Below are 72,089 nucleotides of genomic sequence, written 5' to 3' on the forward strand. Positions count from 1 at the left end.
TGGGGTTTTGATTTGATTTGGTTCTCAGAGAAGGTAAAAGTTTATGTCATTAATGTGTGCATAGGGAGAAGGATTCAATAAGAACATACAGCAACAAGAGCAACAGTGTGGCTCCAAGAAAGTCATTGTAATGTTTAGTAGAAATCATAAAGGATAAACCTCTCAAATTAGGCACATAATTTCTTCCAGGTGCAGAATACATAGCTATGGCATTGGAAGTTATATTCAGGTAATGGTAAAAAAGTTCTCATGGACTTAGAATCACTCAAACACAAAAGACTTCCATATTATGACTATATGTTGTTATGGAACTTAATTAAGATTTAGCCTATAATAACAAATCAAGGAAACACTGACATTCCAACTGGAATATACCAGAATTTATTTCATTAGATAGTGCATTTATATTTCATTCAAAGACAGAAAGTACATCATCATAAATTTATATACACTTATGTAGCATTGAGTTTTTTATGGTCACATCATTGACTTTAACATTCTTGAAATAGTGACCATTTCAACTCCATATTTTCAAACATATTGATTTTTCTCAACCCCATACCACTGCAACACCAGCATTCCATTTAAAAGTTATAGTCTAGAGCCACTGTCTACTGGCTTTTCCTATTGATCATGCATAAGAATGTGACTTCATGTTGCACCAGAGTGCTATAAGCTTCAGATTTGTTTATTGTGACTACTTTTAAAAAATACATTCACTGTTGAGTTTAGAGAAAAGTAACATAGGAAAATATTTTCTGTGCAAATGAATTGAACAAAACATTTTTTGTCACTCATTTTTTTTTTTATTTAAAGAGAGAGAGAGAAAGAGAGAGAGAATGGGCATGCTAGAGCTTTCAGCCACTGTGAATGAACTCCAGATCTGTGCACCCCTTGTTTGAATGTGTAACATTGCATGCTTTGGTGACTGTGCATTTGGCTACGTTGGACCTGGAGATTCAAACATGAATTCTTAGCCTTCACAGGTGAATATCTTAACCACTAACCCATTCCTCCTGCCCAATTGTCATTCAGTTTTTAACAAATGTGAAAACTTAAGAGAGACAAGTGACATATTTGGTCCACAGTAGTGAGTGAGAAGCACACATTTAGTGATAAACGTGTTTTCATTTGGTCATTTTAAAGGCCTTTGATTTTATTTGAATTTAAGTAAGCACATTTTTATATTGAATAGTGGGTTTTTGACTGTGCTTCATGGAAGAATGCCAGAGGCAATGATACTATTTGTAAGATGCTCATTAAAGCAAACAGATGACTTTGGTTGTGTTTGAGAAGCTCAGCATCCAGCACATCTGTAAACTGTTAGCTTTGATAATGTTTCAAACTTATGTTCAGAAAGACATACATAATACACAATTTCCTTTTTAAAAAAATGAATTTGTGAAGATATAAAAAATATGTTCTATTTGGTTAACATGCTCAGTAGGGTAACTAGTTCCCCTCAAAATCTGAATCTTGTATACAGTTATCTAAAGGATTTGACTAAATGTGGCCATAGTCATCTAATTATTTGCTCATTGTTTACATACAAATCAAGGAGATAAGATTCACCTCAATGGACACATTTCTTGTATGGAATTTTAAACAAAATGCTCATATAATTCTTTTTTTTAAATTTTATTATTATTATTATTACTATTACTATTACTAATTAGTTTTGTACTCAGTGAATATAGTCAAGTTGGTACCATTGTTAGGCTCATCCATGTACTATCCCCTCCCCCTGGCCCCTCCTTGTTGAGGTATATGGGTCATGCATTGTAGAGTTACCCCACAGTTATGGGTAGGAGAAATGTCTCTGCATATCATGATGCAATATGTGATTCTGACATATTTTATTTAAAGAAAATTAGCATCAAAGGCAAATGAAACATCAGTGGAGATAAGTTTTTCAAGTTGGTTGCTTTACTACTTCCAGTTTTCACACAAATTGTAAAGATTCAACAAGTTTTAAAACTTGTTAAAAAACAAGTTTAAAACAGTTTTAAACATACATAAATCACATATATCACTCTATCATTTTATTACCAGTCTCTAAGAAAGATAATTTTTTTCTGAGTACATTTTATAGGATTTCTCTTAGATAGTTTGCTAGAATCTTACAATATACTCCTAGTTATATTTCTGTAGTAACTATGATTTTGATTATCATAAAGCTATTTGCCTTACCAATCATTAGTGCAAACTGAGAGCAAGTCTTACCATTAATCACTGAGTTTCAGCAAGAAACAAAGCCAAGTTGTTCAATGTCTTATTCCATATTTATCACAAAATAACATATCTATCCATCTAACTCTCTATATATACATATATATACTATTTAGATTTTGTTCTTGAAAGAGTAGGGATGGTCCACTTAAAATTGACAAATGCTAGAATTCCCTTTGCCAAGTTACTTCCTCTAATACAAAAGTTCCTCACATCCTTTGCCTTTGGAATTCCACTGGATAGATTTCAATAGATAAGCCTTAATCATGTGAAGGTCCCTTCAGGAAATTCATTTGCATAAAAATAAACATCCATTGCACCAATGAGAGTTTAAGAGCAAGTAGAACTTATAGAACTAAAATGCCATTATAGTTGACCTATTGTGGTAGAAATACTGCATTGGAAATATCCAAGGAAACAGGAACACTGCAGGAAATTTGTGCTGATATACTAGTGATGTGAAGGAGGTCTTAGAAAAGCTGACTAGTTAATATCACTGACCATCTTAAAATAAGATTGAAGGAGAAAATTCTAGAGGCTAGACTTTTAAGAAGGGTGTTTGGATAGAGGATAGGAGGCATTTTGAGGCAAACTATGTTAAGAAGCATGAATTTTACTAAAAGGAGAATGTTCCCACTCAGGTACAACAAAGTAATGACTTTCAAATATTAATGCTACAAAATATCACTTTGAAACTTCAAAATAATGTAAAATTATAAATTATATATCTAGAAATGCAATTTTAGAAGATTAGAGTGGAGGAGTCTATATTTATCAGATATCTCAAATGACTCTGCCTTAAGTAGTTCTAGAAAGTTGCTGGGAGAAATGCTCTTCCTACCTGAGAAACAAGGTTTATCGTACATTTATGAGGAAACTCTGGAGGAATACAATGGCAGTTTTTGGAGTTCAGCAAAGAATGTCTCTCTCTTTATCAATTTATAATTAATGCATAACAACATATATCAAAAGTGTTTTCTATATATAGATTCATACTACATTAAAATATACCACAAAATCCTTGAAAAGTTAGAATTAACATTATCTTAATTAGTTACATACAATCTAATTACAATTGCCATACATTCTAAAATAATGGATGGATACTTTGGTTAGGCATTTTAGCCTGCTCACAAAGATTTTTATCTTAATGCTTGACAAGAAAAATTCAAAAGAGGTATTTTCAAAAAATCTGGCTGCCTAATAATCATACACACACACACACACACACACACACACACACACACACACACAAATCTAGTTAGCCATAGAGAAGATGTTGTTTGTAGGAAAATGTATGCAACTTGATGTTGTCATGATAAGCCAAAATTGGAAAGACAAGTAGAATACATTTTCTTTCACATGTGCAATCTTAATATAAATGTTGATGGAGGCTGTTGCAGTCAGGGTCCCATTGCTGGCAGAAATCACCCAACCAAGATCAACTTGTGGGAAAAGGAGGTTTATTTTGGCTTATAGGCTAAAGGGTAAAGTTCCATAATGGCATGGAAAATGATGGCATGAGCAGAGGGTGGACATCACCCCCTGGCCAACATAAGGTGGACAGTAGGAACAGGAGAGTGTGCCAAACACTGGCATGGGGAACAGGCTATAACACCCATAAGCCCTCACCCAACAATACACTGCCTCCAGGAAGCTTTAATTTCCAATTGCCATCAGCTGGGACGCCTAGCATCCAGAACACCTAAGGTTATGGGGTCATCTGAATCAAACTACCATGGAGGCACATAGAACAAAAGAAGGAGAACAGAACAAGAGGGGGAATATGTGAGGGTAACAATAGCAGTGAATATGAGCAAAGTTCATAAACACCTATAGGAAAATGTCATTATGAAATCCATTTTGTACAAAATAATATGTGGTAATAAAACTTTTAATCTGTATTGAAAAATGTGATGACAAATCCCGAAAGAATTGGCCCATGTTATGCACAAGCCAGAAACTTTGACAACATATAGATTTAAGTTGTTTGAAAAGGGTCTATGTGACTGCTACACACAGAAGCTCAGAAGAATTAGGGGAAATATGTTTACCTTTTGTGTTAGACTTTCAATTCCCAGAGCACAACTTGCACTAGAAACCAGAAATTTTCTGAATTAGGGAGTGAATTAAATAGTTTTCTTAAGGATAAAGTTAGGAAGCTTAAGTTGGATGCACAGGATTTTTGCTTGCTTTTAGGGTTTGTTTGTTTCTTTTTGTAAGAATTAAGATTTTAGAATTAATCTGGTCAATATAGTTCAAGCGTCTAGTGAAGGCAAACTCTGGCTATATCACAGTTCTGGAAAAGAGTACTGATAGACATTAGTCAGTACGGAACTTTATTTTTGCCAGTTAGCAAATACATAGAGCCATCTGCATGGCGTAAAGTAGAGCGCTAGTCACAGAAGGAGTAGTAGCTGCCATCAGCTTTATTCCAGAACGCTGTGAAAGTGATTTCACAGTGACACAATGGCGTCACACTCCCCCTGCCTACTTAGGAAGGATAGGAAGGAAAGTTCAAGAATCTGAAGCTCATTTAGGTCATCCCAATGCTTAAGACACAAACTAATATTTCATATCTATACTTATATACTCTACAGAGAGCAGTATGATAACTTAGAAAGTGTATTCTTAATATTCATTTCTATTCCCTTCTCTAACAGTATTTCCCATTTTCTTTCACCTTTCCAATCTATTTCTTTGGAATGGCTGCTATTTTTTTTCTCTTGTACAGTGAAAAATTATAATAAAGTGATCTAGTTCTTGTTGCATTCTCATATGTATTCAACGTTAAAAGGGGTTTAGACTTAAAAGTTTAACTACTAAAATAATTTATCTAATACCAAGTGTAAAAATCAAGTTCCTAGAGAACATGATTTTTCTTGTCTATAATGTATTCTTAGGAAAGCCAACAGAATACTATTTCAGTAATGTTTTAGGAATTGCATTGTAATGTCAAGTAATAAGTTAAATTATATGGTTGCTATTAATATAATTGCTATAGTAAAAACAAATTATTTTGTGATCTAATATAACAATTACACATTTCAAGAAAAAATTGTATTATTATTTTGTACTAATATTGAGGGATTTTTTCAAATTTGATAAAATTGATTATACTTCATAAAATAATTTATTTTTATAAAATTAAATATGTACTTCAATTATACATGACATGTGGTACCTGTAGTTTATCAAATATGACATGTGCACTTTCAAGAAACAGTGCCAAATGTTTAGCTAGTGGTTTTTAAAGTTTCTCTGCTCTAGGAATAAAGGTGGTGTAAACTCCTATGTGACTTTCCATGTGTTATAATCAACAGATCACCTCTCTCACAGTGTTTGGAGATTTTTGAAGTGACTTCAAAGAAATTATTGGAATGTATTGCTTTCTTAGATGAGTAGGTGAGTGGGATACCTCCTTAGAAAACAGAATTCACTTGAATCAACTTCAATGCTTCCATTAATCTAAACAAATAATGTTAACAATCTTATCTCTGCAATAGATGTAGTTTCCATAGGATTACATTAGTGACTATTGGGACTTCCACCAAATGTGTCTGGATATGGTTGATTGCAAAAATTCCCATTCAATTATTTATGGCAATCTTAAAATGACATATTTGTTGTCAATAACTTTTGTTTAATCATTTAATATGTAAATTATCTTCTCGCTTCCTCTGTCTGTCATAGAGTTAAACTTTTTTAAAGAAATGTTCATTGAGAAATAAAGCAGATAGAGTAATCCTGACTTGAATTAAGGATGGTGGAGCCATCCTATTAAATATTCTTAGTGCAATCTTTTTATCCTTTGATTTATTTCAAAATTCTTTCATATCCTCCATATCCTGACATATAGCTCCTAAAACCCTTGAAATATCCACAGCAATTGTGGATTTTGCACATACTAATGAGATGATTGATGGCTAATGATGATTGATAGCTGTAGACTCCTGTGTGACTTCAAGATATTGGCATTTTGCAAAACATAAAGGGTATTTAGCCCTTCCTTCAAACACACAGGACAGGGAGAGGGACTGGTTATTGGGTTTACTACCTAGCAATGATGCCTACATAAGGAATGAATCCCCATAAAAACCTGAAAACATGGGTCAGGGAGCTTCCAGGTTGCTAATTCCTAGATGTGGTGGGAGGAAACTAGAGATAATATGGAAGTGTGACTTCCCTTCCCACAAACTTTTCCCTGTGTGTCTCCTCCCCTGATGGTCATTGGGATCCTTTACCAAATAAGAAACCAGTTGACTTAAGGAGTATTTTGCAGAGTTATCTGAACCAGCATGTAACAGACACTTAGGAACTGCTTTTGTTAGAAAGTACCTATTTCACTTGGGTCATCAGATAAGGAACTAAATTTTGGGATATCCGATGGGTAGCTAAAATCTTTGTCATCATTTTGCATCTTTTTCTCTGTTTAAAACTTTGGGTCACATTTCTACACAACTCTCAATGTAGGTATGTTATTTATTCAACAATTTTCTGCCTAAAAACTAGTGATAGGAGCTTAACCATCCCAAACTTATACAAAACAATCGAATTTTCATTCAAGTTAATGTTAAAAATTCAAGAGCAAAAGATTTTCAGAGACACTCAGTTGTCAGATTTTATTTTATTTTATTTATTTTTTTTAAATTTTTTTATTTATTTATTTGAGAGCGACAGACACAGAGAGAAAGACAGATAGAGGGGGAGAGAGAGAATGGGCGCGCCAGGGCTTCCAGCCTCTGCAAACGAACTCCTGACGCGTGCGCCCCCTTGTGCATCTGGCTAACGTGGGACCTGGGGAACCGAGCCTCGAACCGGGGTCCTTAGGCTTCACAGGCAAGCGCTTAACCGCTAAGCCATCTCTCCAGCCCAGTTGTCAGATTTTATAATGTCCTACTCCAGACCTCTTGAAGTGGCAGCTAGCAGGCTCTGAGTCATTGTTTGTGACCTTCTACCACCTTTGTTTCCAGGAGTACTGGAACCTCACAAACATGATGAAATCACAACTGAATGGGAACATTGTCCCATGGTGGAAAGGAGTAACATCTCATGGCTAGTAGATTGTCCTTTCAAGTGATGAGTAATTCTCTGGAATTATCTTGCAGAACCAAAACTGAGATGTGATGATACCATAGTAAACACAAGACTGCTTAGACATGATTCCCTCTCTTGTATGGTTCCAGTCATTTGCTTAAGCATGCAGTTCATGTTGGTGCCCTGGCAATGGATTAAAACGCTTGATCTACATCTTCACAATAAGGCAACGCCGACTAAAACTGTTTCCTGCCTTTTCACTATTACTTTTATTTGCTTTCTTTGGGAAGAGTATATGAACCTGGCATGATGATGTGCTCAAGTTGGTTCTCTAGCCTAAGATTTTATTATAAATTAGAAAATTATAATCCTGAGAAAAGTTCACTGAATCTACTTGACTTGTACATGATTAGTTAGAAGAATAGCTCACAACCTAAAACTTCCCATGGGTATCTGCAGTGAGTAGTGGTCTTTTTGGAATGAACTCTTACCCTGGGCACATGTGGTTTCTCCACTACTTAGTGAGTGAAAATTTTTAATTAAATCTAGAATGAGAAACTGCTGTGCATTTTGTATGTGGGGGAGCAAGTCCCTCATTTTGGTGAATAAAAGTTAAATGTTAAAAGTTGTATGGATATAGAAAGAACCTTTTTTATTTTAATTCTTAGTATATGTGAACAGCTATGTTGGATACACAAAAATCAATACACCCATACTTTTGTCCTGAAGCAGAAGACGAAAGGCGAAAAAGAAAAGAAATGTCAATTTCTTAATTAATTAATCAAAATTTTAAAAAAAGAAAACTACACTGTCAATAAACAGAGTGATAGACACACATACAGGAATGAACCACTTCATGACACATGATAAGCTACCTGTAGTATCTCATTAGAAATTGTAATTGAATAGTTTCTCATTAGAAATTGTAATTGAATCTAGCTACATGAAGGTATGTAAAATATATGGGGCATTAAAGGATTATATAATGAAGGAAATTATTCATCTTTTAGTGTCACTTAAAATTATTTTGAGACTTAGATTAAACATGCAAAATATAAATAAGTTTGTCATAGAGTAAATATTCTAAAAATGTAAAATTGTAATCTTATATAAATCAATATAGAAAATATAAATATCTAACTTTCTTTGACATTCATGTATTACTATATTAATATTTTAGGAATTTAGCATTTATAAAATATGACATCCATTATACAAACATAAGAAAACATTTTAGTAGTGGTATATATTTGTGAAGCAGGATAATTTAGACAGTAGGATGTGTAACCATTTCTACTCTCAGGTCTGTCTAATTCTATAGTCTATCATCAGTGTAACAAAATTCCAGAAACTGTGTTTTCCAGCTGAAAAGGAAAACATTTGCAAAAGAGCATAATATGAATGGAAACCAGAAAGTATGGTGTAAGGACATTGTGAATTGTCTTCTGCAGGCTACGGCTTGAACTCAGTAAGGAAAAATTGAACGGGAGAAGGTGTATAAAGGTCACTACTTAAGTGCTAACACCACGGAAGCTTTTGGTTCCAATATATGTCTCAGTATGTTCACTTTCCAGTTCCTATGTAGAGAATATACTGGAGAGAAAGTGACATATGTTCACCAACTAGCCAGAAACATCAGACAATTATTTGTTGGCAAGTTCACAACTTTGAACTCCTCCCTTGTGAAAAGAAGTCACCAGTCAGGGAACTGCGTCAAATCCATAAGACTTTCTCTACTACTGTAATCCTAGTACACTATGACACCTTGAGAACATTAGATTGATATTCAGGTCACTGCCGTCAGCTTGTATGGATCCCCAGCATCCAGGCGCTGCCTCATATGTTCGTATAGACCTTTGTATCAAACCTCCATGGTGACAGATGAGGGTTACTACTCTACAGAGAAATTCCACATTCTAAAGTTTATGATGTTTTCATGATCCTCAAAATAATCTCACTGCATTCTTTATCAAAATAGAGGGAATGCTGGTTTGGTTTTGGTTTTACATAACCTTTCAGAATATTTAAGAACTGTGACCTTTCCATCTTAATGTCTTGTAAACCTTTGAACAATTTACCTCTTAAGATTTGTCAGGAATAGTTCAGCTGATAGAATGTGGATAGATCCTCGAAGGCAGAGTATAAACAGCATCTTAACGATTATCTGTAGAAATTAGAGGGCATGTACCAGGATATAGCATTGACTTTAAATCAGTAACCACAGAATGATGCTGTGTCTACCACATAGTCTGAGCGGGTTCAGTGACCAATTGCTACATAGGATTGGCATTACTCACATCCTCTGAACTGCCCTGCTTCGGGAAGCTGTGTTTCTTGTCCTTAAATGACTCTGTATGCAGATTTCAAATTTCACATACTTATTTCTACCAGGAGGTAAGTAAAAGTGTCTGTAAGCTTCAAGCTGTCATGGATCCTGGTCTCACTGGGCCACTTTCTTCAGTAGACAGGAAAATATAATTGACAGTCATTAGCAAACACATTGCTGACACAAATTGAGGTGGAGGAGAATGTTTAAAATGCAAAGTCCATGCATCCACCATACTTATTCTCTTTTCAGTTGACTTTAAGCTATACCTGAAAAAAAAAAATAACCATGCTTGATAATGACATTACTAAAATGGACACATTCTCCAGTGATGATCATATGTATTACACTGATCAGAGACAGAATTTGGCTAGGTAGTCAGGTAATAAAACCCCATAAGTTTCTTTTTTTTTAATTCCTTGACTAAAAGCAGGAAGTGTCAATATTCTTGCAGAAACCTGGATGTTGCACCCTCCAGGAAAGATCTCTAGATTAAGCTTGTACTTTTTCTAGATGACAGAAACTTTGATCCTGATATAAGATTACTGACAAAGCTGCAAAACCTGTTCTTTGTCCATAGCAACCTGCCAACCTGGTCTTCCTCTTGTAGCCACTCCCCATTAAAAAAAAACAAGGTCTGGGCTGGAGGGATGGCTTAGCAGTTAAGGTGTTTGCCTGCAAAGCCAAAGGACCCAGGTTTGCTTCCCTAGGACCCACGTTAGCCAGATGCACAAGAGATCCCAAGAATATGGAGTTCATTTGCAGTGGCTGGAACCCCTGGCACACTTATTCTCTCTCTCTTTCCCTCTCTCTATCTCCCCTTCCCTCTCTCCCTGTCAAATAAATAAATCAATAAATACATGTTTAAAAAACTAAGGTCTGAGTCTTGAGGTAAGCTTCTCAACTGCCCTCTTACCTCTCTGATCAATAGATCTGCTCTCTTCTCTCATGGGGCTTCTCAAACCTCCCCTGGCCTCCCTGAGCAAGAACTCCAACTTGCTTCCTTCCCTTATGTTATAGGCTTAAGTCCCCTTCTTTTCATCTTCCTAAAGCTTTCAGCTATAATAAAAAGCTTTCTGAATCTTATTCTCTGCTCTGTGAATTTCATTCTGAAAATTCTTAAGACAAGGATCTGGGAACACCCCAAATTACCCATGCATTGGCATCCAAGGATCCAAAATTCCTGTATCAACACAACACATAAGCTATTAATGCCATAGCAGTGTTAGCTACAAGAACAGGTAAATAGAAGAAATTTTGGAAGAGACACTTAACAGCCTTCCAAGCAAATAAAGTGTCAGGAATTGTAAACAAGACCTCTAATTTTATGTTGTCTTAGAAATTATTATCAACTAAGATCTCCTAAAAGCTGTTCTTTGATACAATAAGTTTATTGTGAGACAGAAGTAGGTCTATGCATTGTGATGTGAAAGCTATCATAGATGCTTTTGGTGAAGTCCTTAGTTACCTTGATTAGCCAGTGACACTACCTATCAACTGCTCCGTTGTATATGGTGCTAAGACACTGAACTGCCACGTTCTCAAGCAAATAACCTTGAGCAGAGAAGAACCTTTGTGTCTTCTACCTACCATGGACATTGTGGGTGAACAGTTCCTCTTGCCAGCCAACTAACACTAAACTCTAGCTGAGACCACATACTTGCTTAACTGCTTCCCATTCTCTAATGCTTCCTCATTCTTCCCCATAAAGCACTTCACAATTATATTGAATAAACCTGTTTTATACCCTATATCGGGGGCAACACAACTCCCAAAATTCATCACATTAATATATCTTTAAGCCATTCTTATATTATTGATGCACTGCAAAAAAATAGTTTAACAATATAGATCAAAATTGCCTATATCTCTTGTTCTTAACAGTGACATTTCTTTTATTAGTAGGTTACACTGCAGAAGTAATCAAGAAAATTTTGAATGAAACAAATACATAAATGATTACAACAACATTGTAATGGTAAAAATACTGTATGGATATCAGAATAGATATGAGTTAAATATAAACCACGATACAACTCTGAATTTCATATCAGGAAGCTCTGTTGAGTAAACTCATATGCTCTAACATAGAAATATGTTCAACATACATTAGAAACATATCAAGGATCAAAAGTGCATGTCAGCAGAGCTAGATTCTTTTGAAGGCTCTTATTTACAGTATAGCGGTGAGAACAGTACTTAGCTTATCTAATCCTACATCTCAGTTATAAAATTGTGTTTTAATAAGATATCATATGCAATGCAAATAACACATAATTAATATTCAATTTAAATTAGCTCTTCGTTCAGTACATTTCAAGCGAAAGTGTTAAATAATATAACGCTATATTTCACTGAGTGTATTCGGAGTCAGGTGCAGTGCCCTACAATGGAATTTAAGGAGTGAATATATTAAAGCATGGTCCAAGAGGTAGTGGTGGTACATGTTTGTAATTCCAGTGTTTTGGAGCTTGAGACAGAAGGATCACAGGTTTGTGGCCAGCTTGAAATACCTAGCCAGTTCCCAGCTAGCCTGAGCTACACAGTGAGACCTGCCTCACTGACAGGAGAATGAGAGAGAGAGGGAAAAAAAAGAGAGAGAGAGAGAGAGTTTGTAGTCACATTGTCAGATGCCTAAGTTATTCTGTGACACATCACAAATCATTAAGCATTAAAAATAATGGGGAAAAAAATTGAAAACTGGAACTTCCGGCCGAGATGGCTACTGCCTAGCTGCCCTGCAAATCCTGGGGAAAGAAAGATAGATGCAGATCCTAAGGAGAGAGCCACCCCATCATACCTCAAAAGGGCCCTGGCTGAAACTAAGGAAAATTGGCAAAACAAGCAAGGGTGCTGTTTTTCTGATGAATTGGATACCAGCACAAGGGGGAAGGAGACCAACACAGAGAAAAATCAACTCCTACCAAATCAGAGAGCCAGAGCCTCAGAGGCCCCCAACACCTCATCACTGAAGCAGACCAAAAATGAACCCAACATGGCTCAGGGAAATTTTGAGGAAGAGGGGGCGGAAAGAATGTCAGAGCCACATGTTGGGTCATGATATACAGAGACATTTATCTTACCAATAACTGTGGGCTAACTCCACAATGCTCGATCCATGTAACTCAACAAGGAGGGGCCAATGTGGAGGGGGTAGGTCAAGGATGAGCCTAATAATGGTACCAAACTGCCTGTACTTGCAGAATAGAAAACTAAGTTTAAAAAAAATGAAAGACATCAATACCACCTAGTAGGAAAAAAAAAAAAAAAAAAAGAATTGAAAACTTTCTAACCTCCGATATCCTCATCAACAAAACTGATATATCAATTTATTTTAAATCTGAAAGAGCAGAAGTTCATAATTGCTAATGCTTACTGAAATGTTAAGCATCATTCTAAATTGTTTATGTGTGAATTTCATTTTTACATCTCCAAAGCCCTAGGAGGTAGATGGAATTATCCCTATGTTATTGATGAAGAAGTAAAAGAAACATGAAATAGACAATTTGCAAAGATTCACTTAGATCATAAAAAGAAAATCATGATTGGAATTCAATTTGTATAATACCACAGCTTGAAACATTAACCAGCTCAACCAGATTTTCTTCCTAACATAAACGAAGGTCTTGGTAAATGGCTGATATAGTATTTGTATGAAATACTTGTATGTGTTGTGTATACATGTGTTCAACTATTCAGAGCTAATGTCTAAAATAAATAAAAATAATCATTGTCATATCAGGTTGATTTGAGGATATTGATTGTATAATCAAAATATCTGTATTCTTGATAAATTTTACAATAATAAGCCTGAATTTTTTTAATCAAGAAATTAATTTAGTTGAAATTTAAAAATATATTCAATTCAGACCAGCTAAGTTAGTACACTTAATAATAAAAAAAATAATGAATAATAGAGTCATCATTATGACTAGGTAAGAAAATACAAAGCCAAACATCTAATCATAGCTCATTGAAGGCAATGAAGTTATTAGGCAGAGATGAAATTTAGCTGGTTAGAGTTACTGATATTACATGTTAGACTCAATAAATTATTTTTTCCTAATCAAAAGTCTTAAAGACTCTAGAAAATCTACAATGAGTTTAACTTAATAACTGCATATAAAAATAGAATCAGTAAGAAAGTAGAAGTGCCATTTGCACACTAAAATGCAGATTAAAAGTGTGCAGCATGTGTAGAACATTAGTTAATAATCATATTTTACATGAACTAAGGAGCCAATTTAATTTTATAATAAATATGATTCTAAAAGTTTAAGCTTAGATTAGTTATAGATTGCAAGAATAACTATATTCTTTTGAAAATTAAAACTGAGTTTTGGTAACACAAATAAATAGATTTAACATAAGTAGAATACGTTCTATAAAGTGTCAAGATGGATCTTTATCATATATCTTTTACTTTATTGAGGGTTTAAAATAATTCAAGATGCTATAGCTTTTCTAGATAACACACGTGTCCTCTGATCTTTGGCTAGTGCTGCTTTTATGGTAGGTGTAGGACTGGGGTTTTCTAGCTAAATAAATTTAGTTGAAAATACCACAGGAAACTGACTGGAGAATACACCTTTGGTTTTACAAAAACATGGTTATATGCCCTGAGAAGTATACTGAATCCCACTGTACCATTTATATCTTGCAAAAATATGACTTGAACGGTTTACAATTTAGTCACCATGCTAAATGAATATACAGACAATACAGCATAAAGTAAGTGATTATAATTTAAGGTATCATTATTACTATTTTTTCATGTTTCTTTTCACAAATGACTTCAATTTGTGAAAAGTCATACTTTCCCAGTGCCCTGGTCACCAATGAAACCATGAAGTAGCCACACATACAAAAAAAAAAAAAGAAAGAAAGAAAGAAAAAACAGGGAGAAGAGAGATCAGGGGAATTAAACACAGAGCAAAAGAGACAGTTCACTGTTTCTGACACTTGGATGACATTTTTCTTCTTTGAAGATGAAAAGTTATGAGAATTAATATGGGACTGGACCTTCCAGTTATACATTTGGGATTTTTATTGTTAGTTTGCACCAGTCTCAAAGAAAACTCAAGAATACACCCTAAGTCAGGGTCCCATGTTCTGATTCCCCAAGATCCTATACATTCCTATGGAAGGAAGGCAGGAGAAGTTGGTGAAGCCAGCTTCAAAGCCAGTCAAGAAGAACACAAAAGGCTTTCTGTAAAGAGAAGAACCTTCAGGGCAGAAATACCTAACTGTGAGAATCCAAGTGTTTTGGTTTTTTTTCACAATTTGGAAATTAAATAGTATCTATTGTCATTGATCAATATCTGGTGTTTGATGAGTTAAGAATATTTTAATAAGTGTTGACACAAACTGGCTTTCTATAAAAATGTTAATTTTTCCATATTCATTTTACTGTTTAATTTAGAAGGAAATAAGATTTTTTTTTCCACCATGTCATACCAAGATAACAACTAGATAATTCATTTAATCTTATGGTCATTTATTTATTAACTTAACAAATAAAAAGGTTTCCTTCTATAAAAATGCTAAAGTTCCCATTGCTTCCTAGGAATAGAAAATGATTCTTACAAGATTGTTTTCCTCAGAAATATTCATAGTCTGGTGAGAGAAATAGATGACTGAACAAGGGATTTAAGGAAAGGGAAACATGTTCTATTCATATGCATTGAGTGATACTCTTTCAGAGAGGGCTGTCAAGGGTCTCTGAAGATAGTTAATAACAAAACTCTTTTTTTGCTTTTGTTTAACATTTAGCAATGATTTTCCAGATTTAATTGCAAAATGGTCATTGAGGAGAATGTCATCAAGTCCAGCAAAACATACTTTTTCACTCCCACTATATTCTCTTGCAACACAGACCACACACAGTAGTATATTAGATTTTGTTTGTTTGTTTGTTTACTTTTATCAATCCCAAAGTATTCTTACTCACTGAGCACCAACTCTGTCCTCTGATTCAACCCAATTCTTTCCTATCATGTCAATTCAATTTAAGTCAATGTTGATTGGATATCTCATCAAACATGCAGCTAAAAAGCTCTAACTCATAAGACTAACTGCAGTTTAGAGATGAGTCACAAGTCCCAGGTTGTTTTATGTGCTTCTCTCTTGTTGGAAATAAAGGCAGAATTCCCAGAACATACTACTTGAGTTATATGAGTTTGTTATGATACTTCACACAAGTCAGGGAAACCCTTCCTCTAGTAATTAGCTTATTTGCTTAAATCATTATATATAATGATGCATATAATGAAAATCACAAAAGATGCAGATAACAGGCAGAGAGAGAAAAAGTACATGGATCAAGGTCATTTGGCAAAGATTTAACAGTAACATGCCCCTCTGTCTCCATGTTCCTCTGACTTGCCATCTTGCTAGGAACTGAATGAGTGTCCAGCAGCTAAATACAGCACACTTGGATGTTCAAGTTTTTAGAGAGTTTAACCTGTAGCCTGCACTTATTCTTGTCAAAGGTCACTGGATCATATTGAAAGTCCCCCACCCTGTAACTACTTGTACTTTTAGATGAACACACCTATCATGAGGATGTCTAGGGAGCCTGTGCTAAATCACATTCTACACATAAGCTAATATAGTAGAAATAGCTAGGTATAAATAAGCCCCAAAGATTTCTGTGATAGCAACCGAAGACAGAATTTTATACCACAGTAAAGATGGTGTGCATTTTATTTTACTTAATAAATGTCAGGTACTGTCGTAAATGTCTTATAAGCATTAATATATTTGAGCAACAAATGGTTGTCCTTTCTGGGTAAGTGTTGTTGTTATCCTTGATAGAAAAGGGATAGAAGGATGCATATAATCAACAGAGGCTTGGAATCGAGGCAGTCTGACATAGTGCTCATAACCCCTTCTCCATAACATTTTTGAATGAATATAATTATCATTTTGCTGTGGAAAACCATAAGAACACCAACTACAATACTAATTAATTAGAAAGAACCTTCACTCTGCCAAGCACTGGAAGGAGGTGGACTTTGCAAAGAAAAGTCAGAGAATGTTCTATTGAAAACAATGAGTCTGAAGAAGTCCATGTAATAAAAGAGCAACAACTATTTCAATATGAAAACCATTCAAAATCCAGTAACAAGAGCTGAGAGCTAGTGGTTTTTCACCTGGAAGAAGTATGAGCTACTGCGTCTACCCCAAGACAGTGAGCAGAAAGAGGACATGCAAAGTGGGATTTCCATCATCCATGGTTTGTCTGTTTCTCTCTCTCTCCTTTAACTAATCATTCTGCCTCGAACATGGCAGTTGGCTTTGACCTGTAGCTAGATGCAAATATACCACTTTTCTTCAAGTAAACATAACTGTGATTTACATGCTTTATGTTTCATAATGCATTGGAATAAAGATGAAGGGGATCATTAGACATCCTGGTGCATTCTGCAGGTTGCCAGATGTTCTGGGGTTTGTAAATCTAAAGACAAATTATTTGGAAGTTAACATTTTAATCATTTAATAGCAGCTTTTCTATAAAATGTAGTATTCCTAGTAAAGAGAAGAAAAGCAAAAATATCTCTGCTAAGGACAACTCTCAAAGGAGTTGCCACTGTTATGGGACAAGGAATGGGATAGACAAGGAAGATTGGGTTTGTGGTAATATTAAAACTGGGAGAAATCCTAAATAAGCCCTCTGCCTTCACATATTTTAGTTATTTGCTTTGAATTGAGTGAAAAATCAATAATGTGGAAAGCTGTGTGACTGAGTGACATGCTATTATTCTCAGACTGCATTTGGTGCAGGTAACATCTCTGATGAATGGGTAATACTGTAATGGATGTGTAGAATACTTTTTAGGGACTTTAATGGCACTTTTAAAATGTTTAAAATGGACACCTCTGTAATTATACACAATATATCCTTTTCATAATCCCCTTCCAACATTATCCTTTGCTTTTGCTCTCATATTCCTGTTCTGAAGCCCCTCTTACTTCTAGCTAGTCTCCCTTCTATTTTATGCCATGTTTGCCCTCCTCAGTCATTCATGACAACACACTGATGGGACCAATATTATGCAGGTCTTGTATGTGAGGTCATGAGTGCAATGGCCTCTTATGTCTGGAGGACGGAATTCTAAAGCACTCCTTTCCATTTTTTGGCTCTTATATTCCTCTTACCACCTCTTCTACAATGTCTCCTGACCCTTGAGGTGTGTGATGGAGACGTCTCACTTTGTGGTGAACAATTCATTTTCACTTCCTCTCAGCACTTTGATGAGTTTTTTGTCACCCCAGCAGTCACGTCCATCTTAAAAGAGAAGCTTTAAAAACCAAATGAGAGGCCAGCATTAACGTATGAGCCTAAATAAACATGAATATCTAAAGGGAAATTTGGTGTATATAATATATCCATGTAGTCAAGCAACAATAATAGCTCCCACCTAGGGTTTGTGACCTTTCCAGGAAGAAGAAAAGAGGCTTCTGACTCAGCTCTGGCTTAATTTCTTAGCATCCTGCCACCTAAGCATGAACACATTCAATCATCACATGAGATTCTTCAGGTGTCTGATAGGTGACCTACTGATGCCAGGAGGATGAAATCTACTCTGCAATCATGACACTGACATTTTCAGAAAGTGCAACTCATGCTGAGCCAGGGGATTTGATTATGCATGCACAGAGAATAAATCACCTTCAATCACCTTACCCCACACCTTCAGTTGCCATGCTTCTTTAGACTGCAAACTCTCCACCACTTTCCTTGCATCTGGGCAGATTTGAGACTTGAGTCTTCCCTTTACACACTGATGCTCACAAATTAACTCCCTTTGGCAAAACTTGTTTTTTCAATGGCTGACATAATAATTCAATAACAATATGAAGTTACATATCATTAGTTTGATGAAAAATAGGAAATAACAAGTGTTGCTCATAAATCTAAAACACTACAGGTATGGTGGTATACATATGGACTCTTTAAAGGAAGGCAGCTAGCTGCTGAGGATTATGTATTTGAGGCCAGTTTGGACTGCATGGTGAAACTTGTGGAAGTTTTTCAAATTAATTATCTTACCACAAATGAATGAAAACCCATAACAATATAAACTCATTTACTCAATTCATGTGGGAAACTCCAAGAGGGTACTTCAAGGAGTACGTGGCTATACCAAGCATATCTGACAGAGAACAGAAAATTTCACTCAAAATATTTTTTGAGATAAAGACATATATTCAGGGCAGGAATATTTATTACTGCATTTACTTATAGAGAAAATATCAGAGAAAACAGGCCTGAATTAAGGCAAAAAGGTTAACATTGATAAATTATTAATTTCTTATCTTTATCCTTTCAAATATGCCATAGTAGAAGAAAATGACTTTGTTGGCTAGTTTGCTGTTTCCTTACTAAGGTTTTGGTAATCACTGTCTTATTCTGGAACACAGACACTTTTTTGAAGTTTACTTATTTTCAAATTTATTTGTGTGTGCTTCCTCATGTCATAGCACATGTATGAAGGCTAGAGGAAAACATCAAGGTGGCTGTTTCCTCCTTGCACCAGGGTATCTCCTATTTTTGTTGTGGTTGATGTTTTGTTCATTTTTTTTCCACTATGTATACCAGTGTCACTGGCCCAGAAGCTTCTCATTGTTGTAGATACATTGGAATCACAAACAAATGTGCCGCTGTGAGCCCCACTTTGCCAGTGTGTGATGGGTTGCCTACTTGGGTAGGCAACCTTGCAAGTAAATACCATTAACTCACGATAAACCTACCCAGACCTCTGAAAAACATATTTTGAGATCCCTGAAAACACATTTATTCTACCTCCTGTACTGGTTTTAAGTGGGTAATTAAAAAAAAAAAATGACTAGTCTGACTGATTTTACTATTAACCTTCAAACTGAATTCATCTTTAACTTGCTATTTTTGAATCCTTAGCTAAAACTTATTTCCTGTTTTTTTTTTAATTTTTATTAACATTTTCCATGATTATAAAAAATATCCCCTGGTTATACCCCCCCACACACTTTCCCATTTGAAATTCCATTTTCCATCATATTACCTCCCCATCTCAATCATTCTACTTACATATATACAATGCCAACCTATTAAGTACCCTACTCCTTTCCTTTCTCTTCCCTTTATATCTCCTTTTTAACTTACTGGCCTCTGCTACTAAGTATTTTTCTTCTCACACAATAGCACAATCATCTGTAGCTAGGATCCACATATGAGGGAGAACATGTGGCACTTGGCTTTCTGGGCCTGGGTTACCTCACTTAGTATAATCCTTTCCAGATCCATCCATTTTTCTGCAAATTTCATAACTTCACTTTTCTTTACCGCTGAGTAGAACTCCATTGTATAAATGTGCCACATCTTCATTATCCACTCATCAGTTGAGGGACATCTAGGCTGGTTCCATTTCCCAGCTATTATAAATTGAGCATCAATAAACATGGTTCAGCACTTACTTCTAAGGAAATGAGATAAGTCCTTCGGATATATGCCTAGGAGTGCTATAGCTCGGTCATATGGTAGATCAATCTTTAGCTGTTTTAGAAACCTCCACACTGATTTCCACATTGACTGGACCAGATTGCATTCCCACAAGTAGTGTAGAAGGGTTCCTGTTTTTCGATATCCTCGCCAACATTTATGGTCATTAATTTTCATGATGGTAGCCAATCTGACAGGAGTGAGATGGAATCTCAAGGTAGTTTTAATCTGCATTTCCCTGATGACTATTGACATAGAACATTTTTTAGATGCTTATATGCCATTCATATTTCTTCCTTTGAGAATACTCTATTTATCTCCAAAGCCCATTTTTTATTGGATTGTGTGATTCCTTATTATTTAACTTTTTGAGTTCTTTGTATATTCTAGGTATGAATCCTCTATCAGATATATAGCTGGTAAAGAATTTTTCCCATTCTGTAGGTTGCCTCTTTGGTTTATTCACTATGTCCTTTGCAGTGCAAAATCTTTGTAATTTCATGAGGTCCCAGTGATTATTCTGTGGTTTTATTGCCTGAGGAATTGGGGTTGTATTTAGAAAGTCTTTGCCAAGACCAATATGTTGAAGGTTTCCCTTACTTTTTCCTCTAACAGTGTCAGAGTTTCAGGTCTGATGTTAAGGTCTTTAATCCATTTGAACTTAATTCTTGTGTGTGGTGAGAGAGAAGAATATATTTTCATCTTTCTACAGATATACATCCAGTTTTCCCAACACCATTTTCTGAAGAGGCTGTCTTTCTCCAATGAGTATTTTTGGCATTTTTATCGAATATCAGGTGACTATAGCTACCTGAACTTACATCTGGGTCCTCTATTCTGTTTCACTGATCTACATGTCTGTTATTGTGTGAGTACCACACTGTTTTTGTTACTATGGCTCTGTAGTATAGGTTAAAATCAGGTATGGTGATACCACCACCCTTATTTGTGTTGCTCAGTATTACTTTAGTTATTTGAGGTATTTTGTGATTCCAAATGACTTTTTGGATTGTTTTTTTCTATTTTCATGAAGACTGTCTTTGGTATTTTGAAAGGGATTGCATTAAATGTGTAGATTGCTTTTGGTAAGATTGTCATTTTCACAATATTGATTCTTCCAATCCAGGAACAAGTGATGTTTTACCACTTTCTAGTGTATTCTGCAATTTCTCACTTGAGAGTTTTAAAGTTCTCATTGTAAAGATTCTTTATTTCCTTGTTTATGTTTATTCCAAGGTACTTTATTTATGTTATTTTATTTTTTGGTTGCAATTGTGAATGGGAGTGATTCTCTGATTTCATCCTCTGTGTGTTTGTTGTTAGCATACAGGAAAGCTACTGATTTCCATGTATTTATTTTGTATCCTGCTACATGGCTGCCAGTGTTTATCATCTCTAACAGTTTCCTCATAGAGTCTTTAGGGTCCTATATGTATGGAATCATGTCATCTGTGAATAATGATAACTTGATCTCTTCCTTTCCAATTTGTATCCCTTTTATATGTGACTCTTGCCTTATTGATATGGCTAAGACTTCCAGAACTGTATTAAATAAAAGTGGGGACTGTGGACATACTTGTCTTATTCCTTTTAGAGAAAAAGCTTCCAGATTTTTCCCATTTAATATATTGTTGGCTATATGCTTGTCTAAATAGCCTTTATTATATTGAGATATGTTCCTTCTATTCCCAGTCTCTGTAGGACTTTTATCATAAAGGGATATGGGAGTTTGTCAAAAATTTTCTCTGCGTCTAATGAGATGATCATGTGATTTTTGTCCTCCAACCCATTTACATAATGTATTACATTTATAGATTTGTGTATATTGAACATCCCTGCATCTCTGGGATAAAGCCTACTTGGTCAGGATGAATGATATTTCTAATATATTCTTGCATTCTGTTTGCCAATATTTTGATGAGAATTTTTGTATCTATGTTCATGAGGGAGATTGGTCGGTAATTTTCTTTTTTTGTTATATCTTTGCCTGGTTTTGGTATCAAGGTGATTCTGGCTTCATAGAAGGAATTTGGTAGAATTCTTTCTTTTTCTATATCCTGGAAAAGCTTGAGAAGCAATAGTGTTAGCTCTTCCTTGAAAGTCTGGTAAAATTCAGCAGTGAATCCATCTGGGCCTGGGCTTTATTACTAGGAGATTATTGATAACTGTTTGGATCTCCTTGCTTGTTATAGGTCTATATAAGTGATTAACCTCATCTTGATTTAGTTTAGGTAGGTCATATAAATCAAGGAAAAAATCCATTTCTTTCATATTTTCATACTTTGTGGAGTATATGCTATTATAGTGTGTCCCTATGATTTTTTAAAATTTCTATGGCATCTGCTATGATGTTATTTTTTCATCTCTAACTTTATTAATTTTTGTCTCTTCTCTCTTTCTTTTGGTCAGATTTGCTAAGGGTTTATCAATCTTGTTTATCCTTTCAAAGAACCAACTCTTTGTTGCATTAAGTTTTTTGATTTTTTTTTTTTTTTTTAGTATTTCATTAATTTCTGCCCTTATCTTCATTAAGTCTTCCCATCTACTGATTTTTGTTTGCCTTGTTGTTCTTTTTCCAAGGCCTTAAGGTGAAGTATTAGTTCGTTTACTTGCGACCTTTTTAATTTCTTAATATAGGCACTTAAAGCTATAAATTTACCTCTTAGGACCGCCTTTATTGTGTCCCAGAGATTTCAGTATGTTGTGTTCTCATTATTGTTTGACTCTATAAATTTTTTGATTTCCTTCTTGATTTCTTCATTGACCCATTCATCATTTAGTAGTGTATTGTTTAGTTTCCATGATTTTGTGTATTCTCTATAGCATTTCTTGCTATTCATTTGTAGTTTGATCCCATTGTGGTCAGATTGAATGCAAGGAATTATTTGAATTTTCCTGAATTTGTTAAGGTTTGCTTTGTGTCCTAATATATGGTCTATTTTACAGAATGTTCCATGTGCTGCTGAAAAAAGTGTATGTTCTGTAGCATTTGGATGAAATGTCCTGTATAAATCTGTTAGGTCCATTCCTTCTATGACCTCATTTAGTCCAGATGCCTCTTTGTTTATTTTTTTCTGGGATGACCTGTCAATTGATGAGAATGGGGTGTTAAAGTCACCCACCACCACTGTGTTTGGTGTTATCTGTGACCTTAGTTCTAATAGTGGTTTTTTGATGAATTTGGGAGCCCCCATGTTAGGTGCATACATGTTTAGGATTGTAATGTCCTCCTGTTGGAGTGTGCCCTTAATCAATGTAAAGTAACCTTCCTTATATTTCTTGACTAACGTTGGATTGAAGTCTACCTTGTCAGATATTAGGATAGCAACCCCTGCTTGTTTTGAAACACCAATTTCCCACCTTTCACCCTAAGATAAGATCTATCCTTTGTAGAAAGGTGAGGTTCTTGGAGACAACAAATTGTAGGATCCTGCTTTTTAACCCAGTCTGCAAACCTGTCTTTTGGTTGGGCGTTGAGGCCATTGATATTAGGCGATATTATTGAAAGATGTGTATTTATGTCTGCCATTTTTTTTTTTTTTTTTTTTTTTGTGGTTCTGGTTTTAACTTTCCTCTCTTGCGTTAATCAGTATTTGAGTATTGCTTGTTTTTTCCAGGTTCCTTACATGTGTGCTTTTCCTTTTCTTCAGCATGGAGGATTCTTTCAAGTATTTTCTGTAGAGCTGGTTTTGTCTCCAAGTACTCCTTTAACCTGCTTTTGTCATGGAATGTCTTTATTTCTCCCTCTATTTGAATGGATAGCTTTGCAGGATAAAGTAACCTTGGTTGACAGTTGTTATCTTTCAAAACTTGCAATACATCCCTCCAAACCCTTCTGGCTTTTAAAATTTGTGTTCAATAATCTGCTGTAATCCTGATGGGCTTGCTTTTGTAGGTAACTTGATTTTTCTCTCTAACTGCTTTCAATATTTTTTCTTTGGTTTGTGTGCTTTGTAGTTTGAACATAATATGGCGAGCAGAGGTTCTTGCCAGGGTTGTCTGGATGGGGTTCTAAAGGCTTCCTGTGTCTTTATTGGCACCTATTTCCCAATTTGGGTGAAGTTTTCTTCTAGGATTTTGTTGAAGATGGCTACTATGCCTTTGGAGTGGAATTCTTCTCCATCTACTATGCCCTGAATTCTTATATTTAATCTTTTCATAGTGTCTCAAATCTCTTGAAATTCCCACTTGTACTTTTCTATAAGTTTGTCTTTCTCTTTGTTGTGTGGTATTAGATCTGCCACCTGGTCTTCTAGCTTAGATATTCTGTCCTCTCCTTCATCCATTCTACTGGTGAGATTTTCTACAGAGTTTTTTATTTCATTAACTGTGTTCTTCATTGCTAGTAATTCTAACTGGTTTTTCTTTATTATTTCTATTTCCTTATTTATGTCTTGTATTGCCTTCTTTCTTTCATGAAATTGGTGTCCTGCCACCTCTTTGATTCCTTTGATTTCCTCTTTGTGTTCCTCTTTGACTCCTTCAATTTCTTCTTTGACTTCTTTGAGCATATTTACAATCATTCTTTTGAAATCTTCCTCAGGCATTTCCTCTAACTCGTTCTCACTGGAGGTCATTTCTGATGCAATAATACATTGAGGTGGATTTATATTGCCTTGCCTTTTAGTGTTTCTTGTGTATAATGTATATATTTTTGCATCTTGGATTAAGTTAATGCTTGGCTTTTCTAGCTAGCTTGGTATTCTTAGCTGTAGCAATACATCTGATATTATATATCTTCAGGGTAGGAGCTTAAGGTGTTAGGTGTGGCTTTTAAGATTCTCAGAGTATCTACAAAGGTGTTCCTAGGGGTTGAGTTTGCCTGCTATGAGAGTATTCAAGTAGGCTGAGTGGGATAAAATATAGGTAAATTATAAAATTTAAGTAAACACTGTACACATTCACTCAAAAACAGCACTGAGTATTTATGTAACAGTAGGTATTATAACAACCAGATCCTCTATGAACAAAAGGGTTAACATTTCTGGTCTGTTGAGGGATCCATGTCAGCTTGTGACCAAGTGAGACCCTTCCCTGCTGCAATCCCAGTTACCTTGGATGATATTGGTCTCCCTCCAGTTGCTGGCTGGGTCGTTGGGCTGCTGTTCTGATTTCTGGAAGTGGGTACTGTCTTTTCCTGCTGGGCAAACTGAGCCTGGCAACTGTGGCCCTGCATATTGGCACCCCCACTGCTGGAACTGCTACTGCTGCCATTGAAGCTTCAGCTGCTAGATCCGTCACTGCTGCTGCTAAAGCTGCTGCTGCTGGATCTGCCACTGCTGCTGCCACTGCTGATGGTGCTGTGGCTGCCCCTGCTGGATCTGCCACTGGTGTCTCTGAAGCTGCTGCTTCTGGAGCTACCACTGCTTCCTCTGAAGCTGCCACTTCTGGAAACTCTGTTGCTGCCACTCAAGCTGCTGCTGCTGGATCTGCTGCCACGGGGGCCGCTGTTGCCAGTGCCGGAGCCGCTAATGTTACTGCCGGACTCTGCTCCTGCTTGGGTCCTACTGTCGGCTCAACTTGCCGTGGCCAGGTCCTGGGACCACTGCTTGTTTGCTGGAGCTGGGCACAGGCAGTGGGGAAGGGGAGGGAGCTGATGTTGCTCTAGTTCTCTTGCTGTTCCACATGTTTTTCTACCTTGTGTTCTGCTCCTCCAGTGTTCACTGCCACTCTCCCTTCATGTTTCTAGAGTTTGTGGAGAGCTCTGGTGTGAATGGAAATTCCCCTCACCTGGCTTTTCCTGCGGTTCAAGCTGAGCCTGGTGGCTTTCTTCTGTGCCTCAGCTGTCTGCGGACCTGCTGCGGCTGCTTTTGCCGGCCTGTGCGGGCTCTGGATGCTCTGGATCTCTTTTACTTCTCTGCTGCCATTTCAATTTCCTATACACCTTGCTTTTTAGTAGAATTGTGCATTTTGCTGAGTTTTTTGATCTTTTTTCTCCCTAGGCTGCTTTGGCAAGGTAACTACGCCACCATCTTAACCGGAAATACTATTACCTGTTTTTACATGAAGATTATTGTTAACTTTATCTTGGCCACATGTTCTGCTTGATTGGCAAAACATCTAATATCTTTAAGGTTTGTTTTTATTCTTAATTTCATGACCCCATTCAACTCAATGTGCCATTGATTCTCTCATTCATTTACTAAGTTCATCACTGTAGCTATTGCACTAGCCTCTTTGGGCTGCTATAACAAAATACTATGAACTAGTTGGTTTATAAATGTGGAAATTTATTTTTCACGCATTTGGAGGTTAGAAAGTCCAAGAACATGGTTCTGGCAGATGGAGCATCTTATGAAGGCTATTTTTGGCTCTTGAAGTGTGATCTTTTCTGTGTAACATAACATCATAAAAAGTTCTTTAGGGTCTTAGGTACACTAATTAAATTCAAAAGCCTAAGCACTCATGAACTAAGTAATTACCTCTAATTACCACCCTATCAATGGTTTGTTTTATGTAAAAACTTTGAAAGGGGCTTAAGCATTTGATCTATAGCGCATTCACTGATATCATTTTTCATACTACATTAAATTATTCTTATATAAAACTGTTTCTTTCATGTTCTCTGTTTGCATTTTCATGTATTTACTTTTGTATGTGCATGCATGTGCTGTCTGTAGGTATATGTGTGTATGTATGTGGACACATGTGTGTATGGATCCACATGCATAAGTGTGTGCACATAGAGGCCAGAGGTCAATGACAGGTGTCTTCCTCTATTTCCATCCACCATATTTTGGGGTAGTGTCTCTTACTAAACCTGGGGAATCTCCTGTGTTCACCTCCCCAAAGCTGAGATTAAAGTGTCTATACGTGGCATTTTATGTGCGTGCTAGGATCTGAAATAAGGTCCTCATACATGTACAGCAACCACTTTATTCATTGAAAGATCTCCAACCCTATCTTTGCTTTCTTAGATAGATACTAATTTTGGTTTACTTTGAATGTTTAATGTGTACTTAATCTTGCTCACCTACTTATACTCTTTCAATAATAGATTCATACATTTATTTTATATCTTACTATCTTTTAATTTAAAACATAATTCATTGAAAATAAAAGTTTAAAAGAATTTGAACATAGGTGCCCTATATTAATGGATAAAGTTACTCCTTGAAGTCATGATTTATTACAGGAAAATGATAGAGGCAGGGGAAGCATAAAGTACTAAGAATTGTTAGTCAGGGAAAACATGGCTGTCCCCCAAAGCAACACAGACAATTGACAAGGGTCTGAATTGCCCACTAGATCCAGTGTTGAAGACATTAACATAGCACTGGCAGGTGCTATGCAGATTGCTGAGGGGAAAAGAAGTGTCATCAATGGTGTTACCCAGCTGAGGACCCTGTGTGTCACACAAGTCTCTGGACAGGCAAGATGTACCCACTGATGAAATAGTGGCATATTATTATAGAGGTAACCAGCTGCTTTTTAAAATTGTTTTATTTATTTATTTATGAGAGAGAAAAAGAAGCAGATAGAGAGAATGAGCACACCAGAACCTCCATCCACTGCTAATGAACTCCAGATAACTCCAGACACATGTGCCACCTTGTGCATCTGGACTGTTTGGGTTTGGGGGAACCAAACCTGGGTCCTCTGGCTTTGCAGGCCATTTCCTTAACCACTAAGCAAACTCTCCAGCCCCCAGCTTCTTGCTGAGTATCCAATGAGGTCAGCTACAAAGGACAGAAATCACTTCTAATATTGTAAATCTTGTCATAAGCCCATGTCTAGGGAGATCATTCATCCTATTGGGAAATTCAAACAGTTGTTACACTAACTAGACATGATGTGTCTGTCAAATTGCCTTCTAAGTATTTGTTCATGCCTATAAACTGCTGTTTCTCACAGCTTTCATCGGGGAAGCTTCTTTTTGCAGTAGAGGTTGATTGCTGAAGAGACTTGTACCTTGTCAAAACTGAGAATAAGTGAATGTTGACTGATTAGGCCTAAATGATACATCTATACCACCCTTTCTGAGGAAGAGTGATCAGAAAGAATGGAAGAGCCTAAGAAAAGTGTAGAGCACAGTTGACCACTACATTACAGTCATTACATGGTTGTTGCACTCATGAACTCACAGCTGTTGTCATTAATTGTACAAGCCCTGCACAACTTGTAAGAAAATGGTATGATGCGTCCATTATTATGCATAATAGATATGCCACATAATTTAATTTAAACATTTGGACTATAACAGCACTACTTAAATTTTAGCCACATAAACCATGAAAAAGGTATTATAATGTGCATTGCACAGAAACATTGGTTTGTAATAGTACCTGTGTTTATTATTAGTGATATAGCAGGCAAAAAGACAAGCATGATTCTTATTATCTTCATAATTTATGACAAAACATAGACAAATAGTTATTTTAAACAGTCATATAAGAGCACTATAATTGCAAAAAATCATGGGATAGGATATATATAATTTGAATTTTTCTGTTTTCATTGTGGTCAGACAAAATTATTAGGTTATTTTCAAGTTGTTAACTTATGATTCTAAAACACAAATATTTATTGTATTGGCAATAAATTAAATTAGCTATATATCATTTTAAATTATTGAATAAAGGCACTTTCCATTAATTCAACAATATTATATATTTATGGCAAATAAGTTATTTATAGCATATAAGTATATATCCATGACTGACAACTTCAATATAAAGACCTTCTTCATATTGGCTGTTCTATTTCAAAACACAGTTATTAAAGTTATAAGGAAACATATAAAAATCATCTTGATTTCCATGAGTCACACTACAAAAAATACATTTATATTTATTTTTTTCCATGTTATGGCCTTTTGTAATATGATCTTCAAATAATTTTTACATCATAGTGCAACCTTAAAATGTAGCAACATAATGCAATTAAGGTCTGCTATTTTCAAAATGTAGCTACTAGAGGCTTGAAACTTTCCTTCACATTGTTCCACGAGGCTTAGTATGGTGATTTTTTACTAAACATCGTCTGTCTCACTTCAACCTTAGTTTTGATGACTATCTATATTAGATGTCCACTAATGTCCTTTTATTACCTGAACTTATGTTTTGCTTTGACATATTAATTTTCCCATAAATATAAATAGAAAGCACACAGTGCTCTTTAACAAAGAATGAAGGGAGCTAGTGAAATGTCCCAATGGATAAAATGCTTACCACACAAGTATGAATAGTAAATTTGGGTCCCTAGCATCCGTGTAAAAACCAGATATGACATATGGTATTCACCATGGAGTTGTGGGTTATTACTTGTGAGAGCAGTAATCAGTCACTGTGGGGGAGGTTAGGGGGAGAGGAAATGTCTCTGGCTATTCCCTCCCACCCTGTGACACTTACATTCTTTCCTGCACCTTCTGCAAAATTCCCTGAGCCTGTGCTTTAAGTCTACTTTAAATAAGTACTTTTAATTTGTTTTACAGCAGGAATATAGCAATTTAGAAGTTATGCATCCAAAACGCATTGTACATCACTCATTGTTAAATAAATAATAAGCCAGGTGTGGTGGCACATGCCTTCAAGCCCAGCACCCCAGCACTAGAGGCAGGGTAAGAGGATCTCTGTGAGTTCAAGGCCACCCTGAGATTACATAGTGAATTCAAGGTTAGCCTGGGCTAGAGTGAGACCCTACCTCAAAAAAAAAAAAAAGAAAGAAAGAAAAAAAGAAAGAAAAGAAAGAAATAATCAACTAGAACTCAATGTTTCAGATTTGGAAATTGTGTTAACCTCTGTGCTGTTGGATTGCTGTTCAGTAGGATAGGAAAATAGTGGCACACAGCCTTGGTGGGTAACCAGCAGCTTTCTGACTGGCTAAGAGATCCACTTAGTGTTAAAGAATCCATATCTGGACCTGGGAACCAGGTCAGAATCCTATGGAGACCAAGGTTATGCTCCCCAGTGTCAAGCTCTTTGGCTAAAAGAAGGGCTACCTACAGGAACTTCTTCTTAAATTAATCATGCTTTTGCCACTTAAACTATGCTGATTTCCCACTCTGCTAGAGAATCTGTTTTTCTTTTCCAGAAGATAGCTAGTCCAGAGGAGATAAACAACCCCTTGCACTTCAGCCAAACCCCAGCTAAAACCACAGAGGAATTAGGGAGATGAGCAAGAGTGGTGATCCCATGCTGAACCTGACATAAGTGACAAGCTGAAGGAGACAGACCCTGAGGATACTCAACACCTACCAAAATAGAGATCCAGAGACTCTGAAGAGCTTCTCACCAAAGTAAACTTAAAACTCACCCACCATGGTTCAGGGAATTTTGCAGAAGAGGGCAGAAAGATTGTAAGAGCCACAGGTTTACACATCATGCCCAGAGGCATTGCCTCCCTGCCTCCCCAAACTGACTGCTGCTCCCACAAATCATAACCCACACTCCCATGGGGAATGCCTACAAACCTGTGGAATGGGGACAGGGATGATGTTGGAGAGGGTACCAACAGATGATGCATCCATACAAAATATGTTGTTAGTAATAATAAATTACAAAGCTGGGCGTGGTGGCGCACGTCTTTAATCCCAGCACTCGGGAGGCAGAGGTAGGAGGATTGCCATGAGTTCAAGGCCACCCTGAGATGACAGAGTTAATTCCAGGTCAGCCTGGACCAGAGTGAGACCCTACCTTGAAAAACCAAAAAAAAAAAAAAAAAAGAAAAAAAATTACAAAAAGAAGAAAACAAACTAAAAGAAGGGAAGTTAAGGGCAGATTAAATCAAATTGCAGGGTAATCTAAAACTTTGCATTGGAAAATGGACTTCAATATTCTAGAAATGGAGTAAGATATATATATATGTTTTAAGTCTTCTAAAGCATAAGTCCTTTTGTTTCATTCTGCCAAAATGGATGAAAAAAGAAAATTATCTCTAGGATTATACAGAACTGAATTATGTCTCTATCTAATTCATTGAAATTACTCTCAATATTCTAAGTTCAGTTTAATGTCAACATTCTGAAGTACAGTTCATCCCCATAAACTTTATCCTCCTTGTCAGAAAGAAGTCAAATATTTTTGTGGATATATATATATATATATATATATATATATATATATATATATATATATATATGTATGTATGTATGTATATGAATGTGTGTGTGTGTGACTCTATAATGCATCATCATTAGCATCATTATTAGCAACATTATTAATTCTGTACTTCTTCTGAGTTGAGATTATTGCAAGTGCTACTAACCATTCTGTTACAAGCAGTTTACAGAAGAAAGAATCATCTCTGTATCCTGTTAGCAGAGGTAAGTATGTTAGATGATTGAATACTTGTAGAATTTGAGGGGAGCTAAGGAAACAGCTCTGTGGCCTGATATTTCATGAATTATTACCAAAAAATGTGATTCAGAGGTAAGCTAAGACATTTGTTTCTCAAATTGGACTGGAGGCTTGCTCCACAGGAGGGAATACATAGCTGGTATTGAAAACCTATCAAAAGCCTGTGATGACAGGGGAGTTCATTCACATAAGAGGTATAGCACCCGATGGTTAGCTAAGTGCACATATTGTGCTCACCAAATTACCCTATAAGCTCTTCTCTTAATAGTCATACCCATATATTAATGTTACTCTCACTTTTGGTTAGAGAAGCTTCACTTTTCACATGGTGGTGACCTCTAGGATGACTCAAAAGGCACCATAGTGCTGAGAAGTAGTGACAGAGGAGTGCCCAGCACTAGAACATTTTTATTACTCTTTCTAAAGCTCAGGGTCCTTTGTAGGAGAGGTGGCAGAAAGAATGCAAGAGACAAAGGAAAGGTAGAACTGCTTACAATGCACTCTTCTAGACATAAACTAGGCTGGATATCCATGACCTTGCAGTGCCTGGTACTACCTACACAAGACCCTCATAATAGGAGGAAAATATGACATAAAAATAAAAGACAGACTAATTGAGAAGGGGAGGAGATATGATAGAGAGTGGATTTATGAAGAAGAAAATGGGGAGGTGAGGGAATTATCATGGTTTATTTTCTATAATTAAGGATGCCAATAAAAACAGTTAAAAAAAACTAATAAGGATTTGCAATCCTAGTGTTCTTATAAGAATATGAGAGGCAGAGATAGGCTAATCTTCCAAATTTCCCATACAAGCTAGTCTACCACACATAGTGGTAAATAAGAGACTTTGTCTCAATTATGGTAGAAGATTAGGATTAAAACCTGAGATAGTTTACTGACCTGGAAACATATTCCATGGCGTGTGTACCCTCTCACTCACATACAAGAGCACATATACATACAGAAGCAAACAAAAAGGTTAAAGTAAGGCTTTAATGATTATGCATTAATTCAACTTTTGGTATTGCATTACCAGTTAGTTACAAGTAATAATTACATTGCTGCTACCTCTTTTGAAAACCATGATGCTTTTGCTTATGACATAGGATATTTTTCCTGGTGTATCAATAACTATTTTTCTGTGAACAAACATCTGACTACAAGAAGCTAATCCAAGGAAGTGCGTATAATCAGGTTTACACTTCTGTCAGGGAAACCATGGCAAGAGCAAGAAGCCAGCAGCACATCATCATGCCAGCAGAGAGGAAGGAGAGAGCAATGGGTGTTGATTCTCTGACAGCTTTCTCCTTTATATGTAGTCCGAGACTAGAGATCATGCAATGGTGCTACCCAGCAGTTCAGGTGTATTTTTCATACCTTACTTAAACTAATCAGAAAATCCCTCTCAGGCATACACAGAGGCTAACCTATTTTACATTATCCTCCACAGGTGATTCTAGGTCCTGCATATTTGGAAATAAATATAAACCATCACACCAAGCCTTTAAATGCTGAAGTTGTATCATTATTATTAAAATCAGAAGGTGAATCAGGGCAAAGCTCCAAACCTTTTTTTTTTTTTATACAAAGGATAGGAAATACTATGCTATTATTTGTCTCATCAATGAAATTCTTAAGTGATTTAGTGAGGAGGCACTCCAGATTCTTGGGAGAGAAGGAGTAAATATATGCTTAAGCCATTCCATTACTGACTCTTTGAAGTTTTAGATCCTATTTTCTACATTATATCATAGAAATTTTAGTATCTCAAGCTGGGCATGGGTGGCACACGTCTTTAATCCCAGCATTCAGGAGGCAGAGGTAGGAAGATCACCATGAGTTCCAGGCCACCCGGAGAATACAGAGTGAATTCTAGATCAGCCTGGGCTGCAGTGAGATACTACCTCAAAAAAAAAAAAAAAAAAAAGAAAGAAAAAGAAATTTCAGTATCTCAACAATACAACAGAAGTCACGTTAGCAACCATGAGTAAGAAATCAAGGAAGGAAACACAAAACCCTTCCTTTAGATGACTTTGTTATAAATAGTACACAGATACATTTGTAAGTATAGCTTCATAAATATATCTATCCATAGCTAAAGCTTTTCTTCTGCTTATTTCATTTATCACCTTTGTAATTAATTATCACATATATTTCTTGTTTTCATTTTTTGATATTAAAAAATTTGTTACTTAAGTAAAGTAAATACCGTTTATCCCAGTTCATCCTAAAGTTCCTCTTTGCAGGACGGACTACAGTGTAGTGAGAAGTAGTGGTGGGTTGAAGTCCTGTATTTTAATGAGGTAACCACTAAAAATGAGATTATTGTAAGGCAGGAGGCAAATCAGGACTAATTCCATCAGTTAGGGAAAAAGCTACTTTTTTGGATAAGGAAAATTTAGTGGACATTCCTGAGCTCAGAGTCAATTGAAAATATCCACAAGTGTCTATTATGGTTTTTGAGGTGCAATAATTTTCTGCTTTGACATACTAATTCCCTTACAAATACCTGAAAAGGCTGTGACTGTTTCCATACATAACTATAGAAACTCCTAGCACCAGAGTCACTCTGTTCAATGTTTGTGATGATTACTTTTCCTTCAAAGATTTTAGCTTTTATTTTTCAGATTTTTCCTAACCTTGTATTCATATCTCATGAGGTTGGTAAAAGGACAGTACAGGTTAGACATAGCCAGGCACAAGTAGCTCTGTGTAAGTAACTTCACGGGTAAAACATTTACCTGCGGGTTCAAGACATTCTGGATTTTTTAAACCTGTCTAGCATAGCAATCAGGTTGCAGTTGATAGTAACGTCAATAGACAAAGTCCACTGTGTACTACTGTAAATACGTTTGCCACTCACCAGGAAAGGACGTGAAATTTAAACGGTTTTTTGCTTTGAGTTATTTTTTATTTGAAGGGATATTTATTAAGTTGCCAGAGTGTGTCTTATTCTGATCAATACTTTGGTATTAGGCCTATGGATAAAAGAAATCAATCTTTTCCAATACAGAAATTCTCTGTGACAATGTCTTATGAGAACTTTAAAATGTGGGATTTTGTTTCACTCATTCTAAAATTCCTGCCATCACAAGTACATATTGGGAGCAAAACATCTCAGCAAATATGTGACTTGCATAGGCACTTCCTCCTAGGATACTAAATAAGTTAATTTGCAGTTTTGGTGTAGCACAAGATGAAACAATCATGTTCCATTCACAAATGCTAGCAAGATTCACATTCCCTTCAAAAGCAACTGGACCAGATACTAAATATTAAGTGTGCATTTCCTTCAGAATTATTACCAGGTACCAATTATTCTATTAGTGAGGGGTTTATGGAAAAGACAGATGCACTCAGTAGAAGCAGAAAATGATGGCCTGTAATGTGTTTGATAACATACAGGGTTATCAGAATGCTTTACAAATAAACTCTGGGTTATATTCCAAGAAAAAACATCCAAATGCACATCACAACTGAACTTTCAAAGAGACTGATTTTCCTGTCATGATCAGAAACTGCTTGCTGTATCAGAATCCCTACTATAACTGTTACAATTATTAAATAGGCATATTTTCTAAAACCACTGAAAACACTGACTATTCACTTAGTCTCGTGTATGCTTTATGGGTACACAAAAGCTGAAGAAAGGTTGTCATCCTCTTGTTTCACTTTTTATCTATCTCTGTTCCTTTAAGCACTGAGTCAGACTCTTGCTCAGCTGCACATAGGTATGTTGATTGTCTAAGGATTATCATCTAAAAGTGGCAATCTACTCTACTTTTTAGACTGAAGATGCCAAAATAAAAGTAACTAAGCTATCTTAAATATTTACATGACTATGTATTATATATTACTCTCCTTCACCCCTAACAATGGCAACTGGAAGCCTCAGTTCTTCCCTACACCTTCCATGCATGGGGGAATCACAGACTCTCACAAGCAGATTACCTTGCAATGAGATCAGTGGCATTATTTCATGGGAAGAAAATCAACCTGCTTCTAAGAACATAGGCCTCCTGCAACTCAGCCTATGGAGCAACTGTAGGTATTTCTCCATCCAGTAACAGTAATATCCATGGAATTTTTCCACAGTTCTGTATATGTGAATCTGTCAGCCTTCACCTATGTCTATAGAATATCCTGCTTGTGGCTATTGCCCCAAAGAAAGCACTTAGCTCTCCATATTCCCAAGTGACCACACTGAAATCAAACTTACTATTTCTACTTCATAGTCAACTCCTCTGTCTTTGTTCATATTTTATTTATTTATTTGAAAGCGACAGACATAGGGAGAAAGACAGGTAGAGGGAGAGAGAGAGAATGGGCACGCCAGGGCTTCCAGCCTCTGCAAACGAACTCCAGACGCGTGCGCCCCCTTGTGCATCTGGCTAACGTGGGACCTGGGGAACCGAGCTTCGAACCGGGGTACTTAGGCTTCACAGGCAAGCGCTTAACCACTAAGCCCTCTCTCCAGCCCCTCTGTCTTTGGGAGGTGATGAGTGGTCAAATTTAGTCAGTTATGAACCCCAGATTCAGACTGAGTTCTAGTTTCAACCCTGAGGCTTTGGTAACATAGATGGTCTCTTCATAAACACAACTATTTTACACTACATTTCACACAAACATTTACACACTCACTCATGATTACATACAAGTAGTTGCCTTGTGCCCTGATTCTTTATTTAACTCAGACCAAGATGTTTAAATTTAAGTCCCATTCAATGTTCAATTTGGCCAATCGAATAGAAATGGTAGTTTTTACAAATTCAGCATGTGCAATCTGAGGAAAATGCAACAGAAGGCCTGGAATAGATACTGATTGCATGAGTCAATAAATCTACAATGACTACTTCCATGGTAGTGACTTACAGGGTGAAATTATCACTGTACAAGTATGTAGAATTAGCATGTCAATTGTGACATGCCTCCACAAACATTAGCTCTGTAGACTTGTTGCCAAAAATTATCACAATCTGGAACTTTATATTGTTTGTGCCAATTATAAAAATATAAGATTGATTTAGAACAGTTCAAACATTGTAGTACTAACAGTCTTAAGGATAGATTAATTAACAGTAGCTTTAAATTAATTATTAACAGTGATTACAAGGAAAATAATATGTGATGAAATTATTCAACTTCTAATCGATAAATCTCAGATATTTGGCAACACCCACAATGAGTCAATGTGGACAATATCTTAGAATGGTGCTTTTCCTGGTCCTATATGAGGAGAGAAATATAGAATCTGGAGAGAATAGAGCAAGAATAAATCATGCAGACGAATATGGTGGGAATATGTGATCCCTGGCCTACAGTAAGTACATAATCAATATTTGATAATAAATAAGAAAAGCTAGGATACAGAGTACATAAATGTAAACAGCAATGTGCTTAGGAGAGTTAGTGCTTTTAGATAGTGAAAGTCTCTTAAAACAGCTTTGACCATCATTTTTTGAGTGAGGAATAGTGCATCATTTATCATCTGGCAATTACTAATTTACTTGTACAAAATCTACCAGTACTTTTTTCTCACTCATACTTTGACAATGAACCCAAACTGATTGTTCCAATTATAGAAAACATTAAAAAATAGAACTGTTTTCTGCAAATAAAAACTATAGTCATATATTTACACTTGTAACTCTAGAAATCCTGAAGATATATTGAGTATAATGCAATTAGCTAGAATCTGATCAAATTGAATACATGTAAAACCTAAGACACAATAAGAAGTAAGTTTTTGGTTTCTTTCCTCAGTTCCTGAAACTGAACTTCCAAATACCTTGTTATTTCCTAAGTGATATGAGTAAAAGAAATCTTTTGTTCCAATATTTGGTTTTAGTCGAGAGTTCTTGACATAAAAGCTCCAATGACCCTTTGGATCTCTGGAGTTAATTACATTTGAATGAAAATCAGATGATTGAATGCTAGAAGCATGTATGTGACTTCTGGATGGGTTTATAGGCCAAAGTTCATTCATATCACAAGCATTTTAGACATTTTTGCTACTTTTCAACCCCCAAAGACAGTAAAACCACTGTAAATTAAATTTCCTCAATAATACCAATGTACTACCATGTATGTAATGGATATAAAAAGTTAATGAATGGGATAGGGTACAAAAGAATTCTGGGTTGGGGAATACACCACATACAGGCAAACCTTATTTTACCCTACTTCTCAGAAAGCCCCTATCATAGGCCTTAAGCTATGTATTTCTTCAGCTAGTTGATTTATGTGGTTAGTTTATCCTTTACCATAAAATTGTAGGCATAAGTGAACACTACTCAGAATTCAGTGAGCTATTCTAACAAATCACCAATGATAACAGAAGCATGGGCCCTCTGATTTGTATCCAGTCAAAACACAAGTATGATTATCTTGTGACTGGCATCTAAAGTGGATCCATTTTGTCCATAGTGTACTGAGCCTTTAATCTGTAGGCTCTGTACAATTACAGGCAGTTAATATAATAATTGAATGACTGGAAGCCAGTTAGTATCCGTAGGGCTGGAAAGTGTGTTGGTAAGGGAAAACTCCACCAAAAATTTAATATCAAAAATGTAGGTTATAAAAAGAAACTGTTCTTCTGTTCTTCCTGTTTAGAGCCTGTATCCATCACAGGTAATATAGGCATAGACAGGAGCAAGCTCACTTCAGACACATTAAAGTTAGGAAATGGGAAATTGAAAGAAGAATATGGATGAATATGGATGAAGAGCAAAAAGGAGAAATTGGTTATCAATTCAAGATTCTATTTTCATGTTCTGTATACATAAGGATATGGTAGGTTGGGAAAAAAAACTTATTGCTCACAAAATATTTTACTGTATTCCCATATTTCCCATACTCTGCTATTAGGTATGGTGATATACCTCTTTCTTGTCAATGAGCTGTGAATAGAAGTGATATATGCATTTTATGAGATGAAGAAACTAAACAGATGTGTGAGTCTTGTAGTTTCTTCTTCCCTGACCTTTCTGATGATAGGGGTCTGAGCTGAGAAGTCTGGGGTTCTTGAAATCACTTAGTGATTGAAGGATCACAAAAATGTGATTCAGCACTAATGATATACTAAGTTAAGTAAAACACTTCTTTTTCCTGGACAAGTATACTGTGATTGTTGGGTTGTTTAAATAGCAGTGGAGTCAATGTAACATGATTCAAATAAATGAGAATACAGGACAAACTGAAATTTCTAGAAAAAAAAATGACAAAATTTAGCATATACATATTATATGCCAGTTACTAAGCACATTCATTTGCATTTGCCTCTTAGAATTACCTTGTAAGGTAAGGTTACTACTGTCTCCTAATTTTTATAAATGAGGAAAATATGTCACTGAAAAATTAGATAATTTAAAATATGTGGCTAGTGTCTTTGAGCTTGAAATTTTGGGTCACAGTTTATACATCCTCAATTTGCATATAAATATAATGTGTATATAAAGATACATTCTCCTTGCTTAAGAGAGTTAAATCTGGCCGGGCGTGATGGTGTACACCTTTAATCTCAGCACTCAGGAGGCAAAGGTAGGAAGATCACCATGAATTCGAGGCCACCATGAGGCTACATAGCAAATTCCAGGTCAGCCTGAGCTAGAGTGAGACCCTACCTAGAAAAACAAAAATAACAAAAAGAGAGAGAGAGAGAGCGAGAGAGAATTAAATCTGTGACTCATGATAAAAAAATAATATGTGCATCAATATGATGAGAAAAATGCATAGAGAAGCATATGATATCAATTAGATATTTCACAGCATTTATGAAATACTAATATACAAATGAGATGGAAAAGGACTTGTATATAGACAAAAACTCTAGGAGACAGCAGAAAAACTATGTAGATCACTAAATTAGTTTTCTTCTTTATCTCTAAACATTGAACTTTCAATACTTAGTCTCTCTTGTCTTGCATTCACAAATTCCCTATAGATTATTCACCAAATAATTTCCCAAATTGTCAGTCTTGACTTATATCTGGATTTTCTGACTGACTTGATTATAATACCATGTGGGATAACCATTCTGATATTTCATAGGCATTGTAAATGAAATATATCCACATCTTAAAATTATTACATTCCTTTTTACTTATTCCCTCCATCAGTCCTTTTCAAGTTAGTTACACATTGCTTTACAATGCATGCCTTATTATCACTGGATTATGAAGAAATACAAAAGCTCAACAGAATAATAACCATACAACTGAGCTGATAATAAGGAGCCCACTATTAAAAAAATGGACCATACAGCCCAATACTAGGTTTCCTAAACATTTTAAAAGTAACAAATACCAATTTTTCTTCTTATTCCAAAAAAAAAATGAAGTGGAAAGAACGTTGTTCCAAGAGCATTCTACATTGTCCTGATAAAATTAAATAAGCATGTATAAAAAATTAAAACTACTAATCAATATATTGGTAAGCATAGATGCAAACATATTCAACAAAATAGAAGCAAACTACATCTAAAAATTACATTAAAATTTATTTACCATGATCAAAGAGGATTCTTCCTAGGGAGAAAAGCATAGTTTATTACACAAATCAACAAATTAAATTAATCATATCAATAGAAAAAAACTTCATGTAGTCATCTCAATCCATTAATGACATTCAATCAAATTCTATATACTTTCATGATTACAATGCTTAAGACATTAGACAACCAAAGAATGTAACTCGATAAGATTTTACTGAATGGAAACGTTCTGGAAGGTTCTTAACAGTCTATAAAAAGGCAGTGATGTCTAGTTTTAACATTTTTTAGCATTTTACTAGAAATTCTACACAGAGGAATTAGGCAAAGAAGGAAAGAAGGGTGCATCCATGTTAGAAAAGATGTTAAATTTTAATGTGCATAGATTACAAGATCTCAGATATGGAAAACACACAAAACTCTATAATACAGCTATTAGAAATAATCAACTAATATTAAAAGGCTAATACCACCTGTTGGTGATTTACACAGTGAATGTACTCCTTATCAATATAAAATTAAAATTTTTATAAAAGTCAACAAATAATTGATGTATATATATATATATACACATATATAAATATATATATGTATATATATATATATACATACATATGATATCTAAATGTATCTTGGCATACATACATACATATACATATACATATACATATACATATACATATACATATACATACATACATACATATATATATATATATATATATATATATATATATATATATATGTTCACAGGAAAGGTTGCTTGGCCTGACTTCAAAGTATACTAAAATCCACAGTAATCAAAACTTCATGGACTAAACCAAATGTGTTATTTTTTAAAATTTTTTTTGTTTATTTTCATTTATTTGAAAGTGACAGAAAGACAAAGAGGCAGATAGAGAGAGAGAGAGAATGGGCATGCCAGGGCTTCCAGCCACTGCAAGTGAACTCCAGATGCATGCGCCTCCTTGTGCATCTGGCTAATGTAGGTCCTGGGGAATTGAGCCTCGAACCAGGGTCCTTAGGCTTCATAGGCAAGCGCTTAACCACTAAGCCACCTCCCCAGCCCCCAAATGTGATATTTAATCTTGGATAGCAACTTTATTGTACCTGATATCAACTATGAGACATGCCTCCAGGCACATTGTAAAGGGCTTTTCCTAGAAGGAAAACTGAGCAAGAAAGGATCTTCCCATAAAATAGGCAGTACAGCCTACAGTCATACCACTTCAAACGCACCCTATCTCATCTGATCTCAGAAGCTAAGCAAGGTCTGACCTTTTCAGTACTTGGATGGAAGGATAGGCAGCACATTCCTCACTGTGTGTGTTATTTTGACCCATTACTAAGTGATATTGCTTATTTGAAGTAGGCCCCAGAACAAGGCAAGGTTGTTAACAGGCCTAGGGTGCTGTTTAGGCTGTTCTGCCACTTGGCCACATGATCCAGCAGATCTTGAAGTAGCTGTCTTGATAGAATGGTGAAATGGCCATTTAAAGGGAGTTACAGTGCCAGCCAAGTGGCAGTAACTGGGGAGAGTTCTCCAGAAGTCTGTTCATGCTCTGAATCATGTCTGGTATATATAGAACTTGCTCTTTTATGGCCAGGATTCATGAGCCCAAGCATCAAAGGGGTTGAAATAGACTACTCATCACCATGGCAAATGATCCACTAGTTTGATTTCTGTTTGGGTGTCCTTATGCTCTGCTGTCCCAGACATTTTAATTTCAGGGAGGCCTACTTCAACCAGGGGTCACAATAAATATTCCATTGAACTATAAACTGAGGCATTCTCCCAGCCATGATTGGCACCCAATGCCCTTGACTCAATGGGCTAAGAATGGGACTATAGTGAAAGCAGGGTAATTAATCTACACTACCAATGTAAAATTGGACAACCATTCCAAAATGGAGGCAAGAAGGAGTATGTCTGGGGTGCAGGAGTTCCTTTAGGGCATGTTGATGTTACCCTGTCCTGTGATTTGTCATTGGGAAACTACAATAACCCAATCAAGGCAGGCTGACACAAGGTCCCACTACTCAGCAATGTAGCTATGGTTCACCCTTCCAAGTAAAGAACAAAAGCTTCCAACTTGTTTGCTGAGAATGGAAAAATTCTGAGTGCATAATAGAAGAATTTAGTACAAGTAACAGCTAAGGTCTCATGACCACTTATACGGAGGTAGATTGTAGTTTCTAAGGGTTTTTCTGTCTTGTTTATTGTGAATATTTTTGTGTATCTGCACACATATATTAAGAAAATATTTGTTTTTAGTTTTTTATTTATTTATTTGAGAGTGACAGACAGAAAGAGAAAGAGGCAGAGAGAGAGAGAGAGTAGAGTGGGCTCACCAGGGCTTCTAGCCACTGTGCATCCTGCTAAAGTGGGTCCTGGGGCATCGAGCCTCTAACTGGGGTCCTTAGGCTTCACAGGCAAGCACTTAACCACTAAGCCATCTCTCTGGCCCAAATATTTGTTTTTATCTCTTATTTCTTTACTATGCAATGTATTAATTGGGATTATATCAGCATTTAAGTATTGCAATTGAAAACAACAGAAGTTATTCCACTTGCAAGTATGGAATTAAATAGTTTACTAATATACCTGAATTATGGTAGGATCTATATAAAAGTTGTCTCCTTTCCTGATACTTTAAAATTTTCTTTTGTTTTATTTATTTATTTGAGAGTGACAGACAGAGAGAGAAAGAGGCAGAGAGAGAGAGAGAGAGAATGGGCACACCAGGGCCTCCAGCCACTGCAAACAAACTCCAGATGCTTGCACCCCATTGTGCATCTGGCTAACATGGGTCTTGGGGAATCGAGCCTTGAACTGGGGTCCTGAGGCTTCATAGGCAAGAGCTTAACTGCTAAGGCATCTCTCCAGCCCATCTTGATACTTTTTTTTAAAGTTATTTTCATTGCCAAATATCTAATCAAATCTATTCATGATAATATTCTAAAAATTAGTTTGAAAAACATATTTAACTCTCAGTTTGTGAATGTTTGACTATTAGGACACACATGATCAATATCATTCTTGTATAGTAATATGTTCATCCCTTTGCTTTATCTAGGTAAAATTATGAATTCATGATTTTTAAAATATTGTGTATATTTTATACCTTCTGTACTTATAATTCTTGAGAAAAGCTTTGTTAGAAAATCATGGAGTGTTTTACCTGCTTGATTTCTCCATGTATTTTTAAAATAAAGTTTACAAAGCTACCTTCTCACTTTCACACAAACTACCTCATTAAGTAAAGGTTGAAAAAGTAACTGACTCTCGGGCTGGAGAGATGGCTTCGCGGTTAACCGCTCGCCTGTGAAGCCTAAGGACCCCGGTTCGAGGCTCGGTTCCCCAGGTCCCATGTTAGCCAGATGCACAAGGGGGCGCACGCGTCTGGAGTTCGTTTGCAGAAGCTGGAAGCCCTGGCGCGCCCATTCTCTCTCTCCCTCCCTCTATCTGTCTTTCTCTCTGTGTCTGTCGCTCTCAGATAAATAAATAAAATTTTTTTAAAAAAAAGTAACTGACTCTCATTTACCCTGAAATTTTCAAATCCTAAAGTAGTTCCTTAATTATGTAGGTGATGTGTGTATGTGGAGCTAAAAGATTTAAAGTATTTTTTAGGAAAGCCTTAGGAGTGTAATTCAATTAATTCTTTTGATATGTTGCAATTTTGCAGCAATGTGATGTATGATGTCATTTTTCTTGAGCTTTTAAATCAGATTCCACTTCCTTTCTGTGATTATTTTCTGATGAATGAAAGCAAGTTGAAGAACATCACCAAGTTTGTGAATGAAAATTGAATGATGTAAAATTCTGTTGCTTCCATAGACATTCAATATTCTCCAACAGTTTATTATATAACAGTAATTTTTGCACAGGATGTTTGCATCAATTTTCTGATAATGGTACCAAATTTCTCCATCAACTTCTATCCACACAAGTTACAAGAAAAATATATTAACTCTTCTTTATTTTCCTTACACATTGCTTATATTCATTTTAAAATGCAAGGTACCATGGTTTGGGCAAGTGTCTTACAAAGGCCAGTTTATTAACCACTGACTTCTACCCACAGTGCTATTGGAAGGTGGCAGATCCTTTAGGAGGTTTGAAGTTACTGAACAGAAGTTAGCCTGGGGCTTGTGCCCCTAAAGGGGAAGTTGGGACCCTGCTTCTTTCCAGCCACGATTTTCACGTTTTACTTGCCATGTGGTGAGTGGCTTTGTTCTATCCCATCTCCCACTATACTGACTGGCCTAGCCACAGCTACAAAAGCAACAGGACCATGGACTGAAAACTCCAGCTATGTGTTGTATGTGTAGGTAAGGGGAAGGTGATAAGTTTAAACTTTGAGAACTAAAGACAATTAAAAGGGATATAATTTCAAGAGAAAACTATTACCAAAATTAAAATTGGATGATAATAAGAGTAAGCTTAAATTACTATCAAAGGAAATATTAGCACTATAACATAGGGATAAAATACTGAAATTGTTAAGAAGTAGAAAGAATTTTGAAAGAGTATAATCATAGATGCCATCTCTCCCATTGGCTAGACAAAAAGATGATATGGGTGAGGGAAGATTAAAATCACATATAGTGTGAATGTTTGCCTTATGTTCAGCCAACAGTCAATACATCACTTGCCCCATTGCAGGTGAAATGTATTGCCACACCTCATGGATTGCATCTTTTGTCAGGTGATATGTTTGGGTAATGACAACAGAAGGAACTTTCCTAGTACTGGCCTTAGCAGGCACCAGTTATTTCTCCTAATCCTTGTATGATATCTATAGCTTTTTAAAAATTTTTTTTTGTTCATGTTTATTTAGTTATTTGAGTGTGACAGAGAGAAAGCACACACACATACACACAGAGAGAGAGAGAGAGAGAGAGAGAGAGAGAGAGAGAGAGAAAGAGAGAGAGAATGGGTGCAACAGGGCTTCCAGCCACTGCAGATGAACTCCAGAGGCATGCGCCCCCTTGTGCATCTGGCTAACGTGGGTCCTGGGGAATTGAGCCTCGAGCCGGGGTCCTTAGGCTTCACAGGCAAGCACTTAACCATTAAGCCATCTCTCCAGCCCTATCTATAGTTTTAGTAGACGCCAAATTGCAAAATCACTGCCATCCTGGCACAAACAATGTACTTAAGTGAAAAAAAAAATTGAAAGTCACTAATCTCTATAGGTAAGATATAGCCAGAGAATGTGACCTAACCACCAAGAAGTCATGCCTCCAAAGTAAATATGGAAGATTATAAATGAAGACTATGCCATAGGTATAACTGAGGGTTAGAGGTTGATAAAGCAGATCAGCAGTTTTGGAGTTTGGTGGTGGGACTTTGGAAAGTCAGAATAAAGAACAGAATGCACAGTGAAGGACAGACTCACGCGATGTCAGATACAAGCAAGGACTTTACTGTCAAAAGACTAGATGCCATTCATATTTCATTCTGGTAAAAAAAAAAAAAAAGAGTCTATCTTTCCTATGCCCTGAACTTGAGAATAATGTTGAATTCAAAAGGAATACATTAATTTGGTGGTAGAATTTTCAAAACAGCAAAAGCATTCAGGCTGGTGTATGTTTACTGCTAGCTGCAGGTAGTTAATTTTACAGTGATCATTTGGAGTTAAAACTGGATCACAAAGATGTGAGAGATGTGCAGTTTGATCAAGAAGGGAACAGAATTAATGCAGCAGATAAAGAGGCTGTGATTGATTACAAAGAACACACCTCCTCCAGCCAGGTGGCACCAGATCCAAACTATAAACTACTAAAACATTGAATATATTAGGGGTCATCTTTATTCAACTACCACATTGGGTACAGGGTAATTACTGTAATTCCAGAGAGACAGGAAGATAACCCAGGCATGCTGGCTAGCTAGGATAGTCAAGTCAATAAGCTGGAGGTTTAGTGGTGGATCCTATCTCAAAACAGCAAGATGCAACTTGAGGAAGACACACAACATCAACCTTCTGGCCTCTATACACATGCACATATACCTAGACATGCTCCCCACACACATGTGGGACCACATCCATATGAATATGCATACAAACATAAATACATACCACATATAATACTTGAAAAAAAAAAAAAGCAACCAAGCTAATGACACCAGGGCAACAGAGAAGTTGCCTTGAGGGCATTTCAGGAATTGGCAAGACCACAAGCATCAAAGCACCAGGGTAGAAAACTACAAACTCAGGTTAGAAAAGATGGCTCAGCTGTTAAATGCACTCACTTGCAAAGGTGGATGGCCTGGATTTTATTCCCCAATATCTACATAAAGACAGATGCACAAAGTGGTGCAAATGTCTGGACTTTCTTCACATAGGAGGAGGCCATGGAAGACCATATTTGTTCTGTATCTCTCTAATTGCCTCTTTCTATCTGTTTATCTCCCAAATAGATAAATACAAGTATTTAAAGAAAACTGCAAACTTATTTGAAAGACACACCTTTCCAATGAGAGTTTCCTTGGTTGCTATACTCTCACAAGTATACATGAAATGTTTGCACAGGTTTGGAAGTGTAAATGATTGTAAGTCACTGATGCTGTGGTCCTAGGTGGCCTGGTTACTGCCTTGAACATGTGACAGACATGCCTGTGTCCACATGGTACTAACTTTGTAGGATGTAAACAGTCATAGAGTCATGACAAATCTTATAAGGAAAACCAAGGAGGGCTGGCAATGTATACAAAAGACAGATGCCTTGCAGGAACTGTTGAAAAGAGTGGTGCATAAGTCTGTGTGGAGAGAGCCTAGAAGGAAGCCTCCAGTATGTGGGAGGCAGCTGGAATATGGACATGTGTCCTGTGTAGGCACATGAGGATATGAGTAGCCTGGGAATCAGAGAGCCGTGGGCTGGGACTGCCCTGCACCATTATAATTCCCATCACAACAAAATGCACCCTAGATGCACAGCTACATGAATTGATATTTGTCCTGCTGCTTTTTTGACTTGACTTGCTTTGGTCTGCTCTTCCATTGCTATGCTCATGTCCCACCTTCAGTAATGGAAATGTTTGCTCTGTGCCACTGAACACTGGAAGTGTATCATTTTCTTTTTGGTTTTGCATAGTCTCACAAGTAACACAATACCTTCAGGCTCAGCAGACACTGGACTTGAACATTTAAAGACTGTTGAAACTGCTAAGACTATGAGACTCCTTTTTTAATATATATATATATATTTTTTTGTAAAATTTATTTATTTATTTGAGAGCGACAGACACAGAAAGAAAGACAGATAGAGGGAGAGAGAGAGAATGGGCGCGCCAGGGCTTCCAGCCTCTGCAAACGAACTCCAGACGCGTGCGCCCCCTTGTGCATCTGGCTAATGTGGGACCTGGGGAACCGAGCCTCGAACCGGGGTCCTTAGGCTTCACAGGCAAGCGCTTAACCGCTAAGCCATCTCTCCAGCCCTAATATATATTTTTTACTAACAACTTCTATGCCTACAGACAACAAACCATGGTATTTCCATCCCCTCCCCCACTTTCCCCTTCATAACTCTGCTCTCCATCATATCTCCTCCCTTTCTCCATCAGTCTCTCTTTTAATTTGATGACATCATATTTTTCTCCTATTATGAAGGTCTTGTGGAGGTATTGCTAGGCACTGAGAGGTCTTGGATGTCAAGGTCAAATTCTGTCTGGACAGTTGTATGTAAGGAGAGGCACCCTTCCTTTGTCACTTACATTCTTTCCACCACCTCTTCCACAATGTACTCTGAGCCTTGGAGGGTGTGATAGAGATGTTTCAGTGCTGGACACTCCTCTGTCCCTTCTTATTAGCACTATGTTGCCTTTTGGGTCCTCCCAGTGGTCATCGCCATCTGAAAAGAGAAGCTTCTCTAACCAGAAGTGAGAGTAGCATTAATATATGAGTATGAACATTAAGTGTAGTGATTTCAGGGCAATTTGGTTAGAGTAATATATGCATTTATCCAGATAAGAGCAGACTTTATACCACTAAGGATCATGACCTCCCTGCCATAGGCTTTTGATTAGGTTTTCAGTACCAGTGATGTATTCCCTCCCATAAAGTGGGCCTTCAGTCCAATTAGAGAGCAGCCGGTTTCCCCCAGAGCTCACATGCCACTATTGTACTCATTCAGTCATTTGGCCTATCTGACAAAGCTTGAGGCTTCCAGTGTCCACTGTTTTCACTGATGATGACTCCTGTCTTCTATATAAGGCTACATAAAGTGCTGCTATTTCCAGCTTTCAGTAGGCTGGGCTACAGGGAGAAGGATTTCTGTTCAGCACCAGCTTGATTTTTCAATGACTCTGCTTCTCAGGCATGTGAAGTGTTCAGGGTCTTACTAACTCTTTCTCATGGGAAACCAAGGGCCTTGGCAGTAGTCTATAATGTTTTCGAGGCAACAGGGAACTCCCTGGCCAAAATCTCACTGGAAAGTATCACATCCCTGACAATGAAAATTTTCTAGGAACAATATATGGCTTCTGGATGTGCCATGGTTCAAGAAAGTAGATTTTCATGTCTTATTCAAAATATCTCAAATTTTAATTGACCCTCCCCACTCACCCTTCTTTTATACAGACCTAGCTTAAGCCTTTTGCCTCCATGTAATCTGTTCTTCTACTTAAAAATATACAATACCATCCCCTTAAGACCTTCCCTTTTCTCCCTCACTTATAGCCTTTTTCTAGCTTATGGGCCTCTGCTACTGATGTTTGGTCCCAGATCACACCCAAGTCTACACACTTGTACCTAGGATCCATATATGAGAGAGAACATGTGACATTTGGATTTCTGGGCCTGAGTTACCCTACATAGTATAATCATTTCCAGATTCATCCATTTCCATACAAATTTCATAATTTCATTTTTCTTTACCTTTGAGTAGAACTCCATTGTGTACATGTACCACACCTTTTTTATCCATTCATCTGTGGATGGACATCTAGGCATGCTCCATTTCTTAGCTATTGTGAACAGAGCAGCAATAAACAAGGTTGTGCAAGTATCTCCAAGGTAATGAGAAGAGTCATTAGAATGTATGCCTAGGAGTGCTATAGCTGGATCATATGGCAAATCTATTATTAGCTGTCTCAAGAATCTCCACACTGCTTTCCACAGTGGCTGTACCAGATTATATTCACCAACAGTGTAGAAGAGTTCCCTTTTTCCACATCCTCACTAACATTTATTGTCATTTGTTTCCTTGATGATAGCCATTCTGATAGGAGAGAGATGGAATCTCAAGGTAGTTTTAATTTGCAGTTCCCTGATGGCAAAACTTGTAGAATGCTTTTTTAGATGTTTATATGCCATATGTATTTCTAATGATGAGAACTCTCTATTTAGTTCCATAGCCTATTTTTTTATTGGGTTGTTTGATATCTTATTGTTCTTTGAGTTCTTTGTATGTTCTGGTTATTAATCCTCTTTCAGATGTGCGGCTGGCAAAGATTTTCTCCCATTCTTTAGGTTTTCTCTTTGCTCTATTCATAGTGTCCTTTGATGAACAAAAGCTTTATAATTTCATGAGATCCCAGCAGTTGATTAGTGGTTTTTGTTTATGAACAACTAGGGTTATATTCAGAAATTCATTACCTATGTCAATATATTGTAGGGTTTTCCCTACCTTTTCCTCAAGCAGTTTCAGTTTCAGGTCTGATATTAAGGTCCTGATCCACTTGGATAAAATTCTTATGAATGAGAAAGACAAGGATCTATTTTCATCTTTTGACATATAGATATCCAGTTGTCCTCGCACCACTTGTTGAAAAGGCCCTTTTCTCCAATGAATGTTTTTGGCAGTTTTGTCAAAAATCACATGGCTGCAGCTGCCTGGATTGACATCTGGATCCTCTATTCTGTTCCATTGATCTACATGTCTGTCTTTCTGCCAATACCATGCTGTTTTTGTTACTATGGCTTTGTAGTGTAGCTTAAAAGTGGATATGGTGATACCACCAGCCTTATTTTTGATACTCAAAATTGTTTTGGCTATTCGAGGTTTTTGGGGCTTCCAAATGAAATTTAATTTGTTTTCTTTTTGTTATTGTTGTTGTTTTTTTCAATTTCTGTGAAGAATGCCATTGGAATTTTAAAGGGAATTGCATTAAATGTGTATATTGCTTTTGGTAAGATTGACATTTTTACAATATTGATCCTTCCAATCCAAGAACATTTCATGTCTTTCCATTTCCTTGTGTCTCCTGCATTTACTTGCTTGAGTGTTTTAAAGTTCTCATTGTAGAGATCCTTCACTTCCTTAGTTAAGTTTATTCCAAGATACTTTCCTTTCTCAGGCAATTGTGAACAGGAAAGATTCCCTGATTTTATCCATTTGCATGTTTGTTGTTAGTATATAGGAAAACTACTGATTGTTGTGTATTTATTTTGTATACTGCCACATTGTTAAAAGTGTTTATCAATTCTAACAGTTTGCTGGTAGAAGTTTTAGGGTCTTTTATGTATAAAATCATATCACCTGCAAATTTTATCTCTTTCTTTCCAATTTGTATTTATTTTTATTTTTATTTTATTTTTTTAATTTTTATTAACATTTTCCATGATTATAAAATATATCCCATGGTAATTCCCTCCTCCCCACCCCCACACTTTCCCATTTGAAATTCCATTCTCCATCATATTACCTCCCCATTACAATCATTGTAATTACATATATACAATATCAACCTATTATATTTCTTTTATGAGTGTCTCTTGCCTTATTGTTATAGCTAAGACTTCCAGTACCATATTACATAAAAGTGGAGACAGTGGGACACACTTGTTTTGTTCCTGAATGTGGTAGTAAAGCTTCACATTTTTCACCATTCAGTATTATGTTGGCTATAAATTTTTCAGAAATATAAATATCTTTTATTATGTTGGGATATGTTCTTTATATTTCCAGTTTCTGTAATACTGTTACCGGGAAAGGATATTGGATTTTGTTGAATTCCTTTTCTGCATCTATTGAAATGATCATGTGATTTTTGTCCTTCAGGCCATTTATATGATACATTACATTTATTGATTTGTATATGTTGAACCATCTGTGCATCACTGGCATAAAGCCAACTTGGTCGGGGTGAATAATCTTTTTTTTTTCAAATTTTTTTAAATTTTTTATTTATTTATTTGAGAGCGACAGACACAGAGAGAAAGACAGATAGAGGGAGACAGAGAGAATGGGCTCACCAGGGCTTCCAGCCACTGCAAACGAACTCCAGACGCGTGCGCCCCCTTGTGCATCTGGCTAACATGGGACCTGGGGAAGCAAGCCTCGAACTGGGGTCCCTAGGCTTCACAGGCAAGCGCTTAACCGCTAAGCCATCTCTCCAGCCCAAGGGTGAATAATCTTTGTGATATATTGTTGTATTCTGTTTGCCAATATTTTGTTCAGAATTTTTTTTAATTTTTTTGTTCTTTATTTTTATTTATTTATTTGAGGGTGACAGACCGACAGAGAGAAAGAGGCAGAGAGAGGGGGAGGAGAGAGAGGGAGAGAGAGAGGGAGAGAGAGAGGGAGAGAGAGAGGGAGAGAGAGAGGGAGAGAGAATGGGAACACTAGGGCCTCTAGCCACTGCAAAGGAACTCCAGAAGCATGTACCCCCCCCTTGTGCATCTGGCTAACATGGGTCCTGGGGAATTGAGCCTTGAACCAGGGTCCTTAGGCTTCACAGGCAAGTGCTTAACTGCTAAGCCATCTCTCCAGCCCTTGTTCAAACATTTTGCATCTAGGTTTATGAGGGAGATCGGTCTATAATTTTCTTTTTTTGTTCTGTCTTTGTCTGGTTTTGATATAAGGGTGATATTGGCTTCATAGAAGGAATTTTGTAGAATTCCTTCCTTTTCTATTTCATGGAAAAGTTTGCAAAGCACTGGTGTAAGTTCTTCCATGAAGGACTGGTAACATTCACCAGTGAATCCATCTGGGCCTGGGTTTTTTTAGTTGGGAGACTTTTTATAACTGCTTGGATCTCTGTACTTGTTGTAGGTCTATTTAAATGGTTTATCTCATCTTGATTTAATTTTAGTAGATCATATGACTCAAGGAAATCATCCATTTCTTTCAGATTTTCAAACTGAGAGGCATATATATTCTTAAAGTATGTCCTTATAATTGTCTGAATTTCTTTGGTATCCTTTGTAATGGTGACTTTTTCATTATTAATTTTATTATTATTTTTTCTCTTCTCTCTTTCTTCTGGTCAAATTTGCTAAGAGTTTATCAATCATGTTTATCCTTTCAAATAAACAACTCTGTTTTATTGATTCTTTTGATTTGGGGGGATTCTATTTCATAAATATCTGTTCTAATCTTTATTATTTCTTCTCATCTACTGATTTTTGGTTTGCCTTGTTCTTCTTTTTTCAAGGACTTAAGGTGAAGCATTAAATTGTGTATTTGTGAACTCTATAATTTCTTAATATAGGCACTTAGAGCTATAAGTTTTGGTCTTAGGAATGCCTACACTATGTCCCAAAGGTTTTGGTATGCTGTATTATCATCATCATTTGGTTCTATGAATTTATTGATTTCCTTTTTGATTTCTTCAGTGACCCATTGATCATTCAATAGCATACTGTTTAGTCTTCATAAATTTCTGTATGCTTTGTAGCTTTTGTTGTTGCTGATTTGCAGTTTAATCCCATTGTGGTCAGATAGAGTACAAGGGATTATTTCAATTTTCCTGTATTTGTGGAGATTTGCTTTGTGTCCTAATATATGATCTATTTTAGAGAATGTTCCATGTGCTGCTGAGAAAAATGTATATCCTGCAACATGTGGATGGAATGCTCTGTAGATATCAGTTAGGTGCTTTTGTTTCCTGGCATCATTTAATTCATATGACCCTGTTTATTTTTTGCTGGGATGACCTGTCTAGTGATGAGAGTGGGGAATTGAAGTCTCCTACTACAATTGTTTTTGATGTTATCTGTGACCTTACATCTAATAGTGTTTGTTTGATGAAACTGGGAGTCCCCATATTAGGTGCATATATGTTTAAGATTGTAATGTTCTCCTGTTGGAGTGTTCCTTTAATAAGTATAATATGACCTTAATCTTTCTCACCAATGTTGATTTGAAGTCTATCCTGCCAGATATTAGGATAGCAACCACTGCTTGTTTCCTAAGCACATTTGCTTGACATACTGTTTTCCATCCTTTCACCTTAAGTCAGTGTCTATCTTTTATTGAGAGACGAGTTTCCTGGAGGCAAAAGATGGTAGGATCTTGCCTTTTATTCCACTATGCAAGCCTTTGTCTTTTGGTTTGTGCTTTGCGGTCATTGATATTAAGAGTTATTATTGAAAGGTAAGCATTTATTCTTGCCATTCTTATTTTGTAGTGTTTCCGGTTTTCCCCTTATTCATTTATTTTAAGAGTTATTTGAGTGTCATTTATTTTTCTCCTATATCTTCCTGTGCGTGTTTTGCTTTCTCTTCAGCATGAAGAATTCCTTCAAGTATTTTCTGAAGAGCTGGTTTAGTTGTCATAATTTCTTTAGCCTGTTTTTGTTGTTGTTGTTGTTTGCCTGTTTGTTTGTTTTGTGGAATGTCCTTATTTCTCCATCACTTTGGATAGATAACTTTGCAGGATAAAGTAATCTTGGTTGACAGTTGTTATCTTTCAAAACTTGGAATACTTCATTCCAAGCCCTTCTGGCTTTTAAAGTTTGTGTTGAGTAAACTGCGGTTATTCTGATGGGCTTGCCTTTGTCTGTGACTTGCTTCTTCTCTCTAACTGCTTTCAATATATTTTCTTTGGTTTGTGTGTTTAGTAATTTAATTATAACATGGAGATGAGAGGCTCCTTCCAGGTATTGTTTGGTGTTCTAAAAGCTTCTTGTATCTGCATTGGCATGTCTTTCTCAATTTGGGGAAATTTTTCTTCTATGATTTTTTTGGAAATACCTACTAAGCCTCTGGATTGAAATTATTCTCCTTCTGTTATGCCCTGAATTCTTATGTTTGATCTTTTCATAGTGCCCTGGATATCTTGAAATTCCCATTCATACCTTGCTGCTAGCTTGTCTTTCTCTTTGTTGTAGTATATTAGGTCTAGGTCTGCCACCTGGTCTTCTAGTTTACATATTCTGTTCTCTTTTTCATCCATTCTATTGGTGAGACTTTCCACAGAGGTTTTTTGTTTTGTTTTGTTTTGTTTTTTTCCACTGACTTTATTCTTCAGAGCTAGCATTTCAGCCTGGCTTTTCATCAGTATTTGCATTTCCTTACTCATGTCTTGTAATGACCTCTTTATTTCATTAAGCTGGTTTCCTGTGTTCTCTTTCAGAAATTTGTGTTCTTCTTCAATTCTTTGTTTTCTTCTTTGATTCCCTTCATTTCTTCTCTGATTTCTTTGAGCATCAATACCATCATTTTCTTGAGATCTTTGTCAGGCATTTCATCAAAAACAGTCTCATTGGTGATCATTTCTCATGGGTTTATAGTTTTTGGTGGGACTGTATTGTCTTGATTCCTTGAGTTTATTGTATAAAATTATATTGACTTTTGTGTCCTGAATTGATTTGATGCTTGGGTTTTCTACTTACCTGCAATGTTCCCAGACATAGCAGTCAAGCTTGATATACCCTCAGGATATGAGTTCATGGTGCCAAGTGTAGTTCTTGTCAGCCAATCAAGTCACAGAAGTAATCCTAGGTGTTGAGTTTGCTTGCTAAGCAAGTATTCTAATGGACTGGGTAGGAATTTACTGGCAAGAAGGCTGATGAAGTTGAAAAATCTGTTGTTTGGTCTTTGTTGTTGCCATGTGCTTGGTGGGGCAGTGCTGGGTAGGTGAGTGGAGCATGGATCTTGGGGACCAGGAGGGCCTCAGTTGGACTCTGGACATTTTCCTCCTTTCTGGAGATCTTGGTCTCTTTGGTATCTCTGCTGTGTCTAAGAATAACCTATACTCCTTCACTTTCCAGAAGAAAAGTGTATTTTGCTGGGGTTTTGCTTAAGTCCCTCCCTAGACTCATTTGGTGTGGTTCCTATGCCACCATATTACCCAGAAGTCTTTGACCATGGAGACTCTTGCAGAACACTAAATAGCCAGCCTGTTTGGGTATGAAGAGGTGAAAAACGTTGTTTGAATTTAAGATGTTCTCCACAGGCTTATATTTTGGATACTTGTTTTCTAGTTTTTGATACAATAGGGAAGCTATGGAACCCTTAAGAAGTCGGGCCTTGCTGGTAAAAGCAGGTCAATATGGGGAGACCTTTGAAGGTGACTCATATAGCTTTGGTTCTGCAACACTCCCATTCTTGGTCTGCTGTAGTGTGAAGAGCCTTCACCATATGTTCCAGCCCCTGTGAAGTTACTCCACCATCCTTTCCCTTTGTTATAGACTGAAACTCTTTGAAATCGTCAACCAAGACATTTTATCATTTAAAATTGTTAATTTGTTGAGAGTTATACAGAAGTAAATAATACATGCCTTAACTTTTCAAAATGTTATTATTCTGATAGAAAATTATCTGTGCAAAGACAATCACTGGTGTTTATCAACCATATTTTTAAATGCAAAAATTCTACTTTCCCTCTCTGTTTTAAAATTTCCACCCAATTCTCACAATCAATTTATTATGCATTAATATAATTATTCTCTTTTTAAATCTCAACGTGTGAAGGAAATTGATAATACTAAATTCAAGCAGAAATTTTAATCATGCTTCTTGGCATTTCAGCTATTTCATTACTAAATAATAAAGATGTTCATGGTGCCACTAAGTTATCTTCCTCTTTTTCTGCATCCACACCAGCATTTATTATCATGTGTTTTCTCGATAATATCCAATCTGACAAGAGTGAGATGGATTCTCAAAGTAGTTTTAATTTGCATTGCCCTGATGGCCAAGGTTGTAGAATTTTTAAGTATTTATCAACCATTTGTATTTGTTCTTTTGAGAACTTTCTATTTAGTTCCATAGGCTATTAATAATTGAGTTGTTTGATTTCTTATTATTTAGGATTTTGGAAAATATATTTTATTTATTTATTTATTCATTTATTTGAGGGAGAGGGAGATAGAGAGAGAATGAGTGCACCTATTCCTCCAGCCACTACAAACAAACTCCAGATGCATACACTCCATTGAGCATCTGGCTTCCATGGGTCCTGGGGGATCAAGCCAGAGTCCTTTAGCTTTTCAGGCAAACACTTCAAGCACTAAGCCATCTCTCCAGCCCTTATTTAGTTTTTTGAGTTATTTGTCTTACCTAGATATTAGTCCTCTGCCAGATGTATACCTGACAAAGATTTTTCCCATTCTGTAGGTTACCTCTTTGCTCTATTTGAAATGTCTTTTGATATGCAAAAGCTTTTTTAACTTAATGATGTCCCAGTGGGTGATTAGTGTTTTTATTTCCTTAGCAACTGGGGTTATATTCAGAAAGGCACTGCCTGTGCCCATATGTTGAAGGGTTTCCCCCACTGTTTCCTGTAGCATTTTCAGATTTTCAGGTCTGATATTAAGGTCTTTGATCCATTTGGACTTGATTATTGTACGTGGAGAGAGATAAGGATCTATTTTCATCCTTCTACATATACCTGTCCTGTTTTTCCAGCATCATTTAAATAGGCGGTCTTTTCTCCAATAAGTACTTTAGGAATTTTTGTCAAAAATAAGATGATGAGGGCTGGAAAGATGGCTTAGTGGTTAAGGCTTTTGCCTGCAAAAGCCAAAGGACCCCCCCCTCCCCACTCAACTCCCCAGGACCCAGGTAAGCTAAATGCACAAGGAAGTGCATGCATTTGGCATTCGTTTTTAGTGGCTGAAGGCCCTGGTGCATCTATTCTCTCTCTGTCTACCTGCATATTTCTGTATATTTCTCTCTCTCGAATAAAGAAATAAAAATAAAAATTTTAAAAATCAGATGGTGGTAGCTTCCAGGACTTATGGCTGGGTCCTCTATTCTTTTCCATTTACCTGCATGTCTATTGTTGTGTCAGTATCATGCTGTACTTGTTACTATGAATCTATCAAATAGCTTAAAATCAGGTATGATGCTACCACCAACATTATTTTTGTTGCTCAAAATTGATTTGGCTCTTCGAGGTATTTTGTACTTCCAAATGAGTGTTAGGATTTTTTTTTTCTATTTCCTTTGAGAATGCCACTGGAATTTTGATGGGACTGTATTAATGTGTAGATTGTCTTTGGTACGACTGGCATTTTCACAATATTGATTCTTACAATACAAGATCATGGGATGTCTTTTCATTTCCTACTGTCTTCTACAATTTATCTCTTGAGTGTTTTGAAATTTTCATTGTCGAGATCCTTGACCTCCTGCATTAGGTTTATTCCAAGTTACTTATTTTATTTTTAAGCAATTATAAATGGGAGTACTTCCCTGACTTTGTCCTCAGCATGTTTGTTGTTAAGTCTATAAGAAGGCTACTGATATCTGTGTGTTTATTTTGTATCCTGCTACATTGCTAACAGTGTTTATTAGCTCTATAAGTTTGCTAGTAGAATCGTTAGGGTCCTTTATGTATAGAATCATATCATCTTTAACAATGATAGTTTTATCTCTTCCTTTTGAATTTGTATCTCTTTTATGTATGTCTCTTGCCCTATTGTTATACCTAAGATTTCTAGTACTACATTAAATAAAAATGAAGATAGTGGAAACCCTTGTCTTATTCCTTATTTTAACAGAAAAGCTTCAAGTTTTTCCCCATTACATTTTACGTTGCTTGTTAGTTTGTCATAAATATCCTTTATTATGTTGAAATATGTTCCTTTGATTTCAAGTTTCCTTAGTAATTTTGCCACAATAGGATGTTGGATTTTCTCAGATGCTTTTCCTGTATGCATTGAGATAATTATGTGATTTTTGTCTTTTAATCCACTTATATGGTATATTTCATTTATTGATTTGCTATGCTGAACCATCCTTGGATCTGTGGGATAAAGTCTACTTGCTGAGGGTGAATGACCTTTTGAATATACTCTTGTATTCTGTTTGCCAGTATTTTTTTGAGAAGTTTTCCACCTATGTTTGTGAGGGAGATTGGTCTATATGTTTTCTTTTTTTGTTCTGTCTTTGCCCAGTTTTGGTATCAGGGTGATGCTGGCTTCATAGAGGGAGTTTATTTCTTCCTGTTTAATTTATGGAAAACTTTGACAAGCATTTCTGTTGGCTCTTCTGTGAAGGTCTGGTAAAATTCCCCTGTGAATTCATCTGGGCCTGGAATGTTTTAAGTTGGGATATGTTTTATGACTGTTTTTATTTTTGTGCTTGTTATAGGTCTGTTTAAATAGTTCATCTCATCTTGATTTAATTTTGGGAGGTCACAAAAAACAAGAAAATCATTCACTTCTTTCAAATTTTCAAACTTAATGGAGCATATGTCTTTAAAGTATATCCTCATGATTTTCTGAATTCCACTGGAATTTGCTGTAATCGTGCTTTTTCCATCAATAATTTTATTGATTTGTGTCTCTTACTTTTGGTCAGATTTGCTAAGGGTTTATAAGTCTTTTAATGCTTTCAAAGACCTAACTCTTTGTTTCATTGATTCTTTGTATTTTTTTTAATCTCATCATTTTCTCCCTAATCTTTATTATTTCTTCCCACATACTGAATTTTGGTTTCCTTGTTTTTTCTTTTCTAAGGCTTTAAGGTGAAGCATTAAATTGCTTACTTGTGACCTGTATAATTTCTTAATAAAGTGATTTAAAGCTATAAATTTCCCTCTTAGAAAGGCCTTCATTGTGTCCCAAAGGTTTTAGTATGTTGTTTGGCATGGTCATTTGAATGTACACAATTTTTGATTTCCTTCTTAATTTATTCATTGACACTTTCATCATTTAGTAGTGTACATTTTAGTTCCCATGATTCTGTGCATGCTCCATAGCTTTTCTTGCTGTTGATTTGTACTTTAATTCCATTGTGATCAGATAGAGTGGAAGTAATTATTTCAATTTTCCTGTATTTCTTAAGATTTGCTTTGTGTCCTGATATATAATCTATTTTAGAGAATGTTCCATGTCCTGCTGAAGATAATGTATATACTTCAGCATTTGGATGAAATGTTCTATATATATCATTAGGTCAATTTGTTGTATGAGCTCATTTATTCCAGATGCTTCTCTATTTATTTACTTATTTGGGCCAGGTTTACCTGTCAATTAATCAGAGTGGGATATGGAAGTCACCCACTACAAATGATTTTGGTGTTATCTGTTACCTTATATCTAATAGTATTTGTTTGATGAAATTGTGAGCCCCATGTGTGGTGCACATATGTTTAGAATTGTAATGCCATCCCATTTAATTGTTCCTTTAATCAATATAAAGTGACCTTCTTTATCTTTTCTAATGCTGGTTTGAAGTCTATCCAATAAGATATTAGGATAGGAAAACCTCCTTTTTCCCTAGACCCATTTTCTTGAAAAGCATTTTCCATCCTTTCACCCTAGTCTGTCTTTTATTGAAATATGAGTTCCTAGGACATGAAAATATAAGGATCCTGCCTTTGATCCCTGTCTGCAAGTTTGTGTCTTTCGGTTGGGGCACTAAGGCTGTTGATGTTAACAGTTATTATTGAAAGGTGTGCACTTATTCTTGCACTTATCTTGTTTTGTAGTTTTTCCCCTGCTTTTTCTCTGTTGTATTAACTATTATTGAATATGTTTTTTTTTCAGATTTCTTATATGTGAGCTTTTACTTCTCTTCAGTATGAAAAATTCCTTCAAGTATTTTCTTAGAGCTGGTTTAGTGGTCATATATTCCTTTAGCCTGATTTTGTTGTGGAATGTTTTTATTTCTCTGTCAATCTGGATGGATAGCTTTGCTGGATACAGTAATCTTGGATGATGGATGTTATCTTTCAGAACTTGGAATACATCATTTCAACCCCTTCTGGATTTTAAAGTTTGTGTTGAGTAATCTGCTATGATCTTGATGGGCTTGCCTTTGTATGTGACAATTTTACTCTGCTTTCAATATATTTTCTTTGATTTGTGAGTCTAATTATAATATGGCTGTAAGAGGCTCTTTCCAGCTTTTTTTTCTGTTTGGTGTTCTAAAAACTTCCTGTATCTGTATTGGCATCTCCTTCTCTATTTGGTGGAAATTTTCTTCTATGACTGTTTGAAAATACAAAATGCCTTTGGAGTGAAATTCTTCTCCTTCTGCTACATCCTGAATTCTTATATTTCATCTCTACATAGTGTCTTGAATGTCTTGGAATCCCCATCCATACCTTCTCATTAGTTTGTCTTTCTATTTGTTAGACTGTATTAGATCTGCCATTTTTTTCTTCTAGTTCAGATATTCTGTCCTCTCCTTTATCTATTCTATTGGTGAGACTTTCTACAGAAATTTCTATTTGACTTACTCTCTTTTGCATTTCTAGTATTTCTGATTGGTATTTTGTCATTATTTTTATTTCCTTACTCATATCTTGTATTGACTTCCTTATTTGATTAAGTTGGTTTCCCTTGTCTTGGGATTCCTTTAGGAGCTTATTTTCATCTTTGATTTCTTTGAACATAGATGTAATATGTATAATTTTAAATCTTTGTTAGGTATTCCATCTAAGTCAGTCTCACAGGAGGACATTTCTGATGGATTTATAATTTTTGGTGGAATTGTATTGTCTTGATTTTTTGTGTTTCTTGTATTAAAATGTAGAAATTTTGCATCTTAAGTTAATTTGTTGTTTGGATTTTCTAATTATCTCCAATATCCTTAAATGTGTAAACCCAAATTTATATGTCTTGAGGGTAGGAGTTTATGGTGCCAGATGTGGCCCTTATATTCCTCCAAGAATAACAGCAAAAGTGACTGTAGGTGTTGAGTTTGCTTCCTATGCAAGTATTCTAGTAAACTGGGTAGAGCAAATTACTGGCACATTCTAAAATTCAACTCAAAAATATACACAGTCAATCAGAACCAACACAGTATTTATGCAAGAGTTATGATTCAAACAAACAGATAATCTAATAAAGTCAAAGTCTCTAAGGGTACATTTTGCCCCACACCCTTAATCCTATAAAATGGGAAGCTGAGATTTCTGGTCTAAATGGATTCCAGGTCAGCCTGGGGCCGAGTCAGACCCTGCCCCTAGTAATGACAGAAGAAAAGACAAACACACTAAAAATCTGGAAATGTCAAAGGCAGCAATAGGGCTAGGCATGGTGGTGCTTGCCTTTAATCCCACCACTCAGGAGGCAGAGGTAGGAAGGTCACCATGAGTTCAAGGCCACCCTGAGACTACATAGTGAATTCCAGGTCAGCCTGAACTAGAGTGAGACCCTACCTCAAAAAAAAAAAAACAAAAGGAAAAAAAAAAAAAGGCAACAATTGTCCACACCAAAATATACCTTATTTGAGAATGTTAAAGCTAACCAGAAATACATCAATCAAATCTAACAAGTAACTTGTCCTGGCACAAAATGTGAGATCAGCACTTCCAGTGCAGGCCTATGTACTTGGCTTTGTATACATAGGTTCTGTTACCTTTTGGGATGGCTTCCAACTCACCCATGCAGAGTGCCCACCTCAGTCCCTCTCTACTGCACTGTGGATTTGGTTAGGCTGCTTGAGTTGCCAGATATGGTGTTCTGACAGGCTGTGTTGGATGCTTTGTGACTGAGGGTGTAGGAGTTCTCCAGGGGTTCACAGCGTTGGTGGTTGGAGGAAGGGTGGCTGTCCAGGGTGCCTGTAGTCATACTGGAGCTGTTCAGCTAGGCCCATTTGTGTTCTCCTTCATCAGCTGCTCACCTGGTCCCTGTTTTCTTCTCCTTTGGATTTCTTAACTTTGTGAGGATGGTCATGTGAGCGGAAAGTCCCAATTCTGGCTGGTTTCCTGCTTGGTAAAAGCTGTGGGTTTCTCCCGATTCTCTGCTGTAGTTGATAATTCCTTACAAACTCTCATTTTTTGATTAAAAAAAAAGTGTATTTTGCTATTTTTGTGATTATCCCCCCCCCCAGGGGGCTACTTTGGCATGGATACTAAGCCACCTAAATTATCTTAATAAAGGTTTAAATTCCATAAATTCTTTCCAATCAACAAAGTACTCTGGTATTGTTCAGTTGTAAAATATCTCTTTACCATAGGCTCATGTATTTGAATGTGTAACCTCTAATTGGTGGTGCTGTTTAGGGAGAACTAAGGATGGATTGTAATATTCCATAGCCTTGAATGTTTTTGACTGTTTAGTGTTTATCAGGTGGAGCCCTGCTGTAGAAAGTGTGGCACCAGAGTGAACCTTGGGGTTGATTCCAGCCCTATCTCTGTGCTCAGAACCAGCTAGAACTTTGGCTATGTTTGCTGTCTCTGCTGTGGATGTATGATGAAGTGAGCCCATTTCTTCACCATGATGAAGCTTTCCCTGGAGTCTTTAAGGCTGAAATAAAATGTTTCTTCCCATAATCTGCTTCTGCTTGGGTCTCTGTCCTATCAACTAGAAGGTAACTATAGCAAGGAAGTTGTAGAACACTTGCAATGTGCAACTTAGTTGACAGAGCAGGTCACAACCCTCATGTTTGGCAGATTATGCTCATCTATGGCTTTGTTCTGTGTTATCTGATATTTGGTCTATACTATTTGAAAAGGGTTCCATTACATTATCTAACTTCTGTGGTCAGAATTGCCATAGATCCCATGTTTCTAGCTGATGCTATGAGTCAAATAAAACTCCTCCTTTTTTTTTTTTTTTTTTTTTTTTTGCTTTTCTAGGTATTTGATCAGTGATTAGAAAAGGAACAAATAGCCCTTTCTATATCACAATCACCCTGAGGTCTCTTCATAGCCAAACATTATTGGATTTTATTTATTCTTTCAGTCTTCCTAGGCTTATATTGACTTAAATTACATAAGTCAATTATTTATCAGTTATTTATAATAGCATTATTTACATGAACTTCTCCATGAGCTCATGTGTTATGTTAAGATGGTAGTATATTCTGTTTGTTTGTTTTTCTATTCATCTAATATTTTCTTCATTCTCTCCATAAGCCATAAACCTACCTGCCTTATTGGTTTTCATGTCTCAATAAATTTCCTTTTTCAACTCCCTTCTGTATTTTAGATCAATTCTCCTCACATTTTCTACTGCCATTGCTTACTTATGGTTTGGTGAAATATTATTTTGTGAATTGCTTTTTGCCTGTGTTGAAATCTTATATCCTTTAAAACACTATATACGTTTATTGAGTTTAAATATATCTTCCTTATTTTCAAATCCCCTCTGAACCTAGTGCATTGTCTTAGATATAAATGATCAGAAAACATATTAACTTTCACTGCTGCATAACATTTTCTTATGCACCAGTGAGGGCCATTTAGAACCCAAACTCCTTTAGCGTCTCCAGAGATTGCTTTTATCTTTACTCGAGACAAACAAACTAGCAATTACAATGGTCTTTCTTATGAACCAAAACCTAATGAAATATCAAATGTATTCAGTCAGAGTAATAGAATACATGGAAAACAAGTGATTCTGAATTCTTCAAGCAAGCTATTTTTTTAATATTAAGGGTGAACACATGATCTGAGCACATATAGATATATTTAAAGATAGGAATTCTGCTGTAATAAATTAAAATTTATCAAGTATCTTATTGTTTACTCTCCATACAATATTAAAAACCTCACTACCATAGATCTATTGAATACATTCATCAATTCATTCTATGCAGATTGTGGAGGTCTAATCTTGACAGTATGTGCCATATACATTTAAGGACCATAAATCACTAGGGGTACATTGTTTTCTCAATAAAACATAATGCCTAGAATTTTCTAACATCAAGTTCTCTCCTGAGAATAAAATTAATATACCGAGGCAACAAATTTTTTGAGTATTAATTTCATTTTCCAGTAAATATGTTTTTAGAGATATGAAAAATTATTAAATGGTTTATAATTTTAATAACAGTGATGGAGTTGAAAATGAACATTAGATACTAAAGAATGGTAAGAAAATGTCACAATGATCACTAAGTGAGTAGAAAATAAACTACTATTTTTATTACAATAAATTTAAGGCAAAGCAATATAACTATATACTGGTAGAATTTTACTTATCAGAAACTAAGCCAATGCTTGGTTACAATGGGGGATTCTCAATAAAATCTAATGGTAATTTCATTTTGTTAAAATTTTAGTGTACCTTACAAAGTAATGGATTTCATCATGAGAGCTTCATATGCAATTGTCACTCTGCTTTGTCCTCATTAATTCATTCCCCTCCCTTACTTTCTGTTGTAATTACCTTCATATTGCTGGGGAGAAACATTTTGCCAAGATCAGCCAATGAGAAGAAATGGTTTATATTAGCTTATATTCTTGAGGAAAAGCTTCATGATGGCAGGGAGGTTTGCAGATGGTAAACACAACTTTTTACTACAGCAGATGGAATAGAGCAGCAGCAAGAGAATGACCTGATTTCTGGTAAGGAGGAGCTATCTATAACACCTCTAAGTCTGTCCTCAGAAACATACTTCCTAGAGTAAGTCCCCAGACAGTAAGCCCATCTAGTGCTAAAAGGTGCTATATTAGATACTGGGGGAAAGTGGCCAAAATCTGTCCAACCAACTCAAGGTCTAAGCTACTCAGAAGCAAACAACCTGATGTGATGCTCACACAAGTGCAACAGTGGCACACAGCCATGGTGGGTAACTAACTGCTCTTGTATGCTCTAAAAGATCCATTCACTTGAAAGGAACCCATAACTGTAACTGTGAAACAAGCCAAAATCATATCCAGATAATGGATTTACTTTCAAGCTTCCACCAATCTTGGGTTACAAGAGGGTCTACACCCATTAACTACCCTCTAAACTAACAATGGTTATCCCATTTAACCTGTGCTGACCTCACTCTCCTTTGGAGAATCTACTTCTTTTTCAGATGGCAGCAGGACCTGAGGAGAGAAACAGCCCATTGCACTTTACCAGGGCCCCAGAGGAAACCATAGAGGAATTAGAGAAATGAGAAAGATTGCTGCTTTCTCACTGAACCTGATATCAGCATAAGGGTGAAGGAGATATGAACTGAGGACACTCAACTCCTACCAAGCCAGAGACCTAGAGTCTCCTAAAAGCCCATCACTAAAGTAGACTTAAAATGAAACCAACATGGCTCAAGGACTTCCATGGAGCAGGGGACAGAAAGATTTTTAGAGCCACAAGTTGGGACATTATTCACAGAGACATTGCCTCTTCTCCATAACTGATGGTTACCCCCACAATGCATGACCCACAATCCCCATGGGGATAACCGGCATCCCCAACAAGGAGACTCCATTTGGAGAAGGAGCAGGGAGGAGGGTAAAGATGGTACCAACAAATGTTGTTTACATACTGAGTTTGCTAAAACTAATAAAAACAAAATTAGTTGATAGGAGAAGAGGACTTACTTCGGTGTAGAGTCTTGAGAGGATGTTCCAAGATGGTAGGAAAATTATGGTAGTGCAAAGGCTGGACGTCAATCCTTGCTACAGCAGGTGGACTATAGCAGCAAGAGAGTAAGCTGGGCTGGGGCAAGGATCACCTGACTATAATAGTCCTAAAACTGCTCTTAGCAACACACCTCCTTCCACCAAGGTTTTGCCTCCCAAATTGCCACAAGGTGGGGACCAAGAATTCAAAGCACATAAATTTATAAGGTGCTGTCAGCTGAACTGTATATTACTGTCTTTCCTTTGGTTTGTGTTGTTGCTGAGTTGGTACTGGAAAAGTATCAGGTGACTTTCAGAATTTTCTATGTTTTGGCTGTTTTCCTTCTTTGCATATAAGGTACATCTGCTCAACAAACTTAACTTTGCATTCTGTGGGTTCACTCCAGCTGTAAAAGGTGAAGTTAAGGCTTGTTTCCAAAGTAACTCCATTTTGACAATAAACTTTTATCTCAAGATGGTACCTACCTCACTTAGTGACAGAAATAGGATTTCTTTGCCAATGACCCTCTGTGGGAGGTATAGTATCTCATTAAAGGTTGCAACTGGACTTGTGTTTGGCAAGGGCTGTGGTTGGCCTTGTTAGGAGAATGGGAAGGACTGCCTAGCTTTTGTCTGGGCTACCATTTGGAAATGGTTTCTGGTTCCAAATCCCTGCCAGAGAATTACATGACTGACACTATGTTCAGCATATTTCTCTGCATTTTGTATTTTTGTTTCTGGCATCTCCTCATTGCCTGTGTTGATTTCCAAAGTGTTTCTTCTATTTATCTCTTTGCCATACAGTCTGTTTTTCTTGATTCTGACTCTCTTTTTCACTGGCTATCACAGAGGCAGCATTTAGCTTGCCACTTTATGTGGAAGCCCATAGTATTAATTTTTGAGTTTATTTAGAGTAATACAAAGGTGGATTTTAAACTTTAAATACACTTCTTTTTTATTAAGATTTTTTTAAATTTTGGTTTCTTGAGGTAGGGTTTCATTCTAGTCCAGGCTGACTTGCATTTCACTATGTGGTTTCAAGATGGCCTCAAAATCACAACGATCCTCCTACCTCTGCCTCCAAAGTGCTGGGATTAAAGGTGTGCACCACCACATCCAGGTAAATATATTTCTGTTTTTATTATTACTAGTTTTGTAGTCAGTGAGTATAGCCAAGTTGGTACTGTTATTAGCCTCATCCCTGTCCTTCCCCCATCGCAGGGACTTTTCTAGTTGGGAATATTGGTCGTGCATTGTGGGATTAGCCATCAGTTAAGAGTAGGAGGCAATGTTTCTGTGTATCATGACCCAATGTATGACTCTGACATTCTTTCCACCCCCTCTTCCTCAAACTTCCCTCAGCCAAGTTGGGTCACTTTTGTGTCCCCCACCCCCACCCTTATCCTCTCTTCTCCCCTTCCTCTCCACCCACCCTATTGTCTGGTCCTCAAGATGCTTGCTAGGTATATCAGCATCTTGGGTAGATTCAGGTTAGGATATGTAGATGAGTGAGACTATATGGCAATTATCTTTCTGTGACTGGGTGAACTTGCTGAGAATTATTGGTTCCAGATTTGACCATTTTTCTTCAAATTTAATTCTGTCATTTTTTTCCTTACTGCTGTGTACAATTCCATCACTTAGATATTCCACATCTTAGTTATCCATTCATGTAATTATGGGCATCTGGATTGATTCCAGCTCTTAGCTTTTACGAATTAAGCAGCTATAAACATGGTTGAGAAAGTCTCTCTGAACTGAGACATGGAGCTTTTAGGATACATGCTCAGTAAGGGAATAACTGGGTCTGTTGGCAACTCTATAGTCAACTTTTTTAGGAGCCTCCATGTTGCTTTCCAAAGTGGTTGTACCATCTTACATTAGGTTGGGGATTCCTATTTCTCCACATCCTCGCAGGCATTTATTTTCATTTGAATTTTTTATGTTTGCTATTCTTATTTGGGTAAGGTTGAATCTCATAGTTGTTTTAATTTGCACATCACACTGCAAGGGCAGGTAGAGTGGTACTGTGGTCATGATTGGCAGGAGCAGTGGTGTGGCATTAGTGTGGGGTGGGGTAGTGAGCAGCTTTCACACTGGGGCAGGGCAGGGAGGTTAGCGGGTCTGAGGTTGCTTGGGTGGTGTGGAGTGGGTCTCAGGTAGTGCGGGTGGGGGAAGTGGGGTGATCACTGTGTACCTCGACGCTGTGGGAAATATGCTGGCCTGTGTCCTCTTGCCTGAAGGTAGTGCAGGAGGAACCTGAGGCAGGGACTATATAGGATGGCTGTTTGAGGGGGTTGGGGGACTTGTGGGATACCTGAGAGCGTGGGAATCAGAGGATTCCCTTTTTGGTGCCATCTGCCCTCCCACTAGAGGTCTACTAGAGATTGCTCTCCCCTAAAGGACCCCATGAACCCTTAATGTTTTGCCTTTCCTTCCCCAAGAGGTGTGACACGGTTAGGCAGATGCCATCTTGACTGAAAGTCCTCATAAATATATTTATTTTAAATAATTTCTAGTAAATATCTGTACAGTAATTACATTTTACTATCTTTGTTTAAATCATGAAAGATTCTTAACTCTAAAATGTTCAATTAATTTTTTTTTATTTTATTTTTTATTTTTTGCTGTAACACTGAACTGGAGAAAAGGATGAAAAGGGGTTATGGCCAACATTCTTCAGGAATTTTACTTTATGCATTGTAGATGTAATCTCATCTGTGTAAACTGTTCTATAATATCACATATTTATCTAATACCAACTTCTAAGTTTGCAAGTTTAATAAATTCCAAGTAACTTTTCTTTTCATGATGAATTTGAGATTAGAAACACTTTACTTTTATTGTAAAAATATAGCTACTTACTTTTTAACTTTTCTTCTTTAATCTTTTGTGATGATAAATTTAATAAATATTACATGATATATAGAAGTTGAATCATGATCCTTGTTGATCTTTGACATATAAAAAATAAAAAACTGTTTAACAGGCATTAGTTCCTTGGTGTGAAATTCTTGATTTTCCGTGCTTTTTTTCCTGAAATCTAAAATGAAAATATTCTATTGTATCAAAAGGCAGGGTAGGGTCCTATTAAATATATAGACCTGAAATTATAATTTAAATCTCATGTATATTATCTTTGAAACATTAGAAAATTTATGAAAGAATTCCATGAGAAATAAAGACTTCAAATATGTGTCACAATAGAAGAATGTGTGTTCTACAATACCTTTCTGCAATACAGATGAATGAATATTGTGGGGCAAATGATACCCTATTGCATAATGACAACAAACTAATGCTATTTTGGTTGGTCAGTCTGAGTGGGCAACATTTTTATCCTTCTAAGTGATTTTAAGGCATTATAAAGACATCTTATTATCATTACTAAAAACCTACTGTATTGGTGCAATACATATTATGACAGTAAATTTCAGTAAACTTAAATCTCCCAGTAAACTCACATCATTTGTAAACTTCAAAATCACATTGCAATGAATAATTGTGTCTATTAGAATTAAAATATCTGAAATTTGCTTTATTATATTCAATTCCTATTTTCTGTATTGCTCTTAATGTCATGTGCCATTTTATTTTTCTCAAAATTTAGTAAACATCAACTTGCAGGAGTACAAAAGTTCTGTTAGTCTTACTTAATTAACTCCTTCCTGACATACAAGTCCATGAGTAGGAGTGGCAACTGCTTTAGCCAAATCAAGGGGAGTCTGTTTATGTGACATTCTTGGGAAAATAGATGCCTTTGAAAGGTTCTTTCTTTATCTCGTTTTACTTTGTCCTTTCTCTTTAAACATTTTTTGTTCATTTTTATTTATTTATTTGAGAGTGACAGAGAGAGAGAGGGAGAGAGAGACAGATAGAGAATGGGCGCACCAGGGCTTCCAGCCACTGCAACCGAACTCCAGACACGTGTGCCCCCTTGTGCATCTGGCTAACGTGGGTCCTGGGGAATCTAGCCTCTAGATGGGGTCCTTAGGCTTCACAGGCAAGTGCTTAACTGCTAAGCCATCTCTCCAGCCTGTCCTTTCTCTTTAATATGTAATGTTTACTACATAGGTATAGGTATAGGTTGTAGGTCATTATGTAGTTCTCATTGAATTACAGTGGGATTACTTTGAATAAACTCATTGTAACTGTAAAATAGAAGAAGGAAATAATACAGTAGAAGAAAAATCATTTTATACTTCTACCACTTCTGGCACTGGACAGTATCTATAGTCCCTCCTCCTTCATATAGCTGACTGAGAGCTGTATTGCAAGTAATACCATACCCCATATCAGTAGCCTTGGAAAATGTTAAAACTCAAAGTTCAATTTTTAATGAACCACACACTGTTGTATAGTCACAAAGTCAAAGCTACACTGTCATAATTTGAGAATGTGCACTTCTGTCCCTGTCCTATTTCACATGGTCATATGTAAATGCTACTGTTAGCCCAAATCAATCATCCTGAAACATGACTAGGGATCCTAATAGCCTTTGAAGCATGTCAAAGTTTAACCCAAAATAATTCCAATAATGGAAATGAATTATACATGTTATGATTTGTCATGTATATTTAAATATGATTAATACTTTCTATGAATACCAAATGTAATGATGAATGTCTGTGGGGCCTTTCCTCATATTCAAAAGAAACTAGAAATCTCTTCATATCCTGATGCGTTAGCAAAGAGAAATGTTAGCAGCAGATGCTAATGCTTTCATCTATTTCTTAAGGTTAATTTTCAATCTTTGCTATTCAGTTGTTACAGTCACTTGCCTGCTCATAAGTTGTGAGTTACATGAAAATTATTTAACCTCTTTTTTTTGTTGTTGGTGGTGTTCTCATCTACAATAGAGAAATGATATGCTATCAATTAATCACATACTTAAGGATAAATTGGATAATGCATGGTCATTGCTGAAGACATTACCTGACATGGCTTCCTAAATAGATGGCCATTATAACTTCAAGCAATGTTTGTCACATACAGTAGTTAATGGTGAGAACTGTCTTTGTAACATGAGCCAGTAAAATGTTTTTGTCAACTTTGAATGGCAAGTAGAATAATTTGAAACATTGTGTGGTTGTAAGCAAATATTTTTAATTTTTCTTCTTAGCAAAGAAATTACAAGTTGTGATCCAAAATATTCAATAAAAGCATAGAAGCTAGTAGTAAAAGAATAATGACTGGGTTGTTAAACTCAAGTACTACCCCTGGCTCTGCTGCTTACTGGTCATGTTTCTTTAACAAAGTTAAAGCAGCATGACTAAATTCTGAACCCACTGATCCTCCTTCAGAATTCTAGTGTCTAATATTTCATAGAAACAACTGCTCATAAGTTCTAAAAATAAACAAAATCATGGAGATTCCAGAAGGATAGTTAAATTTGGAAAGGGAGATTGTGATAGGGAAGTTATTCATCTGGGGGAATTTGTAACAGTGATATGGATGGTTTCCATGGGTTTACAGTGAGCTACCACAGAAGCACTGCTGTTGAATCTGGCTTGAGGCAAGATTAGATACAAAACAAGATCCAGCACTGATTACTTTTTTTTTTTTTTTTGGATGCAACCAAATACCTGAAAAGCCACTGTAATGAGGAAGGACACAAACTCAAGGTCAAGGGGACTGTAATTCACTTCATCAAAGAAGGCAGGGGATTGGAAGCCTATTGTCCATGTCAGAGACCAGGGAGCAGTGAAAGGGCAGTGATGGTGCTCAGCTGGCTTGATCGTTTTCCCTTTATGTTCAATCCAAGACTCCTGTCCACAAAGGTACATATCTCTCCCATAAAATAAAATACATTCAGTTCAATTTCAAAAATTCCCATAGTCATAAAGTCCCAGGACTGTTCCAAAGTTTAAAATCCAAGTTCCTTCTAAAATTCAAGACAAAATATTAGCTGTCAGTCCCAGTAAAATAGTATTAAATAATTATAATAATATACAGTTTTATACTTCCAATATACAATGGCATAGAGTAAACATACCCATGCAAAAAGGTAAGAATGGGACAAAAGAATGGAAAGACTGGTACAAAATAAGATTGAAACCCAGCAGCAAAAACACCATACCCTATAGCTCTATAACTGGTATTGAAGGCTCATGGTGGCATCCGTGATGCTCCCGTGGGTTTGCTTTGATAAATTTCTCAAATTCTGCGAATGTAGCATACTGAGCTGCCTCCACTTGTTGACTCCACTAGCTGTCCTTGGTGAATATCCCATGTTTCTGCATTCTCCAATATCCTACTACCTCTCCTCCCCTTTAGCCTTCACATTCACTGTTTTATGCATAGCCTTCTTATAGCTCCTTGCAAGGATTCCAACATTCCAGCCATGCTAAATTTGCGTGGCCTTAGTTGCTTTCTGAAATCTTTGTGCAGGCCTTCATGAAAATATGCAAACTGTGGGCAATACTAAGTTCTGCTGTTAGTTTGACATGTAGACTGGACCTTTGGACAATGGTTGTCTCGGCCTCTGTGTTCCTTTGAAGATAAACCTGGCAAAACATTCCCCTAGGTGAACTGGATTATGCAGTGTTGGAAAGCTTTCTTTGTCAAGTAATTCTCTGAGCCTTGGCTTAAATGGGGTCTTGCCTTCCAGGTGCTTTTCCTATTTTTCTGTGCACAGTTAATAGCTGTGCAGATACTTTCTCTACATTTACTCTGTCTGCATATTTAAACTTTGGTGGGGGGGGGGGGGCTCTTCCTTTTCCATACTGTAAATTTTTCCTATCTTTTTTTGCTATCACTCATTAAACCCAAGAGTACTAAGTAGTAAATAGGAAGTAGTATGAATATTAGCCTATC

This window comes from Jaculus jaculus, chromosome 2 (genome assembly GCF_020740685.1).
Source record: "Jaculus jaculus isolate mJacJac1 chromosome 2, mJacJac1.mat.Y.cur, whole genome shotgun sequence".
Taxonomy (NCBI): Eukaryota; Metazoa; Chordata; class Mammalia; order Rodentia; family Dipodidae; genus Jaculus; species Jaculus jaculus.